The 72,089-nt window shown below is 44.4% G+C and overlaps 1 protein-coding gene across 2 annotated transcripts; it reads right to left on the bottom strand.

Annotated features, from left to right (window-relative positions):
* Positions 1–17,334: 17,334 nt before the first annotated feature.
* On the bottom strand, positions 17,335–24,791 carry DCSTAMP (dendrocyte expressed seven transmembrane protein). Of its 2 annotated transcripts, XM_008577284.1 has the most exons (3): positions 23,757–24,791; positions 17,799–18,107; positions 17,335–17,444 (listed from the first exon to the last, which is right to left on the bottom strand). In XM_008577284.1, exons 1-3 carry the CDS (start codon positions 24,783–24,785, stop codon positions 17,370–17,372), a joined length of 1,413 nt encoding a protein of 470 aa, XP_008575506.1. In that variant the 5' UTR covers positions 24,786–24,791; the 3' UTR covers positions 17,335–17,369. The 2 variants fall into 2 exon arrangements, with proteins under 2 accessions (XP_008575506.1, XP_008575507.1); XM_008577285.1 differs by lacking the exon at positions 17,799–18,107 and having other exon boundaries at positions 23,959–24,791.
* Positions 24,792–72,089: the final 47,298 nt, after the last annotated feature.

The raw sequence follows: 72,089 nt of genomic DNA, 5'->3' as shown, positions 1-72,089 counted from the left end.
CCACGTGCCCATCTCCCCAAGTGGTCTATGAATTCCTCTAGGCAGAGACCACGTCTTGATCACCTCTGCAGCTTTAGTGCATAGCATGACACCAGGCACAGCTATGGAAGGTGACTCCTCAATAAGTTAAACATAGAATGACCATATGACCCAGCAATTCCACTCCTAGGTATGTGCCCAAAAGAACTAGGAACAGGCATTCAAACAAAAGTTTGTACGGGAATGTTTCTAGCAGCATTATTTATGATAGTCAAAAAGTAGAAACACCCAAATGTTCACCAGCTGATGAATGGATAAATACAATGTGGTATATCTCTATAATGGAATATTATTCACCTATAAAAAAGAATGAAATACTATATTAGTCTGTTTTCTGTTATTAATAACAGAATACCTGAAACTGGATAATGCATAAAGAAAAGAGGTTTATTTCTTTTAGTTTTGGAGGCAGGGAAGTCCATAGTCCAGGGGGTGCATCCTGCGAAAATAGTAGAAGTCACTGAATTGTACTGTAGAGCTAGGGCTAGTGAGCTCTCTGCCAGCCAGCAGTTCAGGGCCGCTACTCCACACAACTTTCTAGAACACACCATAATAGCAACAAAACTAAAAAGATACATTGGTGTGCATGTGCACTAACTCCACCCACACACATACAATTTGTTTACAAAGAATGTGCTGCACCACACCCAACCGGACCTAAGGCAACGGGGCCTGATTAAACTATTCTATTTTCCCAACATGTACACTTTGAAATTGTACCACAGTTTAATGGTAAATTTGGTTATATGTATTTCACCACATTGAAAAACTTAAAAAAAATAGGCAAACAACCATTTTGGAATAAACTAAAAGTAAAAGATTTGGGAGTTTAGGTGGCTGGAAAGTTTGAAGGAAAGATGAAGAGGGGGGGTGAAAAGTACATGTTTCCTAATGACAATGAAAAGTTTAAGGAGCCTGCTGGATGGCCCTCAGCCCTCTTCCCAGAGTTAGAAAAACCAAGTCCTTCCAGAAGGACTGTGAACAGACAGAGATTAGGACTCAGCAATGGCCACTGTGAAAATCCTATTGGAAGAACCAGAACTGGTTATGGAAACAGCTTTATTATAATGAAGTTATTATAACTGACTCTTTTCCTGGATCAAATTCATCCTTTAATGCAACAAGAATCTCTAGGGATCACCTCTTTGTGCCAGGCATTGTACCCTGCATGCTCCATCCTTACTAAGCCTCTGAGGTCACTTATTTTCATTCTTTTCCCACTCTCCAGGCTGAAACCCTGTGGGAAGGAACCTCCAAGAAGTGACATTGCTCATGGTCATGAGACATGACCACAGAGTTAGATTTGCCATGAATAGGCTCCTGAGGTCAGAGTCAGAGGGAATATGCTCTATGCCCATCTCTGCCCCCTTTCTAGCTGTGTGGCCTTGGGCAAGTCACTCAACCTCTCTGAGCTTCAATTTACTCAGCTGGAGGTGGTAGTATTCACCCGTCTTCCTCACAGGATTGTTGTGAGGCACACATGAGATGAAGGCTGTGAAATTGTTTTGATACCTATCAATCAAATGCCAGATAGAGATAAAGGAGAGTGCCGTTTTTACAGTGGTTAAGAGCACACAGGCTTTGGAATCGAACGATGAACGTTCACCAGCTGGGAGACCATGGCCGAGGGATCTAACCACGCCGAGCCTCAGGCTCCTTGCTGGAAAATGGGAGCAGTAGTATGGTCACCAGAGTGTGCAGTGAGGAAAAGATGAGACTGCACACCAGCAGAGAGCTGAAAGGAGCAAGCCATTGGTAAATGACAAGACTGCGAATTTTCTAGCAGGCGCCATTTCGCTGAGTCACTGCAGGTCCCCGGAAAGGGACTGAAGCAAAGCCAGCCTCCCCCACACCCCATATGCAGCCGGTCCAGCTCATTACCCAGCGATCTTCCACTGGGCCCCTCACGGACTCATCTTCTTTCTAGAATTCTCTCTCAGCACTGCAGTCAGACATCTGGGGAGTTATTTACTCTCCTCTCCCCCATCTCCCCAGGTTCTGTTTTCTCTTCTTAAGTGGTTTACAATACTTTGAGTTGCTTTACACCTTGGGGCCAATCTCACTATAAATAAGTCTCTTGTGTAGGGAATTCTTGTTACAAGAGGGCTTGCTTTCTCCTTAAAAGAACACATGCACCCCCTCCAATCAATATTTACTGCTCTGCACAGGTCTGCGGATAGGGAGAGAGGTTTACAGCACATTAAGAAGATGTGGACATAGCCCTTGGGGAGCTTATAATAAAAACATTACAGGGAGAGGAGTCTAAAACAGCCCAGGCTCCTGGGGAGTGCAAGCAGGGAGTCCACGAGGCAGTGCCGGGATTTCAAGGGAGCTCCTGAGGGGAGGGAAGCCTCTGGGGGTTTTCTTATTGTTTTGTTTGTACGCAACAAAGGAAAAATGGAGCTACCAGAATCTTAGTTGTATGATCCTAGAATGTACAATTAGGCTGCTGGATCCAATGGGAAAATGAAGGCATGAGCTGGTGTTTCGGTTTCTTGAGATTTCTTTGGAGGACACTGGCTTAACATAAAGAAGGAAGAACTCTTAACAGTGGAAAGTAGTGTGGGCAAAGACCCAGAGCCACAGAAGGCAGTCCTCATGCACCAAAGGACACGTGACATGGACGAGTGTAGCAGAGAATCCTGAGCAATACCATCAAGAACTCTTAACAGTGGAAAGTAGTGTGGGCAAAGACCCAGAGCCACAGAAGGCAGTCCTCACGCACCAAAGGACACGTGACATGGACGAGTGTAGCAGAGAATCCTGAGCAATACCATCGTCAGCTTGGGTAGGTGCTCCATTCTCATTGTCTGACTACCCACCTCTGTATGAGAAACCATCGACCTTCTCACAGAAACAAAAATCATTGCATAGAAACAGGGACCATACACAGTAAACTGTTACATGGGAACAGGAACCATACACAATGAAAGTTTTTATGCTTGATTGCTTTAATTGCTCACTTTTGGCTTCTGTAACCTAGCTACCTGGCTTGCTTTGTGCACCTGGACAAACCCGTGCGCCAATGGGATGTGGTTTTGCCTTTATAAACTCCACAAAACCAAGGCTTGGGGCTGTTCTCCCAAAATAGCTAGGGGAGGCAGTCACCAGCCAGCTAATAAAGACTCTGTTAAAATTCTTAATTAAGTGTTTGGTTCCTTCCCTGGGCAACAACCTCACAACACAAAGAGCCCACTTAGAGTGAGAAGACTTGGATTCCATTGCCTCCTAGCATGTGGCCTGGGGAAAGTCACTTGGCCACTCTGAACCCCAAGTTTTTGATCCATGAACTGAAGATGATAATACGTGACCTGCTTACTTTACTGCACTGCTAAAAGGATCAAAAGAGATGAAGTTCATGAACAATAAAGCAATATGAGTGTAAGGAGTACAATGAGTGTAATATAATTACCATATGAATGTCATGCTCAAAAAGTCAGCTGTTCTGGAAAGTTGGTGAGTCGTGAAAGAGGATGCAGAATGAGAGAGATTGTAAAGGCAATGGGAGATTTAAAAATAGGTTGGTGAGATCATGGTAATAACAGAAGGGCACTTTTGAGGGGAGGGTACCAAGGAATGGAGAAAATAAGTGGGACCTGAACAGGAAGTTTAGTGGTGCTGACAGAGAAAGAGGAAGTGTTGCCAGGTCCCCCTGGAGGAAGCTGGAGACTTTGATCACTGATGTGCAGAGGAATGGGGTTGTGGTAACAGCTTATGACATGAGCGTTTTCTGTGAGTCATGGTGCCATCCATACTGAAGGTCACATGCAAAAGCCAGACCAGGAACAGGCATGCCAAAGCCAAGGCAAGTACTGAACACAAGAACCCGTGGAGACAACGCACTGGGCCAGGAGGACCAGGATGGTGAAACGAGCTGGACCTTCCAGGCAAGCTCGGAGAAAGCCCAGCAAGGAGGCGCATTGGGAGGAGGTGCAGAAGAGGCTGACTGCAGGTGTAGGGACCTGCCATGGGGTGGGCATAGAGGCCAAGGAGATCTGTTCCGAGGTATCTGGAATTCTGGGCAATGTGGCAAGGGGGCCCATCAGCCAGGAAGGAGACCTGACAGGCATCCTGGAACAGGACCGGAGCCACAGGGTGAAGGGAGGAGGCTTGATTACCAGGAGTGAGACAAGGACTGTGTTTAGGTCTTGCCTTTCCAGAGAGCAATGAGGTCACAGTGGCTCCTTGTGCCTTTTTGTCACTTTAGTACCTAGCCCAGTGCCTGGCACACAGAAGGCACTCAGTCAGTGTTTATTGGAGTGAACCAACAAATGAATGACAGATATGGTCAAATTCAAAATACCCAACAAGTTCTGATTTTCATTCCCATTTTTGTTGGCTTTTGGCAACTGTTGGCCTTCTTTCTAGCACCAGATAGCTAATGTGGAGCCCACCCTCACTGTCCCTCCTGAGAACTCCTGCCCACCTAGCATGGCCCTGTTCTCCCTCCCTTCTCTTTTCACAGCATATGAGCTGAGGATGGTCGTGTTGCCCTTGGTGGCTTGTTTCCATGGCAACTCGCTTCTACTTTGCACCATTCTCGATCTGCCTCTAGTCACCAGGCATTGCTGTACCTTATTCAAATTTCTAACCATGACAGTTCCCAGCTGTGTTTACATCCTGTCTTGATACAGAATGTCTTAAACTAAGGGAACATTGTCTTCCCCGAAATTAACTTTACAAATGTATTGAAACACATTATGGCATGATCTTTTTTTTTTAAGTAGGTCTTCCCCGAAATTAACTTTACAAATGTATTGAAACACATTATGGCATGATCTTTTTTTTTTTTTTAAGTAGAAGTAGAGAATTTCTCTACAACTTCCTTGCCAAGAAACAACTGTCCTTGTCAGCTGACTTCATTGACTCTTTTCAAAACTGTTTTCTCCACACATATTGAAAGCGAGCCCTGAAATGTCTCCAGGAGAAGCATTTGTCTCCAAAACTCATGTCTGGCTCTCAGACTTTCACCTGCCCCTGTGGACTCTGTCCCCTCCTGGTTGTTGTCATGATCAGACCACCAGCAGTCTTACCATCAATATTGAAGAAGACCTGAACACCATCTCAAGCAGATGTAGGAACAAGAACCACAGTGAACATTTAATTTTATTTTACTGCATTCTTTTCATTAGACTGGTCCATTTGTGTTTTCTAAGACTCCCAACATACGGCCTTCATCACTTTAATGAAGATGGATCTTGCTGACTGTGAAGGTTAATTCTAGGTGTCAACTTGGTTAGGTGAAGGAAGGCTGAGAAACCTGGTAAAGCTATCTTTTTAGGTGTGTCCGTGAGGCTGTTTCCAGCAGAGATTAGTATGAGAGTCTGAGTGGCCTGGGTGGGAAAGACCCACCCTCAGCATGGGTGGGAACCATGCAATCCACTGGGGGTCAGAGAGAACAAAAGACAGAGGAAAGAGGTGAAGCTCGCTCTCGATCCGCTGGAGCTGGGATACACTCTTCTCTCCTGTCCGTGGACACCAGGGCTCGAGACTCTTCAGCTTTTGGGTTCCAGGACTTATAGCAAGGACACCATCAGCTTCCCTGGTTCTGAGGCCTTCAAACCTGGACTGAGCTATACTACCAGCATCCAGTTTATAGACGGCCTATCGTGGGATGTCTCTGCAATTGCTTTATCTAATTCTCCTAATAAATCCCTCTCGTATAATTATAACATACCTTAGGGAGATCCAATCAAGATGGCGGAATAGACGGTCGGCAGCGTCGCTCTCTCCCACAAATCAACCAAATTTACAACTATAAAAATGTAACATCAGCCAAGCTGGGGCCGCTGGAGCTCAGGGGAAGAGGAGGAGAGACCTACAGAATTCATAAAGGCAGGAGAAACTATGATGAGAGAAAGAAAAAACTGCTCTGAGCATTTCAGGCCGTGGCTGCTTTAAGGCCTGAGCTGATGAGCACATGGAGCAGGAGCCGGCAGAAGCTGCAGCTGTGCCCTTCAGATGGAGTTACTTGGAGGCAGCAGGAGAGAAGAGGGCCTTGGTGGCCCCAGGACAGCAAGACCACGAATAGGGTTCCCGTGGACCCACGCAGGAGTGAGGAACCAGAACAACTGAATAAAGGGAGCCACTCAGAGGCCGGTGAGGGACTGTCGCAGGGCCCGTCCCATTGGAAGTGTTTGCAGCACAGGCGGTGGGGGAGAAATGCCCACCAGGGGAACACTGGGACACAGCAAGGACAACCAACCCACCCCCCAATCAGCACAGGACCACTCAGAGGAGACTGGTCAGGAATGCAGAATTGCATGGGGTGCAGTTTGATGAAAAGACTCAGGCCCAGAACAGAGATTCTACAGAACACAGGTCCACCGGGTCTCTGGAGAGCCGGAAGTACCTAAAAGGTCAACCATTAAACCCTGAGTTGCACAAAAAGCCTTCCCTAGGGAAACAGCAGCAAAGTAGAAATTTAAACAACCACACAGCTCAGGTACTGGTTCCCACAGGAAGTTCCCCTGTGTTAGAAGCAAAGGACAAAAAATTAGTTCTGGCCCAGGGACACCACCAGCCCCTTGGGGCCTGCCTGGGAACTGGAGGCTTGGATCCGGGGACCAGACTCCACTTCCAGGCAAACTGCACCAGTGCCTCGGGGCCAGCCTGGGGAACTGAAGCAGGGAGAAGGGGACTAGACCCCGCTCCCACAACCAGGCACACCATGCCAGCACCTCAGAGCCCACCCAGGGACCTAGGGCATGGAGAAGGGGACCAGACCACCCTCCCACAACCAGGCACACCATGCCAGCACCTCAGAGCCCACCCAGGGACCTGGGGCAAGGAAAAGGGGAATGGTCCTCTCTCCCACAACCAGGCACACCGTGCCAGAGCCTCAGGGCCCGCCCAGGAACCCAAGGCATGGAGAAGGGGACTGGACCTCTCTCCCACAACCAGGCACACTGCACCAGCACCTTGGGCCCGGCCCAGGGACCTAGGGCATGGAGAAGGGGACCAGACCACCCTCCCACAACCAGGCACACCATGCCAGCACCTCAGAGCCCACCCAGGGACCCAGGGCATGGAGAAGGGGACCAGACCCTCCTCCCACAGCCAGGCACACTGTGCCAGTACCTCAGGTCCCACCCAGGGACCCGGGACATGGAAAAGGGGATTGGACCCCTCTCCCACAACGAGGCACATGGCGCCAGTGCCTTGGGGCCTGCCGAGGGACCAGAGGCATGGAGAAGGGGACCAAACACAGCCCACAACCAGGCACACCACCAGTGCCAAGGAGCATGCCAAAAACAGCACCACACAGACACCACAATAACCATGGCTGCCGCGAAAGCAGCTAGATGCCACAACCACCACGCAGATGGTCTGCCAACCACTGGAGTGCATTCACACAAGAGTCACCAGCAGAGACAAAGAAAAGAAGAGGATGTCTCTTTCCACAAAACCCATTTCAGAGTGACAGAAAAAGCACCTGCTCTATGACAATATTGGGGGACCTGATCACATCTACCAGCATTGGACAGATCATCTAGGCAACAAGTGAACAAAGTAACCATTATTCTTTCAGAAGGAGAGAAGAAATCTAGGGCAATCAGAGGGGGGAGGGGGAGGGAGTGGGGGAAGGGCAGAGGTTGGACGAGGGGCATAAAGAGTAATTACAATTTGTAACAATATATGTGCTAGTAATACTGATTTAATCAACATATCTCAATGTCCAACCCAAAAAATATGTATAATCGATTTTGATTCAATAAGTAAAATAAATTAAAAAAAAATAATTATAACATACTCTATTGATTCTGTCTCTCTGGAGAACCCTGACTAATACACTGACCCATTGCTAGACTTCATCTTGCTCTCCTCTTACTGTGTATTTTGACCATAGTCTCTTTTTCATCTGTAAACTTGTAAGACTTTTAGGAAACACTCAGATGGGGCCCACTAATGCCGGTTGAGGATAACCTTGTCTTCTTTTCAAGGTGAGTTTTCACATCTTCCAACAGAACAGTCTGCTGCACATTTACCACTCACAGCCAGTGTGGGTGGGCATGTCCTTGGTCCGGCAGCTGGGATTATTCCTCATCTGTAAAGCACCATACTGATTCTCACCTTAGGTATCTCTCACTTAAGGCCTCTGTTGGCTCAGTTGCAGTATAGCTGAGTTCTTCTCTCTAGAACTTTTCCTCAATACTCAGTGAGCCTCTAAGGAGCTGACCATTTATTGTGGCTAAGGTATAATTCTATGTTCCTCAGAACAACTTTACTCTGTATGTAAGTGTTGATTTCTCCTGCCCTTTTCAGGTCTGCCTTTTAAACTAAAGTGAAACAAAAAACAAAACGAAACAAAACAAAAAAAATCCCCACAAAACTAAAGTGCACCAGAAGATATGTAAAGTTAATTTCAACTGTGGAGCTATGCTATGATCCACTTGTAAAAGATATTTTCTAAAGAGCTGATTCTGCATAATGCACATGAGGTGAGTCTTTTTGCTGGTTTGTACACTTCCTGGGTTGAATTGTGTCTCCCGAAAAGATACGTTCAAGTCCTAACTTCCAATACCTGTGAATATAACCTTATGTGGAAATAGGGTGTCTGCAGATATAAAGAAGTTAAAATGAGGTCATACTAGATTAGGGGGACTCTAACCCGATAACTGCTGTTCTTATAAAAGGAGGGAATATTGGACACAGACTGTTACGTGAAGACAGAGGAAGAAATTGGAGTTATGCTGCCATAAACCAAGGAATGCCAAGGATTGCCAGCAACCACCAGAAAGTAGAAGAGACAAGGAAGGATTCTTCCCTGGAGATGTTGGAAAGAGCTGACACTTTGAATTTGGCCTTTTGCCTTCAAAACTGTGAGATCATAAATTTCTGTTGTTTTAAGCCACCCAGTTTGTGGTAATTGGTTACAGCAGCCCCAGGTAAAGAATACATTCACCAACTGGAAAAAAGATGAAGCTGAGAGGTTTGAATTCTCTGGAATCTCCTGCCTTCAAGGTTCAACTCTCCCAAGGATAAGTGGGAATTTGCCAAGTTTGTTGTCTCGGGTGATAACACTTGCTTCACTTCTGTATGCAAGAAAAACAAATACTAGAATTCCTTCCTCTCCTGGCATTCAGTGACATTACTGTCCATAATGCATTTGACACTTGTATTTGAGATACTGCCTAAATATTTACAGCTGCTCCTGAAGTGTGAATGCCTGATGTCCTGATGAGAGGCTACTTGACAGCCAGCCCTGACCATGCCATAAACCTCTGGATCCTCCCCCCATGACCAGCTAGTGACAAATTAACCAGCAAGGACAATAGGCAGTTTGGGGGTAGGCTGTGCTAAGTTATGGGAATTGTAAATGTTCATGGTAAATTCTTTTCCAGGGAAAAGTTCCGAACAAAGTGCTTTAAAAATGTTTTTTGTTTTGTTTGTGGATAAAGGGTTCTAGAGCTGAGGAGTGACGAAGAAGTTGGAGTAGCAATAGGAGCAAATGTAGTGGTTTGTTAAGGAAATGATAGGGACAGTCAGCCCTGGGAATTGGGGGAAGGGGGTTTAAGGGCTGCTGTAGCAATAGAATTGGTTGAGTGTTAGGTAGAAGCAGAGTTACAAATAAAGCTGACTCCTAAGCTGAGAAAATCAAGAAAATATTTGGGTCACTAACTGTGGTGGGAATTAATCTTTGAGATCAGCAAGAGCAAGAAAGTGGGGACGAGCCTGAAGCTTTTTCAGACTCACAGTCTAGTAGAGCTTGGGAGAGCTCTCACGTCACTGCCTCTAATCTCCACATTTTATAGATGAGGAAACTGAGGCCCAGAGAGGTGAAGTTAACTCATCCTAAGTTCCATAGCTAGCAGAGGGCAGAGCCAAAATCAGAATCCTGAACTCTTATCATAACCCCATTCTCTTTCCAAATTAGAAGTCAAGAACTGGAAAAATGGGAGGATTTAGACAACAATATCGAGATTTTGTAGGATCCCATTTTAACGCTGATAACACAAATTCCCCAAAGGAGAAGGTATGGGGTAGAAGCCACAAACTGAAAGCTCATGGTTTGACCTCTACTCTATTTTTTAAAATTAAGATTCAAATTTATTTCTAACATTTAAAAATTAGGCAAGTTCCCCTAACAGTCTGGGTTTCTGGCTGCTGTAGGAGAAGTCAGCTGATCTGTCAGAAGCTGAGTGCTGTCCTCCTTTCAGAGGAGGGGTGCACAGTCTGGTTTGCTCCTACCCACCTGGTAGGCTTCACTAACTTATATTACCTACCTGGCCGCTGTAGGCCCTGGGGTTTGCAACCCATGGGAGTGGGGAGGAAAGCACAGGCCTTGAGCCCAATGCTGACCATTGGGATTGTAAATGGGGGTGTGGGGGGTGGGGGGATGTGAATAAAGGAACACAGGAACAAGAAGAGAGCTGAGGTCACAGAAGCAAAAGGTCTTATCCAAAAATTCAGGGACAGAGATTTTATCTATTCTTAGATAAAGTAACAGAGTGCGGGAACCGGAAAAAGGTGGTCAATTCTCCCATACCACACAATGGTGATGACTTATGCAAAACATTCTCCTTCCTATTTTTAACTACATCACAGAAGCTGCGTCAGAGGACTTTGCTGCTGACTAATCTGTTGAGGTGTCTTCCTCTGAATTGCCTAAATGCCATCTACACAGGCTAAAGAACGTTTGAGAGAAAAAAAACCCTATAAAGACTACTGCACACAGAGTGTTCTTATAAATAGTGTTCTGCATGGGATTGGGGTGTTCTGGGCCACAGCTTTCTGGAAGTTGTCTAGGATTTCATCGTTGAATGATGCAAACATTCCAAGGGAAATCATTCATTAATTTAAACTGAATTAAGGATCCCGTGACTTTTTGCATTCTGAAGTACTCTCACCTGAGGACTGTTTTTAATATAGATAATATGGAGAATTATGCTGATTTTTTAGCAAAACTATTTTCTAGTTATATAGCTCTCCCCGCAAATGGAATGGGCATTTCATTGGAGAGAAGGAACCAGGAATGAGAGCAAACAGTTCTCAATGTTTTACAGACAAGAACCACATCGTGACAGTGGCAGGACTTTAGTGTCAGCCCAGACCTGGGTGATTGTAGAATGCAGCTCTTTCCCATTTTGCTGATGAAGAAATGGAGGTTTCGAAGATGCTGTGCAGGCCCTGCTCCAACCCCCTGGGACTCACAACTTCTGTGTGCTCTGGTTGATGTCCAGCTGCCAGGGTCTGCATCTCTTCACCTGGGGGCTTTTTCATAACCCAGAAAAGCCACTCTGCCTTTGTGGCAGTGCAGAGGTGCCCAGAAATGGACACCACCCAGAAGCAGCAGCTGCCCACAATCAGTGACTGGCAGGAGTTGGTGTATAAATACCCCAGTCCCTCCCGCATCAGGTGGGTTAACACCTGCGCATGGTTCTATAAGCTGTTTAATGCAGAGAGCAAGTGGGCTGCAGGCTCTCGCAGGTGAATATCTAGTCAGAAGTTAGTGATGTCATAATGTTTTGTTTTCAGTGTGTGTGTAATATATATATAATTTATATATGTAGATATAAAATGTATATACTATGTATATAATGTATATTTGTATAATATGCATACAAGGGTACTTCAAAAAGTTCATGGAAAGATTTGTATTACCTTTTAATTCTATTTTTCCATAAACTTTTTGAAGTACCCTCGTATATAATAAATAATGTATATATGACGTGTATGTATTATTTATATGTTTGTATTATTTATAATACTTTCTATTTATGGAAAGTGATATTGTTTTTCCATTTACAGTGGTGTCATAAAGTTTCCTTTTAGAATGAACTTATTTAAGCAAAAAGGCTAAACTGAAAGAACATTTAAGTAAATGATAGAGCAGGGCCTATGCCAATATGATAAAAAAAATATATTGTGGAGGTAGTGTAGGAATGACTGAAGTTTGGGAAACCTTGACATCACAGGGGGATTTATTTCTGAGCAGCCCCAGGTTCAGAAATAATAGGCGGTATGTTGGGCTTACTTCAAAGAGAACTTAAATTATGTTACAAAATAAGCCATTTCATGGCCTTATTCTCTTGATGCTTTGCATGGACTGGCCTGAGAAATATTTTCTGGCCTGGGTCATTCATTTATTTATTCAGCATGTGTTTATTAAGGTTTCATGGTTTATATTTATAGAAGATGCTATGTTGTATTTCTCAAGGGCCTGTGACTATACTGTTGCTGTTGTAGATAAAAAAGAAATAAAACATACAATCCCGGTTCGTAAGAAATTTAGAATCTAGTCTAAGTCAGGAAGCCAAGATAAATTAGTTATAACGTATGCAATATGTTATATTATAAACGAAGCACCTAACATGAAGAGCTATGAATTCAGATGAGCGAGATTATAAATTAGGGTAACCTGGGAAGTTTTAATTTATTTGCTTTTAGAGATGGGGAGGAAAAAGCCCTGAGATGTTCTAGTCTGGTGTCTTTTTTTATTTTTCAGATCCTTCAGGTGCCTCAGGAACTGCCAAGGTAGAGGGAAGGGGGAAAGGACGGTCTCGGGCCACCCCCACCTCTCTTTCAAGCAAGGGTGATCTGTCTTTGCTGGGTCAGGAACTGGTGCTCCAAAGAGTTAATTAGAGAAAGGGATCTACTGCTTAAAAGAATAATAGTTAACAAAAAACTTTGAAATCTTCTGATTTTCGGGTGAAAAAAATTTTGAGGTCCAGAGAGGTTAAATGACATTTCCTAGTTCCCACGTGGACTTTGTGACAGAGCCAGGATAACACCCCAACCACATAGTGCCCTCCTATGCTGTCTCCACTGTGCCTGTGTCCTGAGGAGGCAGGACTTGGGTAGGGCCTTGAAGGACCAGAGGAAGTGAATAGGGGGAAAAGATCAGGAAGTGTTTTGCAAATGGGGGGTGCCAGGGAAGCAAAAGTGTGACAGGGAATGCAGGCGAGCGAAGGGGTCCAGGTGGGAAGAGCTTTCCGACTACAGGAAGGGCTCAGGCAGGCAGGTGTGAGTAATAAGGTGGGAAATAGGCTGGGATCAGATTGGAGAGGAGCTTAAATGACTTGGATCCAGATCTCTGAACTAGGAAAGGACACATGAAAGCCACTTTCAGAGAGGCAGCATAGTAGAGAGCAAGTGTGTTTAAATCTTGCTTCCAGAACACTCTGTGGACAAGTTACTTAGCTCCTCTGTGCCTCAGTTTCCACAATTGTAAAACAGCAATAGTATCAGAACTTTCTTCATGCAGTTTTGGTGGGAATTAAATGAAATAATACATGAAAAACAGTGTCTGGTGCCTAGTAAAGGCTCACTAAATAGAAGCTATTGTGATGTTTTTTATGAAGAATTGAGTCAAAAGAAAGAAGTGCCATGGCTAAGCTCCTGGTTTGCCAGACCAGAATTAGAAACCAGTTCTTCCAGTTTTTAATTCAACACACTTTCATCCATCACACCATGTCTTTTAAAACAATGCATTATTTATTTTTCAGTATGCATTAGCATTTCCACTTGCAAGACATAGCACATTTATTGTTTCAATACAAACATACTTCCACAATAGTTTCCTTTTGAAAAACAATTTTGATTGATTTCTTTCACTCCTGAATTCATATGTCACATTTAGAGTGAGCACACTGCTCACTTTGGAAAAGCAAGACTTCCAGTTTTCAGATCTTCAGCTCTGATATCACAGTCTGACTTTAAAATGGATGAAATTACATATGACATTTAGAATTTAATAACTATTCTGATTACTTCTTTGTGGCTGTGGAGATAATAATATTTATTTTGACCAAACATTATCTTTTCCATTTTTCATCAAATAAATCATACTTATGACCTGACGGCCCTAAGAGAGTGAGCAGCAATCTACCTCCTACCAGGATTCTGCTTTTATGTTTGGCTATCTAATACATAGTCATGAAATGTAATGAATATTCAATTAAGGGGGGGTTCCTAGTTGGATAACAGGTTATGTAACAGGTTTGCACATGCATAGTTGGTTTCTTTTCAGGGCATGCTCATAGGTCAAATTCTGTCACATGCACCAAACATATTCAAGAACATTCTGTGCTCTTTAGCACCTCTGGTGGAAGGTCGTTCAAAAGACAAACTCCATTTTACTGAGATGCTCAGCTACTAGGGTTATACAGCTCCTTTCTACTGAGTATGCCCAGACACTGGATTTGCATAAGTTCACTCCTTGTGGTCTCAATGTCCCAATGTTGGTACCAAAAATAGGTGCAATAAGCAAAAGTGACTCTCCTCTAGGAGAGGGCCTAGAAAAGGGGCTTGAGACATCGGGGGGGGGTAGCTTGTAACCCAAAGGTATGTCTTGTAACCTGAACCCACGGAAACTGAGCACCTCCTTTCTCAAGGCCAAGGCCCCAGGCTGAGTGGGAAAAGACCCTGACTGTGCCCTCTCCCCTTCCTTGAATGTACCAACAAGTATTGACTTGTCCCTCAGGCTCCAAGGTCTGGAAACCTCTCTGAGTTCTCTGAGACCCTGCTGAGTGGCAGTCATTTATATCATGAAATTGTTGAGATGGCTTAACCCCTTCCCTGACAGGTATTAGGGGAAAGAAATGAAGCATCTGCAAAACTTTCTGTAAGTGCCCGCATTCTGAGAGCCACTCGAAGGGAGCATAAACTCTCAGTTTCTCTTTTGCTGTTTTCTTATGGAAAACTTCCTTTATGTCCCTGAAGTTTCCTAGTCTATAAAATGGAAGTAATGCTAATACCTGCCTCACAAGGTAGTTGTGAAGCATAAGTGAAATAGTATGTGTAAAATGCCTACTCTGGTACCTAAGATAAAGTTTACTGTTCAAAATATGTTCCTTTGGGGGCATAGCTGTTCCTTAGAGTACAAATCCAATTACAACATGTAGAAGAAATGATGAAAATAGAAAGTCACTATTTGGTCATTACAGTAATAATTTTTGCATCCTTATATACTAAAATTGGAGGGTAAATATATGAGAAGAAACAGGATGTTTGCATAGTGTCAATGTCTCTCCCCACAAGATACTTATTAATTACAAAGGGAAAAATAGGGGCCGGCCTGGTGGCGCACTCGGTAGAGTGCGGCGCTTGGGAGCACAGTGGCTCTCCCGCCGAGGGTTCGGATCCCATATAGAGACTGGTCCGCTCACTGGTTGAGCGCAGTGCGGACGCAACACCGAGGGTTGTGATCCCATTACTGGTCACGAAAAAAGACAAAAAGGAAAAAAAAAAGGGGAAAATAGTAACTTTACAGAGGAATAATCTGCCAGGTACCACCTTAGCCAAATGATCAACAGTAAATTTAGCAATCTCCTCCCCCCCCTTCCCTGCCCTTCTCAGCCTCTGGGTTATCTCTATTCTGCTACTTCTATGAGATCAATGTTTTTAGATTCCACATATGAGTGAGATGATGTGGTATTTGTCTTTCTATGTCTGGCTTATTTCACTTAACACGTCCTCCAGGCTCATCCATGTTGTTGCAAAAGGGTTTTGTTCTTTCTTTATGGCTAAATAGTATTCCAGTGTGAGTGTGTGTGTGTGTGTGTGTGTGTGTACCACATTTTCTTTATCCACTCATCTGTCGATGGTCACTTAGGTTGATTCCATATCTTGGCTATTGTGAATAATGATGTAATAAACATGCATGTACAGACATCTCTTCGACATACTGATTCATTTTCTTTAGATAAATATCCAGTAGTGGAATTGCTGGATCATATGGTAGTTCTGTTTTTATTTTTTTTAGGAACCTCCATACTGTTTTCCGTAGTGGCTGCACTAATCTACATTCCCACCAACAGTGTATAAGTTACAGTTAGTTGGAGGAATAATTCTAGTGTTCCATTGCACGGTAGGGTGACTATAGTTAAAAATAATTTATACTATATTTCAAAATAGCTAGAAGAAAGGATTTTAAATGTTCCCACCACAAAGAAATGATTTATGTGTGAAGTGATGAATATACTAATTACTCTAACTTGATTATTATACATTGTATACATGTATTGAAACATCACCGTGTACCCCATAAATATGTACACTTATTATGTGTCAATTTCTTAAAAAGGAACTTCACCAGCAGTAAGACATCATGTGCCTCCTGCAAAGAAAGGCACATCATCATCACTGCTGTATTCCCATCAAAAATACATCGCCCGGATTTAATCTTGAGGAAACATCAGACAAATATAAATCAAAGGACATTTTACAAAATTACTGGCCAGTACTATTCAAAAGTGTAAAGGTCATGAAAGGAAAAGAAAGTCTAAGAAACCATGCCTGGCTGGCCAAGACTAAGGAAGCGTGACAAGTGAATGCAATGCAGGATCCCGGACTGAATCAGGGACCAGAAAAAGGATATTAGCGGACAACTGGCAAAATCTGAATAAGCTCTATAGATTATGAATTTTTAAATGTTACTTTTTTGGTTTTGTATTATGGTTATGTAAGATGTTAACACTGGGGATGATGGATGAAGGTTAAATGGAACTCTGTACTATTTTTGCAACTTTTTTGTAAGTGAAAAATTTTCAAAATGGAAGTTAAAAAATAAACAAAAATTTAATGTTTCTTTACTCCCCCACTCCTAATTCTGGGACTTTAGAGATAATAGAATCAGTATTCAAGAAGGTTTTTCTCTCTCCTAGGTATTTTGAGTATAGTTAAAGGTGAAAAGGGCACGAGGTGTGCATTTTAACAAGCATTTCCTGTGATTTTGATGCACATGGTCCCTAGGCCATGCTGTCACAAACAGTGGGCTAAGGGATTTGCTAGGAGAGGGAAAAACAAAAGAGATCCAGGCAAGTCGGGGGGTAGCAGCGGAGGTGGTGGTAAGAAACTAGGAACTGCAGGAAATGGCTTTCAGAAAGTTTTTGAATAAGGGGACAGGGGAAAAGAGACAGGTGTGGGAGCAGGGAATAGCTATGAAAGATATCAATAAGGGCAGAGAAGGGACAGAAGAGTTTAAAGATACATTGCTGGTTTTATACATGTATGTTCTCGACATTTGCTTGTGAGACTGCAGTAGGGATTTCAATTGTTTTCTTTCTTTTTTGTTTCAGTTTTTTTCCTTTGAATATTACTCTGCTTATCACCGAGGGGTCCATTAAGAGTCTATTACACTACAAAACATTTCAGATCAAGTGCTTCGTTTGAAAGACAGACCACATAACCAGTTGCTTGGCAGCCCTTTGGCTTTGTAATGAAAAGCAGTTTGTGGCATAACCAGGTAATGCAAGGTGGCCCTGCAAACTCAAACCCCTGATAGGACCGTGTACTATAATTCTCTTGTTAGGCATGAATAGTGACCACCATCAGTGGACCTGAGGAAATTGCTGGTGCGATGTGGCTGAGGAGCTGCTCGGGGCCTCTCATGGATTGTCTTCACCTGCAATGTCTGCTTGTTTCTTCCTAATCATTTTTAGGACTGGAAGCCAGAAATGAATCTGAAGAGACAGAAAAGTGGATGAATGAGCATTGGAGTCATTTCAAATGCCTCTGACACAAACTTTTCATTGTGGGGTTAAAGGTGTCAGAAAAAAGTGCAAAAGACTTTGAAATGGACAGGAAATCTTATCCCCATGGGTTACCTTGCAGAATTTTCTGGACCATCATTCAAATCACAAAGCTAAGAGCCCTAGCCTATGTACATGTGTTAATTTCGCCCCTCCCGCCATGTCCCATCTACTGCTGGGTACAAGCCTGATGTGAAGTTGAAGAGTGTTTCGAAACCCCCTGTTCATTTGCCTTTTAAACTCAACACTTCCTTAATTAGAGCTTACACCGCATCTTGGCCCTACCTTTGTAAGGTACAGACTCAGTTTCCTTTTGACTTCTCCCAGAGGCTGCTTTGATCTCTTCTTAAGTAGTTTCGCATGTAGGTATCGGATGCGCTCCCTCTCCACGCTGGGGTAGAAGGATGATGATACCAGGATTTTAAGTTGCATCAGGATAGAGGACAACAGTCCCAGCATCACTAATATCACAAGAATAACACTGAGAGGAACCCAGGTCTTAGATAGAAGGAGCTTTGGCTTTGGGATGCAGCTGGGTTCAAACACAGATATATTAAAGGAAGAATCATGGATGATGTCTTGAGTACTTTGCTTCTAAAATGAAAGAAAAAAATAATCAAGACCCATGCCATTTTTGTACTCAGTCCTTGCCTTTCTCAGTATTTCCCTGCAACTTGTAGCATTTATCTTCAAATATGCAGGGAGCTTTGGCTAAAGGAACTATCGCATCTTTTGTGTGTATGTGTGTGTTATGATTGAGCAAAGAGGAAGGGATGAGTCTTATTTGTAGCTATTGAAATACTTCCAAAGTGGGTTTGTGGAAATATAGATCCCCTCTTGAGAAGTATATGAAATAATTTTGTCTACTCTATGCCTTCTTTAGAGAGTTACAATGTCCACTAGACTGCTGAAGGCTCTGAGAAGAAGGCAGAGAAATCTGTTTAACTTTAGCTGGCAGTTCTCCTAATAAATTTGACCACATAACTCTTTTTCATGGAATTCCTGTTTCTACACTTTTAGGGTACATGGGGCTACCAAAAGATGAGAGAGTCAGCTAAACTGGGGGAGAAGATTGTCCTCCCAGTCTGGACAAACACCCTTTCAGCAGACCACAAGGTCACAAAGGTGTTGAGACACTAAATTATGTTCTAAGTCAACCTGGAGTTTACATGGTGTACAATATTCCTGTCCACGTTTATATGTTGACCCCAAGGCACTTTACTGAAGGAGACTGCAAAATCCTGGAGGGCTTAAAAATAGGACATTTTCTCATCTCTCTTGGATGATCATGAGGGGTGCATTCCTTTCTGTTTGAAGGTAAGAGGACAAACCAGTTGCCCTCAGCAGACTGACACAGAGGGCAGAAGATGACTTTGAGCCACCCAGCCAAGCCACCAGCAAGAGAAGCATGTGCTGATTCAGCTCTTTCTTTTCCCTGACCTGGGAAAGTCATTTAATCTCTCAGTGGATTTGTTTTCTAATTTGGTAAAACAGGAATTAATGGACCAGATCCTGCCCATGAATAAACTGCTCCCAGTGTAAATTAAACACCTTGGGGATGGAGCATTAACCTTATAGACTGGAGCACTTAGTAAGTTATTATCACCCTAGCGCCACAGAGCCCTGGGGCCAGGAAGAGGTACATGAGCTCACACCCAGAGAACACCATGCACCTTGGAACCTGTGAAGAATGTGGAAACCCCAAGCCTGGGACCTCTACACAAATGTCAAGTCAAATCTGTAATTTCCCCAGCACTGTGCCTAAGCAATGAAAAACATTTGTGTTGCCTTTGCTTTTCTCTTATTAAAAAGACAGTCAGCCCACAATTAAATAGAGAGATTTCAGTCCCTAGAACAAAGGCATGCACTCTTTTTAATACTATTGAAGAAACAAACACATCGATTGAGTCAGTGATGAGATATTCTGCAATAATAAAGCAGCGGGTGTTCGGGCTGGGAAGAAGTTATTTAGTCTAGGAATTTAACTGGGGATTTTGCAGTTGGGAATCAGGGCTTCATAAAGATTGAGTCAACATTTTTGAGCAGGGTTGGTTGAGGGTAATGTGGAAGGCACATCTTTCAAAATGCCAAGCAATATTTTAAAACATCAAGGTACTTCGATGTTTTTAAAATATGTTTACCTCTCTTAAGTAAACAGTTTGCTGAGGCAGCATTGAATAATGGATGGAGGTTAGGCTCTGGTGTCAGACAGTCCTGAAAAGTTAATGCAGCCAAATGCCAGCACACAGTAGATGCTCAGTAAGTAGGAACTATGGCCATTTATACTCACAATGCCCATCTATACAGCTATTTCAATTTGGGTCATTTCTCTCCTTTATTTCAAATATTTGTTTAAAATCATATGAAAGTGGGAGAGAAATATTGGCAAAACCTTGAGCCGATGTTTCTCTTCCTGCTTGACTTCTTTGAAAATCTGCAGCAATGGAGAAGACCAGCAGCCTCCAAGGGCATCCTGGGATAAGGACAGGGCATTGCCAGTCACGCGGAAGCTGCCTGCTGGCAGCGCAGTCTCCCTGGCACGGCAGGGGAGAGCGGGAGAGGCATTCCCATAGCAGTCTTGGACTCGCATCTGCTCTGGTGGGTGCCCACCTCCCTGCTGTCCTGTGTGTACGTAGTGCCTCCCCCACCAGATGTGAGCCCTTCACTTGAGGCCAGCGCAGTCTGGACATCTTTGCATCCCCAGTACCCAGCAGTGCCCAAAGATGAATGTGTCAGGACATTGTCGTTGGAAGGTTTCTGGGCTTTTTTGGAAGGCGGAACTTGCTCTTTTTCCCCTGTCTAAAACAGGCATGGGTATTGGCTGAGAGAGAAGCAAAGTAGGAAGGAGGGTGAGAGAGAATTGAGAAGGAAAGACACTGTGACCCCAGGAGGACAATGGGAGGAAGGAGAGAGGCGCTTTTACCAGCCACCCCACAAGATCGAGCATGTCTGAAACTCTTGTTTGGCTTTCATTTGAAACACTGCTTCCATCATCCACCTGCTGCCCCAAATATCCAGAGCAACGGGGTGCCTTTGTAACTAACTGAACTCTTCAGCGGAGACAGAGGGCTCAGAGTAATCAGCTCTGAGCAGAAGCCCAGGATTAAGAGGGCAGGAGCCAGGGGACTGTATGTGTTGAGCCAGAAGGAAAGGGAGAGAAAGTGTGGATGCAGCAGGAGGATTCCAGATCCTGAGAGATAAAGAGAGAAAATGAAAGTGAGGTTTCATAGGAGTGTTTATAGGCAACGTTGTTGCCATTTCCCCTTTGATTTCCCCAGCATCCTGGCACCACCTATTGTGGCTTGATCAAGAGGAGGGCAAATAGGACACATGGAAACAGTTTTTGGTGTTTTCACCAGCCTGGGCTAGTGTACGTAGCCCCAGCATGCATCTCACACACGTGCGTGCACACACGTCCACTTGCACACACACGCATACATGCACACACGTACGCCCTCATGCACATGTCCCACCTAGCTCAGCTTCACAATTTCTAGGTTTCAAAAAAAAAAAAATAAGACAGGGCTGGCCGGTTAGCTCAGTTGGTTAGAGCATGGTGTTCTAACACTGAGGTCAAGGGTTCAGATCCCCATCCTGATCAGCTGCCAGAGGGGGAAAAAAAAACAAAACAAAACTGAAAGCAACAACAACAACCAAAAAACAAACAAAAAACACAATTGACAATATTGAGATCCTCTAAAATGTCAACATGATCACAAATTTCTTTTTTTGTCTTTTTTCGTGTCCGGCAACGGATTGCAACCCTCAGTGTCGCGCCCGTACTGGACCGGGACTGGCAACGGGATCGCAACCCTCCGTGTCACACCCGCACCTCGCTCAGCCAGTGAGCGGGAACCGGTCTGTATGTGGGATCCGAACCCTCGGCGGGAGCGCCGCCGCACTCCCAAGCGGCGCACTGTAGCAGTGCGCCACTGGGCCGGCCCATGATCACAAATTTCTACAGGGAAAATGGAAAAGACAAGATAAATGACAGGATGCACAAAAACCACAGTCTCCTCTGGTGGCACACAGCTGTGAGAGAAGGGAGAGGATGAACACAGAAGAGGACAGATTCCTCCAGACATATGAGGCACCAGCTTAGAGAAAGACACTATCTTGGCTAATGAAGATTTCTCAAAGATCATCCAGTGGCGATTAGAGATTACATTTCTGGCTTCATTCTTTGGGTGATGAGTTTGGAACAGTGGATCTCTACCTTGGCTGCACAGTGGAGTTACTCAAGGAGATTTTAAAACTCTCTCACCCCAGTCCAGTTCCGGGTTTGTTTGCTGTTTGTTCAGCTTTGCAGTGAAGCAACTCCGCAGCCAAGATCGAGGACCACTGATTTAGAAGGTCCTTTCTTTCCAGCACCTAAGCCAGAGTTTCTCAAAGTGTGGTCTATGGACCACCCACTCTGAAATCACATGGAGTGCTCATTAAAAGTGCTCTCCCATTTAAGACAAATTTCTGTAAATTGAGGCCTGATATTATGCATCCATCCCAGGAATTCTGAACACACACTTAAGGTTGAGAACCACTGACCTAAGCAATCTAAGGAAACCAAAGTGTAGCTGGGTAGCATTTTTTAAAAAGTGGGTGTTAACAGGTACTGGTTCCATCTATGTTACTGGGTTACTTAGGAGCCCTTTTTAAACAATCATTCTTTTAAACATTACACTGGAGCATTGGGAGCCCTCCTATGTTTGATAAGGACTCAGGATGTGCAGAAAAGAAGTTCTTATCCAGAGAAATACTCAGTCTGAGCATGAGAAGTCAGGCCCTAAATCCTGGTCTCTTAGGTTCATGCCAGATACTCCTGCTGGAGAATCAACTTTGTGTCCAACATCAGAGACACCTATTCTCACATTTCAGTGTTCATTGACTATAGGAGACTGAAAAATGGCCCTCCATAGACTTTAGGTCCTACTCTCTGGAACCTGTAAATCTTACTATTTGGGAAAAAGGTCTTTGAAGATGTGATTAAGTGAAAGATCTTGAGTTGGAGAAGTTATTACAAATTGTCCTGGTGAACCCTAATGCAGTCACATGCATCCTTTAAAAGGGAGGCAGAGGGCCGGCCTGGTGGCACACTGGAAAGTGCGCCACTTGGGAGTGTGGTGGCACTCCCGCCGAGGGTTCAGATCCCATGTGGAGACCGGTTCCCGCTCACTGGCTGAGCGTGGTGCAGGCGCAACACCGAGGGTTGCGGTCCCGTTGCCGGTCCCCGGTGCGGGCGCGACACCGAGGGTTGCGATCCCGTTACCAGTCAGTAAAAAAAAAGACAAACCCTTACAAAAAAAAAAAAAAAAAAAAAAAAAAAAAAAAAAAAAAAAAAAAGGGAGGCAGAGAGATTTTCCACATACGACGAAGAAGGCAACAATGAGACAGAAGCAGAGATGGGAGTGATACAAGCCAAGGAATAGCAGCAGCCACCAGAAGCTGGGAGACACTGCTATGGCTTGCATGTCTCCTCCAAAACTCATGTGGCAATGTAATCCCCAGTATTAAGAGAGTGGAAATCTGATTGTGTAATTTCAGAGGTGGGGCCTTTAGGAGGTGATTGATTGTAAGGGCTCTGCCTTCGTGAATGGATTCATCCATTCATAAATTAAGGGATTAATGGGATAATGGATTAATGGGTTATCATAGAAGTGGAGTGAGTGGCTTTATGAGAAGAGAAAGGGAGACTTGAGTGAGCACACTCTTGCCCTCTCCCTATGTGATGCCTTGTCCTGCCTCAGGACTCTGCTGACAGTCTCCCCCAGGAAGAAGACCCTCACCTGGTGCACCCCCCTGGCCTTGGACTTCCCAACCTCCAGACTTGTCAGAAATAAATTCTGTTTCTTCATAAATTACCTCATCTCAGGTATTCAATTATAAGTGACAGAAAATGCCCTAAGACAGAGGCAAAGTATAGATTCTCCCCTAGAGTCTAAAAAGAATGTGGCTCTGCCAACCACACCTTGATTTCAGCCTAATGATACTGATTTCAGATTTCTCACCCCCAGAACTATAACAGAATGCATTTCTGTTGCTTTAAGTCACCTAGTTTGTGGTAATTTGCTACAGCAGCCAGAGGGAAGTCATACAGGATCACACTCCAACATTAGGACTTCTGCGTGCCAGGCACTGGGGATCCAAAGGTGAATAAGACACTGCTCTGACTCAGAAGGCTCATGATCTTTTGTAAGAAAGACCAGCAAATAGCCATGATACACCGCGAGAAGCACTGTGAGCCCCTACCTCTCTGTGCAGTTTCAAGTGCACCTCAAGCCCTGGCAAGCTTTGGAACTGTTTGCTCACTGAGAAAATGAGTCGATACAGCAGATAATCTACAGCTGCAAACAGCACCCAGATGCAGAGATGGGTGAGTATGGGGAGGAAAAACAGCCCCAGGTTTTTCCTTTCTTTAGGAGTCAGACAGAAAGACGGGATGACAACGTACTTCTTCCTTTCCTTCTTATTCAGAGGGAGGACACAGGGCCTTTGTTGATGCCTCTCCCTTTCATCAAACAGAAAAAATTGTCTGGTGATGTAGATGTTTTCATACTTCCAACCACAAGGGCCCAAAAACCGCTTCATGAAGAGGCCAGTGCTGAGTAGGACCAGCAAAAGCCCCACAAAGGCAAGTAGCTTCTGACCCAGGGAGGACATCACTTCTGACATGGTCGTCATCTGGTACAAGACCCTGAGGACGTCCCCTTTAGTGTCATTTAGCTGTGCCTCCAGAATATGGCTGGGACTGAAAAGAGAGACAGCCAGTGTCTGATTCCAAGAAACAAGGTCATCAAATAGACTTAGTGGAGTGGCAAGGCCATAAATCCATTGAATTGCTTCAATGTATCTTTCCAAAAGTGGAAAATGTATGGAAAAGCTCTTTGCCCTTAAGTTGCAAGTCATACTGTCCAGGAGCCCTTCAAAGTTGTGGAAAATATTTTCCATATGTCCAAAGATCGCTATCCCTGTGCCAGCTGCAATCAAAGCATTCCTGCCTTCACGCAGGCCACAAGAGAGAAAGACGAGAAGTATGAAACACCGTGCGTGCTTAGAGCCACACAGCAGGATGCATGTGATAACCCAGGAGGTGGCGAACGCCATGGCTGATGACAGAAACCAGCAGATAGCCGCAGAGAGGAGGCCCACTGAAACGAAAGCGACAAGACAGCAAACTCCCAAATGCTGGAAAAAGTCCATCCATCCAGGGCTTCTTGGAGACACATAAGTCTCCCAGAGACGCAGGAAGATGTCAGTGCCTAAGGTGCAGACACCCATGCTCTCTGTGTCCCTGGAAATGAAAAAGAATCCAAGGTCAGAAGTTGCTTTCGAATGTCTTCTGTCATTTGTAAAGGGCATGGTGGTGGACTGATTACACAAAATGGCCATAATTCTTCACCCCTCCGTATCCACCTCCATGGGACTTCACATCGTCTCCCACCAGGAGGTGAAAGAAATAGGATCCATCAAGAGGTGGGGTCTATTTCTCCCTCCGTTGTATCTGGGCTGGACTTGTAACTTCTTTGGCAAATAGAATGTGGCAGAAGTGACCATGTGCCAATCCTGAGCCTGTGACTCACTCTATATGCTCTCTTAGAACCCTGCTACTACCGTGTTAACAAGCCCAGCTGCATTCCTCTCCTATTGCTGCTCTAAGAAATTGCCACACGCACTGCTACAGTGCGCCGCTTGGGAAGTGCGGTGGCGCTCCCGCCGAGGGTACGGATCCCACATACAGACCGGCTGCTCACTAGCTGAGCGAGGTGCGGGCGCAACACCGAGGGTTGCGATCCCATTGCCGGTCCCGTTCCGGTACGGGCGCGACACTGAGGGTTGCGATCCGTTGCCGGTCATGAAAAAAGACAAAAAGGAAAAAAAAAAAAAGAAAGAAATTGCCACAAATTGTTCTATTCATTGCTTTAAAGAAACACATATTTATTCGCTTACAGTGCTGAAGGCCAGAAGTCTAAAGTGAGTCCACAGTGCTGCATTCTTTCTGGAGGCTCCAGGAGAGAATCTGTTTCCTTGCCTTTTCCAGCTTCTAGAAGCTGCCTGCATTCTCTGTCCCATGGGCCCTTCTTCCCTCATCTTAAAGCCAGCAATGTTGTACCTTCCCTCCTCTCTGACCTGTTTCCATCCTTACATCTTCTCTCTATGACTCTGATCCTCTGTCTTCCTCGTCTAAGGACCCTTGTGATAGTGTTGGGCCTGCCCAGATAATCCGGCATAATCACCCCGTCTTAGGATCCTTTGCTTAATCATATCTGCAGAGTCCCTTCTACCATGTAAGGTAATGTATTCAAGGTTCTGGTTATTAGGACATGGACGTCTTTGGGGGACCATTGTCCAGCCTGTCATACTAGGTTGGCCTGCTGGATGATGAGAGGCGCTGGATCAGTCAATTCCATCAACTCAGCCAATGGCCATCTGCTATGAGTTGAATGTGTCCACCAAAATTAATGTGTTGGAGACTTGACCCCCACTGGAACAGTGCTAAGAGAGTGGGTAATCCAATTATGGTTGTTGAAAGGTGGGACTTTTTTTTTTTTTAATTTCTGGAATGATTTATTAATACAACATACAAAAACTTTAAGAATAGCTAGCCTTCACATTTAGTGGTTAATTCTATTTTAAAAGTTCACACGCCTCAACCATTTTTACTTTAAATTAACACCATCATATCAATTAAAAATAAAAACTGATCAAAACAGTCACGTAACACAGAATGGAATGTTTCCTACTGACAGTAGGACATGCCTGTGCTATTCTTTTTTTTTTTTTAAATTTTATTTTGTTGATATACATTGTGGTTGATTATTGTTGCCCCTTACCAAAACCTCCCTCCCTCCTCCCTTTCCTCCCTCCCACCCAACAATGTCCTTTCTGTTTGCTTGTCGTATCAACTTCAAGTAATTGTAGTTGTTATATATTCTCCCCCCCCCCTCGGATTTTTTTTTGTGTATGTGTATGTGAATTTATTTATTAATTTGTAGCTCCCACCAATAAGTGAGAACATGTGGTATTTCTCTTTCTGTGCCTGACTCGTTTCACTTAATATAATTCTCTCAAGGTCCATCCATGTTGTTGCAAATGGCAGTATTTCATTCGTTTTTATAGCTGAGTAGTATTCCATTGTGTAGATATACCACATTTTCCATATCCACTCATCTGATGATGGACATTTGGGCTGGTTCCAACTCTTGGCTATTGTAAAGAGTGCTGTGATGAACATTGGGGAACAGGTATACCTTCACTTGATGATTTCCATTCCTCTGGGTATATTCCCAGCACTGGGATAACTGGGTCATATGGTAGATCTATCTGCAATTGTTTGAGGAACCTCCATACCATCTTCCATAAAGGCTGCACCATTTTGCAGTCCCAGAAAGGTGGGACTTTTAAGAAGTGATTGGATCACGATGACTGTGCCATTCACGGAGTAACGGGTTGATGGTTTAATAGATTATTAGGGAGCAGTTCTGATGGCTTTATGAGGAGAGCAAGTGAGCACGTTAACTCTTTAGCTCTTGTCATTCTCTCCATGTGATTGCCTGTTTCACTGCGGGACCCTGTAGAGAGTTTCCACCCAGAAGAAGGACCCCACCAAATACACCCCCTGGATCGTGGACTTCCAGCTTCCAAAACTATAAGAAATAAATTTCATTTCTTTATAAATTATGCAGTTTCAGGTATTCTGTTATGAGCAAGAGAAAATGGACTAATACACCATCCAATTGCCAGACATGTAAGAGAGGCCGTCCTAGACCAGCTAGTCCCCACCAGCCTACCACTGATCACAGACGTGTAAGTAGTAATAAATGCTGATTTATTTTGAGCCACTGACTTCATATTGGTTTGTTAGGCAGTAATTGTTCACTGATAAAAGCACCAATACTATATCACAGGCGTTAATAGTTGAAACAAACTCTAAGCTGATGGATAGGCTGAAATTTCAATAAACTGCATTATATAAGATTACTCTTTAACAGTCATCTATTTTCTTGTGCTTTTATTTTACAGACCAGAAAGCCCACCAAAGGCATCCAGACAAACGTGGACTTGGACTGAGGCCACTGCATTTCTGCTCTGCAGCCATTGCTTCGTTCCCCCTCTGCCCCTGCCCTCTGAGTATTGTTCCCTCCTGAGAATCTCACCGAGTTAATCATCTTTTCTTTTTTCCCAGATCTGAATAGTTACAGTGAATGTGCTAAGGGTTGCTTCCACCCTGTCAGTCATGCGGATTTCAGTCTGTGATGCACTCAAAGAGACTTGAGTTCATCTGGGATGATATAAAATAAATGTGAGATTTTTCTCTCTTGATTGACATAAAAATATCTAATGAGCATTATACCGCACGAATGGGATTTTAATGAGGACATTGACTGATTTTAAAGCACTCTCAAATAAATCCCTTCTCACATCAAATATGGTGAAGCTGGATTTATGGAGTAGCTTAGTACTGTTAGAACCAGTGGTTTATGCTCACGTAAGAGGTGTGTGTAAATGTTGGTTCAAGGGCATGAACTGAGCACCCCGAGGGGAGGAATTTATTCTCTGACTGGGCTCAGGCTGAATGAGGTTAATGAAGGGCAGGAATAAGATGAGAGAAATAGGCAGGTTAGACATAAACATGTGTAAATTTCTCCAGCAAGAATACGGAGGGCTTGCAGTTCCTGGCACATAATCTGAACAGAAATGCTCAGAGCAGAAAAGGGGTTTGAGGAGAACTCAGGTATTGAAGAAAGGTCATTACCATGTGGAACTTGCCTTAGCAGAGATTCATGACTCCACATGCAAGCATGCTCTTACTCCATCAGGAGGAAGGGAAATTCAAATGATGATTAGAATGGGACCAGCAAAAGGCCGAAGTTCTTTTTTCCTGCAAGCTAGCGTTCTTTTGGAATCCAGTCTGAGACTGGACTGAAGGCTGGCAGTGCTCACAGGCACAGCCCCTGGGGAAGATAGAAACAGGCATTCCCAATGGTCCCCGTGCTCCTGACCTTCCCCAGCATTACCAACCCAAGTCAGATATGCTGTGCTGCATGGGTGGGAGGACCTGGCAGGCAGGTGGGCAGCGGGCAGGACACCCAGCACCAGCGCAGGCCAGGAGCAGCTGCCTTTCCCATTAGCCATGCCCTCGTGCACTTTCTCTGCCATTGCTTTGATGTGGCCCCAAACTGTATTGGACTAATTGATATGCTAATAGGTATTCATGGCCTATTGTGTTGAGGGCACTTTTCGTAAGGCACCTTCTGCACTCCCTCCCCCACCCCCCAGGCCCGTGGAGATGGATGCTCTTTGCATTTTACGCAGTGGAAACCTAGGCTCTGAGTGCTTATTGAAATTTGTCAGCGGTCACATAGAGTAGATGGGACAGCGGGATTCACACCAGGCTTTTCTGACTCCCGGGTGGGCCCTCTTCCCTGCATTGCATCTGGATTCCATGACTCGGGGTTAGGTGACAGAATGCTCAGCTCGCTGTGTTTGCCCCTGCTGGAAACTTTCTGCCAGTGACTATAGAGCTGACCTGTATATTACAGACCTATTCCCACTATCTGCTCACTTTTTCCCCCCCATATCAAAATAGTTGACCCTGTAAGGATTTGTGTCAAATCAGCAGATTCTTCTCTAAAGCAAATCAGAAATCCCAGCTGTTTTGTTTTCTTTTCTAATTTCCTTTCTGAGGCACCATTTTGCTTGCTTCCTAAAAAATTAATAATGTATATTCTTGATTTATTTTTTCCTTCTCTTGCCTTTATCTTTGTACAGTAGCTTCTTAATACAGACGTTTCTCTGAAAGCATGAAACAGATTTATAGACATATTAAAATTTTAACATTCTGCAATAAAATCTAATATCAATTAAATAAGATATATGGCTGCAATTTGTCCTATAAGAGGCACATGTTTTCTTAACAAACAGCGGCTCTAATGTCATCCTCCTTATTTGTGCTGAACATAGCACATCACCAAAAAACACCCAAACTGTCAGCAGTGGGAGTACTGAATGCCTTCTCTCCTATATCGTAGCTCAAGCCACAGAGCAGAGCTTCGGATCACGAGCCCAGAGGCTGATGTTCAAGTCTCTTCCTCTTTACTGTTACTGTTACTGTTACTGTTGAGTGTAGCGTTGATTTCTTCCCCATTCTCTGTTCCCCATTTTCCCTACTTGACTGTAAGACCCACCAGCTCCTTCCTGGTGAGGCTTATCAAGGGGAACCTTAGCAAGCACCTTGAGATTCCCTGGAAATAAGGTGCCCAGTAAATGCAACCCATTCTTCTTTTTGTTTCTTTGCTGCCACAGAAAATTGAGAACTTCCACTGTCTGATCTTTAGGCAAAGATTTAATGCCCAGGCCTATGGGAGGCTTAGAGAAAGGGGCTGGATTAGACCACCTCCCAGCACTGGGACACTATCCATGCCTCCTTTAGACGTCTGCTGATTTCTTTCTTCTTGCTCCCATGGAGGGTGACCATTCTGCTGATCTTTCTTCAGATATCCTTCTGAATTCTTTCCTTCTAGGCAAATCAGTGAATCTGAGTTTTGACAAGCTGCTTGCTTGTTTCTTTCTCAAAGACTGCATCAGGCAGATACCCAGGTTCTTACATTTCATTTTCAGTGCTGGAGGGAATCTTATAGATCAGAGTTCCTTAGAAATGAGTATGTAATCACTTGGGAAATCTTGTTAAAATGCAGACTTTGATTCAAAAGGTCTAGGGTGGCACCTGAGATTCTGCATTCCTAACAAGTCCTCAGGTGCTGCTGATATGGCTCATCTGAGGACCAGGCTTCAGTAGCAAGCTCTAGAATTCAGCATGGTCTGATAAAACGTTCTGTGATGATAGCCATGTCCAACATGGTAGGCACTAGCCACATGAGACTACTGAGCACTTGAAACAGGGCTAGGGCCATGGAGGAATTGAATTTTTAGTTTTATATAATTTTAATTAAATTTAAGTAGTTTACATTTATTTATTTATTTATATATATATATTAATTTTTTTAAAAGATGAGTAGTAAGGGGATCTTAACCCTTGACTTGGTGTTGTCAGCACCACGCTCTCCCAAGTGAGCAAACCAGCCATCCTGATATAGGGATTCGAACCCGTGTCCTTGGTGTTATCAACATCACACTCTCCCAAGTGAGCCACAGGCCGGCCCTAAGTAGTTTACATTTAAATAAATGACTGTTTTCTGTGTATTGGTTAGCAAAATTCCAGATGATTGATACTTAACTGGCTGATTTTCAAAGTTGAGGAAAATAAAACCCAAAGAGGCTAAAGCACTTGCCAAGGCCATCTTGGCATCGGCAGAGCTAGGAGTGAGACCCCAGTTTTCCACTGCTTGGAAACACATTTGTCATCTCACCCACATCTCATCTCTGACTTTTCATGAGCCCTATTTTAAAATCCTTACTAGGGCTCCTAGGTAATGGAGCTAAATTTCCTACATACCTGTCGTAGTCTACCAGGGCTGCCATAACAGAATACCACGGGCTGGGTGGCTTAAAGAACAGAAATTTATTTCTCACAGTTCTAGCGGCTGGAAGTTCCAAATCAAGGTCTGGCAGGGTCAGGGTCTGGTGAGGACCCTCTTCCTGGCTTGTAGACAGCTGCCTTCTCTGTGTCCTCACATGGTAAAGAGAGGAGTATAAGCTCTCTGATGTCTCTCTCTCTCTCTCTTTTCCATGTTGTATTTGTATTATCTTTAATTAAGTACAAAGACCTTCCCAACCTGTCATGTAGGGATCGTTTCACCCACTGCTTTGTTTAGCTGCCAGTTTCTGATCTCTCTCTCCAGCAATGATGAGGTGGTTACCTTTTCTTTTTATAAGGACACTAATCCTATCAGATGAGGGCTCCACCCTTATGACTTCATTTAATTTTTAATTACTTCCTTAGAGACCCCATTTCCAAATACAGTCACACTGGTGTTTAGGGCTTCAACATATGAATTTAATTTTTTTGTGTGTGTGTGACTGGTAAGGGGACCGTAACCCCTGGCTTGGTGTTGTCTGCACTGCGCACTGGCCATCCCTATATAGGATCCGAACCTGCGGCGGGAGTGTCGCTGTGCTCCCAGTGCCGCACTCTCCCGAGTGAGCCACGGGGTCAGCCCAACATATGAATTTAAGGTGGACACCAACCTTTGGTTCATAACAATATCCAATTTGCCTTCAGGCACCACGAAATACATAATTATAAAAGTGGACACACTCCAGCTTGTGCCTCTGTCCAAGACTTAGTGCAACACTAATAACAGATAATAGTTATCAATATGTTACTAAGTGCCTGGCCACTGTTATAACATCTGATATACACACATGATTTCCAATCTTCAGGGCAGCCCTGTACTATTGTATCTATATCTTCTCAGATGAGGAAACTGAGGCTTGTCCAAGATCACACAGCCAATAAGTGGAAGAACTAAGGTTCTAATCCATGTTTAAGTGACACTAAGGGGTTGGGATGGGCAACTCCTTAGTCCCTCTTTAATACAATTTCAAAGAGTAGCCTCAAAATTTGGTTGAAATGTATTCCTCGGATCCCATCATGCACGCATAATGAAATGCATATTCAACAGTGCAGCAGGAGCTCTCCTTGCACTGTCACCTGCATCCAGTATCCTCCACCTCCTTCCTCTGCCAGCACAGCCTCACTGAGCCTGCTGGAGCTGACTGCAGATCTCTCCCCAGGAGCGCTTCTGATCAGCTGCATCGTGCTGCTCATGAATACCCAGATTTTACTCAGAGACTGGCACAGCTAGTGATAGACTCACCCTTGATCATCCCTTAGATCAGGGCACCCTGGATTTCAGGCCCATCCTGGTCTGAGGTCCAGTCCAAGGGGCCTTCATTTCCAACTGAGCCATCTCTACCAGGGACAGGGTAAAAGAGATGCATTCAGTTTTGCTCCCATCTTCTCTGTTGAGCTGGGGGTCAGAGTTGGGGGCTCTTCTAGTGCTGGCAAATCTGGGCAGTGCGGGCAACACTAAGCATTTCAAATGCCTACAGGGGTCAGGCAAGTGCCGTAATGAGCAAAGGAAATAAGAGGATGCAGATACTCCTTGGGGGTGTGGGGTGTAGGACTGTAAGCAGTGGGTCTCTGGGGAGCTGCAGAGCTCCAGCCCCCATTAAGTTTCAAGCCAGCAGCCCCCAACCCAGCAGATTTTCTTCAAGGCTCTTTTTAGATCCAGTTGTCAGATTTTCTAATTTTTTTTTTTCAAGAAAAGTCAGAAATCTAGATTTCTTTGGGTGATATCTCCTGACTTAAAAAAAAAATACTAGCTCAAATTATTTTTAAATACTCTTGCTGGCTGATTTTGGCCACAGGTGTCATCTGCAGCCCTCAGTCTTCGGATGACACTCGCAGCGTTTCCTCCTCTCTCTGCTCTGCCCCTCTCACCTCAGCCTGCCCCTTCTCCACTCCTCTGAGTTACCCTCCCCACTTTTTATCCTTTGGGACATTTTTAAATGATGCTGTAAGCCGATTTCCAGTCTCACACATAAAGGTTTTTCTCTATGTCTTGGGAATATTTATTTTTGCCCAAAGATCTCTAACTCTATTTTGCCTTCCTCTCTTGTGCTTACTGAGCTGAGTCCCTCCCTTCCACTCTCCATTGTTTCTTCCGGCAGCTTCTAAAATTCTACCTGACCCCTTGAACCTGTAATTTCTCTTTATTTTGCCTCCATTATCAATAAAGTTTATTGCCTGACTCAACATCTTTGTCTCCCCAGGATAGAGTACCTGCTGCTTGATTTTACCAAGAGCAATATCCTGAGAGTAATGACCACTTTCTTGCTTTTATCCCTAAACTACAACTTGCACTATACCCTGGACAGAAAAGCCTTAGCTAGAGTCCATGGCAGAGTATCACCAAGGGCCCCATCTCTCTTTCACAGGATTAAAGCAATTTTTGTGTGGCTGGGTGGGAGGGAACCAGGAAAAGAACAGGGTTGGTGATGAGGAGCCCTCATCCAAGCAGAGAGCCCTGCAGAGCTGTGCAGTCTGTGGATCCAGTCTGAGCCCACATTTACCAGCTTTTACACAGAGCAGAGCTGAGGCCATGGGAAAGAGAAGTGGCCAGACTTCTGCATCAACTCTGCACATGCTAGCTAGGCTAGCAAACACCGCTGCAAGGTGCATAAGCCTCAATTGTTTTCCCTGGGGGATTAAATGTCACTGGCAGCAGCCAGAAACCTGGCATGGAGGGCACCACACTTCCAGCCCCCACCTCTACAGCCCTGTTTGCCCACCTTTTTTGGTGAGTCAAGGAGACATCCATTCCCCAGCACTGTCCTTGGAGCACAGATCAACTCTCAAGGTGCAGAAGAACACATCCTTGCTTCAGATTCAAGGCCTGGTCAGCAGCCATGACAAATGAAGCCATAAAATAATAATGAGAGCCTCCAAATGAATGGCCCACCCTAGGAGCTGTCTAGATTGGGGGATACTGCAGATGCACATCACCAACAAGGCTCCAGAGCTGGCAAACAGAACCCCACGGCTTGTGCTATTGCAAGCGTAGGAGGAATAAACGTGGCCTTCTGGGGAAAGGCCTGTGGACAACGACAGGGGAGCTGTCCCATGGCTGCCCTCTTGCCCCATTTGCAGGGCACTCACCTCATCTGACATTCTGCAATTTCTGTTAAGTGAGACCAGCTCATTCTGACCCTGCTCCCATGCGGAAGCCAGTGGCTTATGCTCAACAAGCCCAGATACAGCCTGCAGACATCCTGGGGAAAAATAAAGCCAAACGGACAATTGCTCTGATCTCTCCGTGCTCCTCCAACCAGCTCTGCTCACCCACCGTGGAAACCTGGTTTGAGCCACCATCCTTTCTCGCTGTCTTCATGACAGTGAGATGTGAATCTCATTTTTAAAAGAAAATTGCACTAGGATAGAACAGAATGGGAAACAAGCACTGGACAGGGAGATAGGAGACCTGTGGTCTTGCCTGACTCTACCCAAAACCGGTGGCATGACCTTGGATAGGTCACTGCCTCTCTTGGGACCTCAGCTCCCTTGGGCTAGCTGGGTTCTAAGGTCCCCGCAAGCCCAAGTGAAGGGTGAGGAAGAGCCACAGGGCTGGCTCTTGGTGCTGGCGTTTGGCAGTGACTTCTGAGACAGGATATCAAAGCCCAGCACCTGTAAGTGGGACAAAAGAAGGATGGAGGGTTTTTTTTCCTTTTCATTATTTTTAAAGCTCTTGCAAACTTATAATTTGGTTCAGAACATACTGTTCTTACAGACTGCCAAAATAGCTTGAGCAGGAGCGAGGCCTCTGTTTGAGGTGGAATGAATTCCTCTTAATGTTGTTTCATCCTTCTTGCCTGGGGAAAGCCAGCAAATGCCTTACTCTGTGAAAGCAACCTTCACACAAGAAAGGGAAGATTAATGAAAGCTGCCGGGTAAACAGAACAGCACTTAGGGAACAATTCAGTCCATCACTGAGCCGCCATTGCGGGCGAGGCCCCTCACCAGGCCAGGCGGATGGGCTCATAGGGATTAATTCTTCAAAAACTGGGGAACACACAGTGCAAATTTACCCAAGCTACTCTAGTGAGAGCGTACTTATGCAGCAGTCTTCCCTGAGATGAGAATATTCAGATACCAACATTAAAAGACTTTCTGATATTTCTATACATAGGTAGACTGTTGGGGGTGGAGGCAGGGGGGTCTTACCGTATCCTCTGGTCTCAGTTGTTTATACTAGCTTACCAAAACTTTTTTTTCAAAGCAATTTTAGAATCAAGATTACTCTGAAAGCTTACTTACAGGTTTCTCTCGGGTCCTTCTTTGAGTGCAAAAATTCCCTTCCTGAGGGGCTGTGAGTCTTGATATAAGGCAGGAAAAAAGGAACCAGAAGTGACAAGATGGTCACATCACCATGAATCAATCTCTTTATTTCCCCTGAAAAGTGACTAAGTCATTTAATATCAACAAAGGATAGAACTGATGCAAAGAATTACATATTATATTTAAAAAGTATATAATACTTTCTGGAATTTTCCTCAGAATAGATGTTACAGAAATCAATTCCAGTAAATGGTGAAATAGGATATTTTCAAACACAAGGGAGTGAGTTATGAAAACTAAGAAGGTCTTTCTCCCTCTGTGCTCCTTCCCACTCACTCCTGTACTCCCCACCTCCATCCCAGCAATGGGGGAATGACAGGCCTTCGCCACAGCCCCTGCCATCCACACTTGAAGAAGCAGGTTGCCTGAAGGAGCCACCTCTGCACTAGTGACCCAAGACAGGCTAATAATCGCTGTCATGCCTCTCACCTTGCACAGGATTTTCCACCTTCGAAATTTAGCTTCCAAGTCAAAAGGACCAGCCTACGTGGTTTTAGAGAATTAGGAAAACTTCAAAACCTTTGCACAAAATTATGCTTTACCTTTTGGTTGAGACCAAAATATATCTGCAAGAGCTTTATCTTAAAATTCATGGATTCCTGCTGAAACGCAAATATCCCTAAGAAGGGTATTGATTTAAATCCTATTACTGATAACAACTTTGGTTTGATGACTGAGTGAAGATAAATGGAAACTTCAAAAGTTATCAAGTAATATTTTCAAAACTGTTACTCATGCAAATTTACAATTTAACAACTTTTTCTAAAAGTACCAAGTACATTGAGATATGACATAGCAATGCTTTACAAATAGTCTTTTGAATAGAGTCTTGGTTTCCTCCCCCTTTCAAAATGTTTTCATCTAATTCACATACATAATCCAATATCTTCAACAATACAGACAAGTTCAAACATGCAGAAGCTGGCTGGTTAGCTCAGTTGGTTAGAGTGTAGTGCTGATAACACCCAGGTCCAGGGTTCGATCCCTACACCGGCCAGGTGCCAAAAATCACCCTGATTTGATCATCATACATTGTATACATGTATTGAATTTCAACTCTGTCCCCCACAAATATGTGTAATCAATATGCTTCAATTTTTTAAAAAAGATCCTTAATGTAATCAATCTGCTAAATCTCTGCCATATGAGGTAGCCAAAAAGAAAGGTAGAAAACACTTTTCCCTTCTCCCTTGGAATTTTGAAAGTATCATTCATTTTGATTTAATTCAAAGCAATTCAATTAAATCACATCCAAGTCAACAGACATTTATTGAGACTCTGCTGAATGCTCAGTCACTGGAGGATGTAAAACAATAAAAATCCAACTCCTGATTTTTTAAGGAGCTTACAATTTATTACAGGAAAAACAAATAAATATACTATATATGCGAGAACTTCAAAAAGTTCATGGAAATATAACATTAAAAAATAATACAAACCTTTCCATGAACTCTTTGAAGACCCCTCCTATATAAAGAGAAGTAGTATGGAAATACCCAGCCAGGGAAAGAGCATTTCAAATAAGGGCTCCGGAGAATGCTTTATGGAGAAGGTAGAGCTTATGCGAGACCTTGAAGAATAAGCACAATTTAAACAGATCAAAGTAGCAGGAGTGAGTTTGAGCAGATAGAATGATGCATGCAAAGGCCCAGAAGCAGGAAGCTGCATGCCCCATTCTGGCAGATGCTGGGTCAGCTGGTGCCTCATGAAGGTCAAGGGCACCCGGAATGTTCTCTTCCACCAAGGGCACTTGGCTTTCCTCATTTGGCACGAGGTCCCTGAAGAATAAAACTCTCACCACTGGGGTATGCAAGTTGATTTTAGATAATACACAGGTTAAAAAAAAAATAGAAATGGATTAGTGTTTTAGGTCACTTTCACTTTATGGCAAGAGCTACTGGTTTTTCATTTATGCTGGTGATAACAATTTTTTTTTCACAGTAATTTTTAAGTTTAATAAAAGGTTGATACAAAGAAAAATACAAAATAAGTAACTGCATAGGTGAGACATTGAAAACCCACTTCGGACATCATGGTCAAAAAACACAAATAGCTGATACTTGGAGACACAGCTATAGAGCAATAGGCAACAGGGATTCAACAAATGGTGTGAACAAATTAACGTGATAAAAATCAACATCACTAGAGTGGGTTGGAGGGAAGTGAGTGCAGGGGCTGGGAGCTGAGTTAGGAGGTAGAACCAGTGTTCTCCAGAAAAAACAGGACAAATAGGGTGTGTATGTATGCATGCGGGTGTTTAGAAAAAGAGAGAGATGGAAATAGAGATTTCAAGGAATTGGTTCACTTGATTGTAGAGGCTGGCAATTCCAAAATCTGCAGGGTGGACTGGCAGGCTGGGGACGCAGGAAAGAGTCCAAATGCAGATTGCAGGCAGAAGTCCCTGTTCCTTGGAGGGAGGGTGGGGGTGGGGGAGAAGACCGCAGTCTTCCTCTTAAGGCCTTCAACTGATTGGATGAGGCCCACCCACATTACAGACAATAATCTGCTTTACTCAAAGTCTACTGATTTAATGTTGATCTCATTTAAAAAATACCTTTACAGAAACTTCTAGACTTGTGCTTGACCAAGTATCTGGTACCATGGCCTAGCCAATTGACATGTACAACTAATCATCACAACCAGATATGAGTAAATAGAAAGGAAAGGCAAAACCTAGGGATTTGTTTGTTTCTTCTGGGAAGAGTTAGCAGACAGAATTTAGTAGCTGGGGAAGAGAAAGGAAAGGAGTCAGAGATGACCTGGAACTTTCTGCCTGACCCATGGAAGCATGGAGGCACAGGTTTACAGGGAAATCAGGTTCTGACTAGATGTCTGGATGGAAATAGCTGTCTTGTGACCAGCCAGGATCATGGGCCTGAGCTTAGGAGGAGTGAGGTATAAGGACATGCAGCTGAGAATTAGCCCTGTGAGGGCCTGCAGAACAGCATCCAGAGCATTTTTGTTGAATTGAGTTACAAGTTGAAACTGAGATCGAAAGGATTTTCAGAAGGAGATGGTGTGGAGAGAGGAGTAGAAACATGAGGATTGTGGTTTATGGTGTCCTGGGCTACAGGGGACCCTCCCTGCACTCGAAGAGCTGGGGCTGCTGCAGAGTCATTGGCTTGTAGGACACATCCAGGCAGAGCAGGATGTGGCCGCCTGCAGTGAGTCAGAGGCGAGTCTCAGCTGCGGGAGGAAGGGTGGTGGGAAGCAGGTGTTCCAGACGGAGGAGATGGCAGGGAGACCGATGAGAAGCTGCAGGAGTGTGGATATGACTGAAGTGTGAGGTGCTGGGGAAGCAGTCACAAATGGCACAGGCAGGCCTGTCGGGGCCACAGCCTTGGCGGCCCTTCGTGTAAGGAGCTGACTTAGTCCTGAAAGTGAAGAGAGTCACAGAAGCAAGATGTTTTCATCTTGAACAAGAAGGACCACACTGCAGTGTGTGCATCTGATTGGGTAATCCAGAAGCAACATTGGTGGGCCCAAGGAAAGGAAGGGTCAGGGAGAGGAGAAGAGGAGGCAGGAGGGATCTCGAGGGTGGAGGAAGAATGAGGCCCAGGAAATGGCCTTAGACTTTGGGCATTGGGAGGTCACCGGTGCTTTTGGAAGAGCCATTTCAGTAGAGGGGCAGGGACAGAAGCCACTCTGCAGCATGTGATCTGGAGGCGAGGAGCAAACCAGTGGGGTTACTTGGTAGTGGTGTTGGGGACGGGAATGAAGTGGGAGAAGGCAGCAGAAAAGATGCAATGGTTTTGGTTTGGGGAAGACTAGAGAAAATTTAGCATATCAGCCTCACAAAGGGAAACGGAGATGGTAGGAGAGCTGTTGGTACTCTTTGAGGAGGAAGGGAGGAAAGCTGAGGGTGCTTTCAGCCCTCTTGGGGAAGGAAAAGAAGGAGCCTTCTGTTCAGAGAAAGGGGAGAGGAGACAGAGGTTGCTGGCTCGTGGAGAGCTAACCTGGGAGCAGCTGCTAGAAGAAAGCACTGGGACGAGGGAACTGACAGCCCCCAGGCCCCAGGGACCAGAGCGGAGCCAGTGACATGGTTTTGAGAGTCCCGAGCAATTCCCAAGCTTTGGAGTGGAAGAAAACGGCCAGCTGGGTTTAGACCTTGGGGACCCCTACGAAGTGGTGCGCTTAAGGTCGAGGGGCTGGGACAGGCAGATGAGATTCAGCTGTTCCTTCCAGATTTCTTTCCTGTGCTTCTAGTAAACTTAGAGAACAGAAAAGCTATGCTTAGCTGGGAATTTTAGCCTGATCAGCTCAAATGTTCCTTAATGACTTTTAAGTCTGCAATTAATGAGATGGATTCTTTGAGAGTATCTACCTGCACTTCTCAGATAAATCGCCTCAGAATAGCAATGGTTGAGAGGGTCTGATAAGCAGGAACCATCCTGACTCCAACACCAGGGCCTGGAGGCCACCAGCCAACTACAGTCAAGGCCTGAACTTCCAGGACGTCCCTGGGATGCTGCCTCAGGTGGCCAACAAGGAGCAGTCACTGCCGAGATTACCATATGACCCTAGGGCTAGGAGCATCTTCTGTTCTTTCTCCTGACATCAAGGGATCTCTGTCCTGCAGAGGTGCTTTTAGATTTGATGAGTCACAGAAGCATAGATAATACGAGGCTCAGTTCAGATCCATGATTCATCCAGCCCAGGAATCCCTCTGGGGAAAAGAGACAGGAAAAGGTAGTTTTGTGAGGCTGCGTGGCCTGACATAGACAAGGGTTGTCACCTTGTCCGTTTCGTACTTTTGACACCTTAAGAATTGCCATAGTCAGTTAAGTTTTGTATATTACATAATAACTAGAGGACAAGATTTTGAATGTTTTTGCCACAAAGAAATGATAAATGCATGAGGTGATTAATACATTACGTATACTGACCCGATCATTATACAACATACATATGTATCAAAACATCAGATTGTACTCCATAAGTATGTATAACAATGTCTAAATTAAAATTTTTAAAAAATTGCTATAGTCTTTCCTGAATAACCTATTAGAGGTAATAAGTTTCACATGCTGAGTGAAAAATGTGGGAATTCTGTCCTGTGAGTCCAGTTGTGCCCTCTGTGTCCTAAAGCTCTCTCCTTTTCATTTCTGAGTGACATTTCCAGGTGTGTTTTTCTGCGATTGGCAGTTCAGTCTTTCACAAGGATAGATCTTGTCCGTTTTGGCCATTTCAACCCTGCAGCTTTCCAGTGTCTTGCACTTGCTTCTGGATTGAAGCTGCTTCCCAGCTCGGCTTTTTGTCCTCCCCAGGTCATTGTCTAGCTCCATCTGCCTTTTCTCTTGTTCAAGCCACTTTTCAAGCATAGCTGCGCACGGGGCCCTGTGCTGGGTTCCCAGACGCCCCTGATGGAAGAGGTGATTGCAGAAGCCCACGTCTGGCTGTTAAGACAATGCACGTGTGAGCAAGTCTGGAGAGAGAAAGCCTGAGAAAGCCTTGAGGAGGATCCCTGACCCCTCTTGGGGATAGAAGGTGGAGTAAGGGAGAGCCTGAGAGAAGTGAGAGGATGAGGACCAGCTGGAGAAGGGACATGAGCAAAGCCACAGAGCCCTAGGAGTGCCAGAGTGGGCCCATGGCTGCTACCGGGCAGCCGTCTCCCCTCCTCTGTCTCTTGTGGTCAGAACTTGACTATATGGTTCAACCCTGGCCAATGAGAGGAGCTCATAGTTTTCCTTGCCCTTAAAAAGACATGCGTAGGAAGGAATATGTTCATCTCTAGCAGACATGGTTGTGCCTTCATGTGACCTCTGCAATAGCTCCAACAGTTTTAGTGACACGAGGGTAGAGTCAGAAGATGGGAAGTACCCGGGTCCTTGATGGCGTCTTTAGACACTGAATCAATCTTGATGCTCCCAGACCCTTTTATGAAAGACAAAAACTATCCCAATTGTTCAAGCCACTTTTTAAAAATAGACTTTTTTTAGAGCAGTTTTGGGTTCACAGCAAAACTGAACAGAAAGTAGAGTTCCCAGCTATCCCCTACCCCACACATGAATGGTACAATTTATGAACCTACATTGACGATTATAATCACCCGGCGTCTACATGAGCATTTTCCCTGGGTGTTGTACATTTCATGGGTTTGGACGAGAACGTAACGACATGTGGCCACGATTGCAGAATCACACCCAGCGTTCCCCTCTGTGCTCCTCCTCTTCATCTCTCCCTCTCCACTAACCGCTGGCAACCACTGGTCTTTTCACTGTCTCCATAGTTTTGCCTTTGACAGAACGTCATATAGTTGGAATCATGCAGTGTGTCACCTTTTCAGATGTCTTCTTTCTCTTAGGAGTATGCATTTAAGTTTCCCCCATGTCTTCATGGTCAAGCCATTTTAAATATCATTTTATTTATTTATTTATTTTCCTTTTTGTCTTTTTTACTGACTGGCAACGGGATCGCAACCCTCGGTTTTGCACCCGCACCGCGCTCAGCCGGTGAGCTGGAACTGGTCTCCACATGGGATCCGAACCATCGGCGGGAGCGCCGCCGCGCTCCCAAGCGGCGCACTCTCCAGTGCGCCACCGGGCCGGCCCTAAATATCATTTTATTAAGGGTGTAATTGACATACCACCAACTGCCCATGTTTAAAGTGTATAATTTGATAAGTTTTAACATATGTGTACACCTGTGAAATCATCATCACAATCAAAATAGTGAACGTACCCATCACCCCCTGTAGTTCCTGGTGCACCATTGTGATCCCCTCCCCCCCTCCCCACTCTCCCCCAGCCCCACCACTGATCTGCTTTTTGCCACTAATCACATCTGTTTGCCATATAAAGTAACATGTTGACAGGTTCCAGGGATCACAACATGTATCTCTTTGGGGGTCATTATTCTGTCTACCACAGGTTCTAATATTGCTTTATATCTAAATGGTTCCACAGTTGGTCCAACATTATTAAATAATCAATTTGTAATTTCTCTACTGATTTGAAATGTTAGCTTCATCACATAAGAAATTCATATGGGAGGTGTATTTATTTCAGAACTATTCCGTTCATCTGATCAGTAGAATAAACTTTCTAAAATGTATGCCTGGTCCCCTTCACTACCGGTTACAGGCCAAACTCCTTCCCACGACCCTCGAGATCTCCCTGACCCTCTCCTGACTCTTCTTGGCTTCACTGCCTACCGTGCCTGCTGAGCCCACTGTGTTCCAGCCAGGGCTAGAAGAGTTTAATGATATGGTGACCTGTTTAACCTGCACACCACTGTAGAAGGTCGCCACCTTCCAAAAGGGACACCTGAGTGAAAACACAAGATCCATGAGATGTGCAACAACAGCATGCCACCTCACACTCTGGGAAGAAAAATGAGGTATATGTTGATGCTTTCCAGTTTCAGCTCAACAAATATTCATTGAAATCAAATGACGCACCAGATATCAAGCTAGTCCCTAGGTCTATAGAAGGAACAAGTCGCCATCACCTACTTTTGAGGCATTCCGAGTTGCTAAGAACTCAAATATGCAAAATGAGAATTTTTAGTACAGAGAGATAGCTGTTATGATAGGGCATGGTTTAGCTCAGCAGAGTTGCACACTTGTCAGTCTTCCTTGATGTCCCCATCATGTTAGCATTCATTAGGAGCTACCATGTTACGAATTTTATCATATAGCAGAATCTGTACAAATTCTAGACTGCCCTTACCAGGTTTGACTGTAAGGATAATATTTTACAGTGGTCCTTGGTAAAGTTGCTGTAAATACCCTGAGCTCAAGTTGAGAAGGTGTCTGATGTTTGCTTCCTTAGCCCTATCAGCTGCCTGATGGCATAATACCCGGCAACCAGGGTAGAAAATGCTGTCATCACTTTTCCAGTTATTACAGACACCTCTCTCACTGTCAAGCTGCGTGTACTCTAGCAAGTTACTTAACCGCTCTGTTTCTGTTTTTCAGTTGCACTGTGGCAGGGTAAAATCAGATGACCTCTAGAGTCATTTCTAGATTTAAAATTCTGTTATGCCATGATCCTTATTACTAAAAAATCATCAAGTAGGTAGCTCTGGGAGGCATCAAGAGTTTTAGCATTTCCCAGCGTCTTCTCCCTAAACTCATAAGATATGTGATCTTGAACCTCATTTGACTCCTGAAAACACAGGCTCTACATATGGTGGGATAACACCAGAAATGCTTCTCAATCACAGATGGAGGGAAGATGGACCCATGCTTTGCAGCAGAGGAGCCGTCACTGCAAGGTTAGGACTCTGGTTTGTAGAGGGGTTCGGGCTGAGCCTGGGAAACAACAACTTACTCCTCAGCACTGGAACTTTACTCCAGAACCAGAAGGTCTGGGTTTGACATGCAAAGTTCACTTACATAGAAGATGGACTTTTAAAATAAATGTGTAAAGCAAGGGAGCAGGGGAAGTAGTTGCCTTGAGATTAAAACATAATTTTATATGGTGACTTCATACCATGCAGCCATAAACAGAAACGAGCAGCTCTTCATATACTGAAGTGGAATGATCTCCAGGAAATACTAAGCAGGGAAGAAATGAGGAGCAGAAGGATGCGTACTGTGCACACCATTTGTATAAAAAGTTAAAAAGAACATACAGGCATGTTATTTTTATCTATACCCCTGTCTCTGAAGAAACACATGAGAAACTAATTAGCTGTTGTTGCCTCTGAGGCAGGACCAGGGTCGCCGAAGGCAAAGGTTGAGGAAGGCGACTTTTCATCGCATTCTTTTTGATATATTTTGAATTTGGAATCATACGAACTATTGCCTATCTCAAAAATAAATTTATATAAAAACCCCATCAATGATAATAATAATAATAATTAACTATAAAATAAGTTAATATGAGGATATTTCAAAAAGTTCATGGAAAGGTTGGTACTATCTTTTAATTCTATTTTCCACAAACTTTCTGAAGTACTCCCATATATTATATAATTATGTTGATATAATTATATGTTAATCGTGTTAATATATTCATATAATTATATACACCAATAACTTACTATAATATAAGTATTGGAAAAATAAATACTGAAGCAGATGGACCTGCATTTGAAACCAGTTACTAACTAGCTGGTCTTGGACAAGTCACTGTCCTTCCTGAGCCTGTTTCATGCTGAGCTAAATAACATCCATTAGCATTGCACAGATTCAAGGCAAGGACGGTAAACACGGGTGGCACAGCACGCAGGGGAGCGAGTGGCTGGTGTCATATCTATCAGCTCTGGGACCTCCTGGGCGGGGAGGTGGTCCAAGGACCACGAAGACCAGGGAGTGACAAAGCAAGGGTCGCCGTGGGGCAAGTAAAACGTCCCTGGGACACGAATCCCTCCCTTGGGAAACAGTTGTTTTGGGCTCCAAAGCTGTGGGCGATTTTGCAGTTCTGCCCTGAAAGCCTGAAGAGTTCGCCTTACGCTGGGGCTTTCTTAGTCCCCGGCCTCCTGTTGGCTTCTGTTCCTTTTGGACATCAGCAGGACAAACACTTCGAATTTCCAGCCTCGGGTGGGCATGTTGCCCTGCAGTTCTCCATTTTCAGGGATGAGAAGGTCGTGAATCAACTCGTGGGTCATGAGATAGGGAAGTGGCTTTTTCCCCCTAGTTTTTCTCAGTAAAACGGAGGCACCCAAAAAGCTGAGTCACACATGCAAGGTCCTAGACCAGGACAGGGAGCTGGGCCGCGGGGACTCCCGCCAGCCCCCGACCTGCGAGCCTTGGTCCTTTCACCTTCTTCCTGTGGCCTCCCTTTGAAAAGTCAAATTCTGTGAGGGGAAATAAAAGATTGAAATAAAAGATGACTCGCTTTTTTATCTGGTCTCTGTAGCCTGCCCCCAGCCCCCATACACAGTTATTCAATTGAAGCCACAAAATTAGTGGGAAAAATGGAAATATATGAATGTTCTAACTTAACTGTTCCTTCTCTGTTGGCATCACCAGCCTCCCTTAGTACTTTGAAGAGAGCCAGATTCAGAAGAAATATTACTTCAACTCTGAAGATGGAAAAACATCTAGCCAGGAGGCAGAGACTCTGGAAAATTGCTAATAAATTGTTACTGTCTGCTATTAAAAGGATCGATAAGATAAGGCCAGAAATGACTAATGGGAAGTCTTGTGCTTTGAGTACTAATGAGAAAGTGGCGCCTGACAGCGCAGAACAGCCTCTGGCTGGGGCAGCACGTGCCCATTCACCTCCTCAGCAGAATCTTGTGGGCTCCATTCATTTCCTTGAAGATCGGTAGGGATTGATGGTGGTTATGAATAATTAAATCGAATGGCACGTGTGGGAGCTTGGGCATCAGGGAAATTGCTTGTGTATAGAAGATGAACCAACATGCCTCTTCTGTGATTTTATTTGTGATGCTCTCATGGGGCAGAATTGGGGGAGGGGGTGCTGGCTCCTTGTGGGGCCATCCAGCTGGCTCAGCCTCTGCTGCAGCCTTGCCCAGTGCATGCATTTTGTTCCTGGAGCTCTGCCCTTCCCTTCTGTAGATGGCCCTGAGGGACACAGCATGGCCCCCACAGCCAGATGGACACTTGGCAAAGCAGGCAGTTCCATGGGACCAACCTCTCTTCCAGCCAGCAGACCTTCCAAGACCCCAGAGTGAGGCATCCAGCCTGATCTTTCAGTCACACCATCTCTGTCCCTCTTGCTTTTTTCTGGTTGTCAGCTGTGCCAGCAGAGGCCTGTGGTGGGATTGCAAGGTGCCCCAGGAGTTCTGTTAGCTGAAAGTTCTGCCTGCCCCCTTCCCATTCTTCCACAGGATCCCCAGCGCTTAGATCCTCCGGAATGCTTCAGACAAACTACATCTTTCTGCCCAACCATCCCCCAACACAGAGAAGTACCTGTGTTTGCATTCTCAGGGATCATCCCAGGGAATCAGCTGCCTCTGCAAAGAGCAGTGACATGAGGCCATGTGACAGGAGTGGCTGCCAGGTGGGAGCCAGAGCTGGGGAAGTTGGGGTGGGCAGAATACTTCAGAATCTGGACTTGGCTCAAGGATGAGCCATCGTTGGGTAGAGTGGCAAAGCAGGCAAATCACCTGCGGCTTCCTCACCATCTCCTCTCTACTTCTTTTCCTAAATACCCTTCAGTAAGTACCTCCTCTTTCTCCTCTGGGGATCTCTGGATTTTGTTGCTCTTTTCCAAGTGGTGCCTGGGCTCAAGGCAACTTCTTTCCTATTCTCCCAGACCTAACAAATGCAGCCTCCTTTCAGCAGGGCCTCCCATCCAGCTGGCGGCCATGCTTGCCAAGCAGCCAGGGTGTCGTGAGCTTCACAGCAAGAGGCTAACGCATGCTGAGTGTGTGCAATGAATGTCCTCTGCTGCGGGGTTCCGTGCGTTAGCACTCGTTCACACAACGATTAAAGGAGGGATCACTCTCCCTTCTGTGCCAGTGAGCATGCTGAGGAGTAAAGGTGTCCCTCGTACAAGGCCACACAGCACCCAAGTTCTGGAGCCAGATCTATCCCCAAAGCCGAGGCTCTGCCCTTGACACTGTTCCCCTCCTCTTCCATAGGGGCCTCAGGAAGTCAAATCTCTAACAGGGGCTGTTGAGGCATCACAGCAAGGGAATGGCAGGGGAATGACAGAGGGACCCAGACCACCCCAGGTGGCTGCATTTTTGACATTTGCACAGACTGGCAGGCAGGATTTGCAGGAAAGGACCTAAGGAGATTGTGGCTGGGAAGTACTGACACCAAAGACTCTGGCAGCTTCTCAAATCAGCCTCAGGTTTCCTTGTCTACCGGGAGCAACAACACCCGTGTGCCCTCGATCAAGGGAAACTCAGCCTGAAACAGCCACTCTCAGGCTATATAACTAGAGCCTCAACAGAGAATCATGGGCACTCAAAGGGCCTGGCTTCTTTGATGGGGGACTCCAGGGCTGTGAGGTCCTAGAAGGGGGGTGGTGTGACAGGTTGCAGACATGGTGGTCTGCCCACCACCATGGTCCAAGCCCAGCCCTCACAAGTCCCACACTCTTGGGGGTCACTGTACCCCACCCAGCTTGCTGGAGGTCAGGTGCAGCCTGGGCTTCTGCGGTGCCCACAGACTTCTAATCTGCATTTCTGCACCATGGATCAGGCACTAACTTAGGCAACTGCCAGTGTGCCACAAAGCAAGTTAGGAAAATGCAGAGAGGTGGCTGCCAGAGACAGCTTCATATCCTCCTAGCTGGGCACCTAATTCAATGGGGGCAGAGAGAGGGGTTATCCACATCTTCCCAGAAGTGAGGCTACTGAGTTATTCAGCCAGACATAGGCTCTGGTTTGACCCCGGGGATTGGACCCTGCTAGGGGGTAGGGGCATTGCTTTGTGAGCTATTGGGTCCCACAAGGGTCGAACTGATGGCTGAGCATTTTACGAAGAGGCCTGTCATCCACAATTGGCCTGAAGGTGGCAGCTTGTCCCATGCCTGGAGAGGGCTGGGAATTTCCTTCTCTGAAGCCCTTTAAAGTAGGCCAGCTTTTCTCTCCATGCCTGGAACATCTCCAACCTTTGGAGATTATGAAACAGCCTCACTTCCGTTTGCAGAGATGTGTTGATGGAATCTTCTGTACCACCCACCGCTCCAAAGCCTGCAATGGCACAGAGTAACCCCTGGCAAAAGGGCAAGCCCCCCAGGTTCCCCAAGAGTCAAATTGATGTCCATGTAAATACTGTTATGCCACTTGCTAGTTGTGTGGCCTGGCCTAGTGAGTGAACCCCTCCAAGAAAGAGAATCAGAATTCCTGTGATTTCCTCCTGCTCTCTTGCCTTCCTGACAAACAAGTCACATTGCAGGAGTCATCAGGCCAGCTAGGTTAGAAGGATAAGGATGGAGTCTGTGAAGGGAGACTCCAGGTGTCTCTCCATGGACACCTGAGCTCTGTAATTCTGCTCCAAACCCTGAAATGGTCCAATGCAGGCCTCTGACAAAACAGCAACCCCTAGGGAGAACAGCAGCAGAATTCAAATAACGAACGCCAAATGCTGTGGTGAGAGCTACATAAACATGAGAATGGAAATTAAATTGGGGAGGAGAGCTCAGAATGGACTTTGGGGACTGCTTTTTTTTCATTCTGTAGATTGCCTTTCAAAGAGAAAATTAAACACTAAGCATAAAGCAAATGTTCAAGGAGAGAGAGAGAATTTGCTTTCTTGCTGGTAGCCTGGATATTTTGGTCTGGAGCTGCCTCTGAGGCCCCCATCGTTTCTAGATGTCCCTGGCCACCCTCTGCAGACACTGTGGGGATGGGGAGGGGGCCGGTGATGATGGCATATTTCTGCACAACTAACCTCCGGAAAAGAGTCTGTGGACATGCAGTGCTCAGGGGGACGGAGGGAGGGACAGCCATGATGCATCAGCTGAAACTAGCAGAGCCACTAATTGCTACCAGGGACAATCCAAGCTCTAACTGGGGCTTTTATGAACCCGCAGAATTCCCAGTGAGCCTACAGGCTGCGGCATCCCAAAGTGTCTTCCTGCAGAGCAGCAGCAGCCACTGCACTAATCAGTCTGTCCTCAGCCTGCCCGGCCCTTCCCTCCCCCACCTCAGTTTTGTTCCCAGCATCTTGCAGCCTAATTATTCCTGGGCTGGGGGTGCATGTGGAGGTTGAACTCTCATAATTATATTAAGAGCTTTTGACAGGACCAACCTTTCTGTCTTCTATTTCTGTCTTGTTGAAATTCTACTGTGCCACGTTAATGGCTGAAATAAATGTGAGGGGAAGGATCCATCAACCCTTTCTGGAAGCAGGGGAGACAGTGCAGCGTGTGGTGTGCCCAGCACTTGTGGCCACAGGGAGATTTATGGCCCGTTCGCTTGACTAATAGGAAGAGTGCCCAGACTTATGTTGTCTCACTTAGAGTTCAATTTATTGCACTCAGTGTTATCCCAATATCAAATCATAAGACTGACTGGGGCCCCCAGAGGGCATCTGGTCTACCCCCGTTCCTAGCTCATGGGCTGGCTCTCGCCTCGCACCCTGCTCTTGTCTTGACCTGACCTGTGGTAGTTTGCCTTGTTGGGTAACAAATGATTAGTGCTGGCAAAATCAAGGCCACTGGCCAGGGCATTCAACTGGAATGTTGGCCAAAATCCCTACGGTCCGCCATCCCCAACCCATCTTCTTTGACCTCAAGGGGATAAAACAGTGTATGAGCATAATGACTGTCACAGTGGGACTCAAGCAGAGAGCAGGAGGGCTGGAGGCAAGATGGCCTTCTCAGTGTGATCAAATCACATGGGCAAATAGCCACCAGCTCTTACCGAGGACCCCAATAATAACTAGCATTATCAATTATGTACCATACGCCAGGTACTAAGTTAAGTAGATGACGTGACCTATCTAATTTAAGCCTCATGACAACCCTATGAATTAGACATTACTACTAGCTCACTTTTTAGGTGAAGAAGCACAGGCTTAGAGAGTAAGTTACTTGTTCAGTGTCATGTGTTTCATGTAAGTTTCATAACTGGATTGTATTCGTAACTGAGGTTTGAACCCAGACAATCTGAAGCCTACACTGTCAGCCCCATATGGAATTGCCAACTATACACCCAGCGACAGAGCGAGAGAGTGGGGGAAGAGCAGGAACGGTGTCAGACAGTTGCTGATGTCCTCACATTTCTCCCCACCCCCTGGGAAATATCGCTTGGGGCCTCCAACTTTGACTTTCGTCCTCCTCAGCTGCTCTTCTTTCTAGCTTTTTCGGGAAGATTTTCACCAGGGTTTGGTGGGCTCTAGAAGGGTCAAGGAGAGAAACCACAGCCCTTGACAGTTTTGTATCCTGAAAGTCTGTCAATTTTAGTTCCTGTTCTGTGCCTGACCCACACATTTTATTTTTGAGGAAATGAAACACCAGTTTCACTGAGTCTAGTCATTCCAAGAGTTTCGTTATCACATCCAAGAGCATCAGTCCTGGTGAATGGATGGATTCCTAACTTGGTGCTTACTAATCAATAGATGCACTGTGACCAGAGCATCACAAGGCTTGCTACTGCTTCATTCTGCCCTATAAGGACCCGCATTTGTCAGGAGAATGCTTTGCTTCTCCAGACTTAGGGAGGTTTAAACAGAAACAAACCAAGAAGCATTCAGCTAGACAGCTGATGGTGTTGGTCCAGTGGCTCGGTGATGTCAGGGCTGTCTGATCTTGGCTTTTCTTAGAAGGTTGCAGGATGACTGATGCCACTCAAGGCACATGATTCCATTAAACCATGAAGAAGGCAGGAAGAGATGGAGTTAACAGCGTCTGTCCTTTTCCACAGAAAAAGTGATGACCTTCCCAAAAGCTGCTAATGGACTTCTGCTGACATCCCATTGGCCAGAACCGTGTCATGTGACCACACCAGGGACTGGGAAAGGGAGCAATCACCTTTTATAATGGAGGCACTGAGGACAAGGGAGTGGGTCTGTCTGCCGAGTCAATCGACAGGTAGTGACTGCCAGAGAAACTATTTCTCAAACACTGTCTAAAGCCAGAATTTTCACCACGCTCTGCCACTTACTAGCTATGTGACCTTGGGAGAGTCACTTAACCTATGAAGTCTCAATGTCCTCACTTATACAGTGGAGGTAATAGCACCTACTCAAGGTTGTCTGAGAATTAAACAGTCTAACACATTGGGGAGCCCCACCCCAATGCCTGGCACATGTTACACAGCTGGCTCCCAGTCAGGCTCACAGGAACAGCAAGGGTTGACCAAGAGCAGTTGTTTAATAATATTAGAGAAATGGACACCCCCAGTGCTAGGCTACTTTCAAGCACTAATCAATCCCTGTCTTGACCTAAGCTGGAATAAATTTCAGCAGAAAGAGCAGGCCTGGGTTTGAGTCCCAGCTCTGTCTAGTTGGGCTGCCCTATTCCTCTTCAAGTCTGAATTCATTAACCTGCACAATGACTTGAAACCTTCCTTGCTGGCTGCTTGGGAGGACCAGAGGGAGCTCTGGACAAGCACCAAGCCCAGGGCCAGGCCCAGAGGAACTGCTCAATGTGTAGTAGCTGCTCTTACTACTGGAACCTTTATCAGGGCTGCCAGGCCATGATGGGCATGGCTCGGGGCACAGAGGTGTTCAGTATCTCTTCTGAAAGACAGCTTAGAGATTTCTCTGGAATTTGTTGACAGGATGCCTGCTTTATGAAACTTGACAACACCACAGCCCCTGGGGCTTAGCCACAGCCATGGACCAGTTAAGCAAAGAGGAATGGACACGGGTGGTCACTCCAGCCCTGCCCTCAGGGCCCTTGTTGGCACAAGAAGCGAGGCTGATGATGACGGGCTCACCAGGGGCCATATCCACTCTGAAGCACCAGCAATTCACTTTAGGAATCTTCCTGAATTAGTTTGGGGGCTTGGTGGGGGAGGGAGGCAAGCAAGCAAGATGTCTTGCAATTTCTGGACTCTCTTTCCACACACAGCAGAACTTGGTTCTACAGGTCAGGTCGAGCTCGCTGTTGTTCTGTGATTTCTGGGAGAAAACAATTGGGGAAGACAGAGCTTTGCTCCATATAGCCAAAAATAGCAGCTTTGTGCCTGGGGTTCTGCGAAATTATTTCCACAGGGAGCTTATAGGATTGCTCTGCACCCTGCCAGAACGGGGCAGCCAGCAACCAAAGAGTCACCAGCCTAGGGAAGAGGTACAAATTTTATTTGCAGGATATGAAGATTAATAGCTGATGCTATTTTATGCCACCTCCTAGAAGCATTATTTCTTGATTCACCAACAGTGAAAAGAGACATTGTTCAGTTTGCATGGTCCTCGTAGAAACTAGGAGTAGTTCATGAAGACCTTCGTCATATATTTTCCTATCCAGCACTCATAAGAGTTGGCTGGGCATATGAAAACTGGAGAAATGAGGAAACTGAGGTACTAAAAATGATTCTACAATTTTCCTAAAATCATAAGTAAGAAATTGCAGAAAGTCACATCACCAATCTGTGCATTGGCTTCGCCGTCAGGGAGTGGCCTAGCATCACAGCTCGGAGCACAGGATCTGGACTTAGACCTGTGGCTTTGCCACTACCAGCTCTGTGACCTTGGCACTAATGTACTTATTTCAATTGATTTCTTTAAAGCTCAGGTGCATACTGAACGTGAACGCAAGCCTCCAGCGTTCAGGGATGTTCATTCTTCTCTGGAAAGCCCAACACCTCCCCCGTTCCTCCTCTGTAGGGCACAGCCTTGCACATACTTATCAACTGGACTTAAACTATGGGACAAAAGGGTTGTTATATATGTGTATCCACACAGTCAGAACAAACAAATATCCATCAGAAAACCCACAAAAAGCTAGGCGAATTCATTCTAAAACTCCTGAGCAGAGAAAATGAAGAAAGGGTTGGAAAGACTAGATCCATTGGCTTTGACTAAAAGTTTCACTTCGGTCTGGATGTTTATCCTCAGGCAAAGCCAGCAAACAGATCTGGCCAAATCTCTGTGCAGGGGTTCTACAGTTGTGTCCTGGGAAAGTGAAGTGGCTTATCTAATCACTCCCCTCCCTCCTGCCCTGCTGTAGAGTAACAGGCAGGTGCCTGCTTAAGCAGGAAGGGAAAAAAGATGCAAAAGTGAAGACATTCCTATACAAAGTGTGTGATGTCATGTACAGCTCCTAGAAAGTCAAAGTCATGTCTTTGGAAGAAACCTTGCTCCAGCACAGATGGTCCTGCGTGATGATCCCAGCCAGCCTTTGGAACGATAGTTGAGATAAACCTCAAGTTATAGGTCTCCCCACAGAGGTGAGAGAAGGGTTGGATTTAAAGAGGAAGAGATTCAAATCATTGGACTCGCTTTGCCTTTCTTTTTTTCTTCTGGTAGATTCATTTTTCTAAGATCTACAGCAATTTTCTCAAAAGGAAACTTTTCAAAACATTGCACTTTGTTTATGCCAGGGGGCAATATATTTTTTAATTGAATCAACCATTTCATATTCTATCCATTCCTCCTGCTCTCTGACAGGTCACACTCTCTCCAGTGCTGACACAAGACCAGGGACAACCACTCCCAGTGGGGAGTGTCTTCGGGTCTGAATCACTAGCTCTGTTGGATTCCCATCTCTCTGCTCTGTGATGGTGGGAAGAGCTCAGGGATGATATGCTCAGGCTGCAAGGCAGGGGTGTGCATCAGATGCCTGAGTCCTTGCTTGCAGCTGTGTGAGCTTGGATGAGTTATGTAACCTCTCTGAGCTGCAGATTCTTATTGGTAGAACAATGATACTTCATAAGTCTGTAATGAGAATTAAGAGAATAAGACAAGAAAAACATGCTTCCAACAGTTATTAATACCCATTATTAGGCACAGATTGCAAGGTCATCTCATAGATCCCCCTATTCATATGCTTCCAGACCTCAGGTGTGTTCTCACCACTATCTGTGGTCATCTCAGAACATGTGTGCTTTGGACACAAGAGCCAGGCATTGCACACCATGCTGTGAGTCTTAGAGAGGGCTTTGCTGAGGCCCACGGGGAGGCTTTGCTCAGCCAAGCAAGAGCCAGGAATGGAGGTCAGGTGGCCTGGTACTGAGGCTCACATTCATTAGCTACCTTAAGATTTTAAAATTTTGGCAAAAGAGGAAGTGCTGTCAAGATACAATTCTCATGACTTGAGTCTGGATATGTGTCTTGTGCTTAAATGAAGCAGCTATGACGTGGGTATTCAATTTCAGTAATCTGTTCTAAATTTAAACATGCAAAATGTCAAGTTATCTCATTATTTTGCTTGGGTTAAAAAAAATTCAGATTTATGGCTGGATGTTAAAAGAACTTCTGCTTCATTTCAAATCCTGGCAGGCTCCTCAAAAGCAGCCAATAAGTCACTTCCTGAGCCTAAGGTCAGTGCCAAGTTGGCCCTGGGATGAGTATCGACAATAAGAGCCGAACCTTCTCTCCTGCCGTATCTGGGGGCAAGGTCTTGAGGCACCAATTGCTCATGGTACCACCTATGCTCCCCACCCACGTTCCCTTCAGCCCCACCCCAGGTAGAGCTCTACAAAGAGCTGCCACAGAGCACCTCAAATCCAAGAGCTTGGGACTCTCCTCCAAGACCTGGGGGGCTGAATCCTCCTGGCCCTCAGCAACTTGGCCCTGGGGCAAGGCGAGGTTTCTGCAAAGGTTTCTTCCCCACCTGGACTGAGTGCTGGGGCCTATGGGACAGTGCCAAGTCACTTTCAAATGTCTTTGGATGTCTGCAACTTAAAGAAGGTACCGGGGTAAAATATGCATCTGTTGGCTTTTGTTTTCTTAGATAAATGCCTTTAATAATATGCCACTTCCTTATCAAAGGCCTGATAATCATGCTTTGTGACAACTGAAAACCCTTCCTAAACAGACAAAGGAAATGAGCCCTGTGTCCATTTTTTATTCATTTTCTAACCAGGTCTGGTTACACCCTCTGTCTGGTATAGATAAGAAAACTTATTCACTTTTTTGTAACTTAGAGCCAAAATGTCAGAACTCTGCAGTGTATCTGGTACTTTCACAGCCTGATTAGTAGTGTTATGGATCATAAATTGTCAATTGCCCCCCCTTCCCCAGTGCCACCAAGAGGTGCACCAAAAGCCACCCAATCTAAAGCCGTCCGTCTCCTGGTCCATTGCACAGCTGCAGTCCCCTCTCTCCACTTCGGTTCCCAGCACATGACTCTCTGAGAGTTTGCTTGTTTGTGCATCTTCTGTCTCCAGAGCACAAGAATGTAAACTCCTGAAGTCAGTCTCCACTGTTCTGGTCCACGGTCCAGAACGCTGAGTTGCTCAATACCAGGGCTCTTCTTAGATTTAACTCCTGTGGTGTGGGAAAGGCCATGAAATGAGTGGAGAACCAGAAGAGGAAGGAAAGTTCCATGGGAGAGGGGACATAGCCACCGAGGAAAGGAAGCTGCTCCAGTAGAAACCCAAGGAGGGAAAACCAAAGAAAGGCTGAGCAGTGATGTGGAGGAGCGAGGATAGTTAGGCAGGGTGGCTTCCTCCTTCCTTTGTTTCTGGAATAAAGAAGAATTTCAAGTCTGAGCTGAGCTTTTCAATCATGCTGCTTCTTAGGCAAGCTGCCTACTGCTCACGTGATCCTCTCTGCCATTCCCTGCACCCACGATAGACCCCAAGCAGCCACCAGGGTCCATCGCAACCTCTGCTTCCATGGCCAGCCACAGCCCACAGCTGGTAGACGTGCAGCAGACGCCCTGTGGACGTCCGTGCCTGCAGCACCAAGAGCGGAAATGGCTGCACGGGCGTCACACGCCGACTTTCAGAGACGTCAGCCAAGGAAGAGCCTGGGCAGGTGGCGCCCGGGAGCGACGTCAGGTGGGGCGGGAGGGGCTCCGAGCCATGTGTTCGTCAGCTCGGGGCTGCCATAACAGAGCACCACAGACTCGGTGGCTTAACACACAACAATGATTTCCATAGTCTGGAGGCCCGAAGCCAAAGATCAAGGTGTTGGTGTCTTCTGAGCCCTCTTTTCTTGGCTCACAGACGGCTGCCTTCCCACTGTGTCCTCACACGCTCCTTCCTCTGTGTGCACATGTCCCAGGTGAGTCTGTGTGTCCAGATTCCCTGCTCCTGTCTGGACACCAGTCAGATTGGGTTAGGGCCCACCCTACTGGTCTCATGCTAACTTGATCACCTCATTAAAGGTCCCATCTCCAAATACAGCCACATTCTGAGGTACTGGGGTGAGGGCTTCAGTGTGTGGATTTGGGCGGGGGATTATTCTGTCCATAACAAGCATGTGGAAGCATGGAACTGTGTGCACTGCTGGCTTTGGAAGTCTGAAGGGAGGCGATGTGGGAAGGAAAGACGCAGCAGCAGCTAGAAACAGGCAGGTCCTGGAATTCAGAGTCATCGGTTAGAGTGGGATTGTGTTATGGGTAGACTTGTGACCTCAAAAACAGTGTGTTTTGAAATCCCAACCCCCAGTACCTCAGAATGTGATCTTACTCAGAAATAGAGTTTTTACAGAGATAATCAAGTTAAAATGAGGTCATTAGGGTGGGCCCTGATCCAATATAACTGGTGCCCTTATAAAATGGGGAAATTTGGACACAGACAGACACACACAAGGGAAGACATATAGGAGAGGACCGTGTGAAGACAGAGGATTGGAGTGATGCATCTGCAAGCGGAGGAATGTCAAAGATTGCCAGCAACCTCAGGAGCTAGGAGAGACAAGGAAGCGTCCCCTACAGGTTTCAGAAGGAGGATGGCCCTGCCAACACCTTGACTTCAGACTTTTAGCCTTCAGAACTGTGAGACAATAAACTTCTGATGTACTTTGTTTCGACAGTCCTGGGAAACTACTACAGATTGTGTCTGAGACCTCGGACCTGACCATCCTTGATCTGGCCATCAGCCTGCCAACACCTGGACAAACCCCACTTGGGCAGGTCACACATACGGCAGAGGCAGCTGGACACCATGATCCTGGGATGGGTACCCCATGTTCATAGCTGACCACCTCCAACCGGCTGGTGTGCCCCTCAACTGACAACCCAGACGTCACCAGCCAGTCCTCACATGGAGACCTTGCTTTCTAATATAGGACAGAAATCATTCCTGGTCTTGGGCTCTAAAAGACCTTCTTCACTTCTCACCCCCAGGAACCCACCTCTACACCCTGTGCTGGATTTGGTTCTCTGCTTGGCAACAAAACTTTTCCACTCAGTGCCCAGTCTTTGGTGCCTTAGCTTTTTTCTTTTTAACTGATTCCACCTTGTTCAAGATAGTTCTTGAAGCAAGATAGCATACGATGAAACTAAGATGATCCTCACCTCCGATTTCTGCACAAAATTGAAAAGAAAATAGACTTTAAAAATTCTACAAGGGCAGGGATCTTTGTTTTGCTCCCTCTGATGGATTCTGTTTTAGTCTGTTTTGTGTTGCTATAACAGAAATACCTGAGACTGGGTAATTTATAAGGAAAAGAGGTTTATTTGGCTTATGATTCTGCGACAGCTGCGTCTGGCATGGGCCTCAGGCTGCTTCTACTCATGGCGGAAAGTGGCAGGCAGCTGGTGTGTACAAGCAGATCACATGGCGACAGGAAGCAAGAGAGAGAGACAGCAGGTGCCAGGGTCTTTTTTAAGCAACAAGCTCTCGTGGGAACTAATAGAGCGAGAATTCACTCATTAATCCCCCCTCCCCCAGGGAGAGCATTAATCCATTCATGAGGGATCCGCCCTCATGACTCAATCAGTTTCCAACACTGCCACATTGGGGATCAAATTTCCACATGAGTTTTGGAGGGGACAGTTCATCCAAACTCCATCAGATTCTGAGCACCTACAGCAAATATTTGTTGGCATATGCACCATATAAAAATTTGTTGAGTGAATAATGATTGAAATTGAGAAAACAAGTATCTATTCTGGGCAGATCTCAATAATTAATTAGTAACATATAGAAACTTGAGCAGTTCAAAATGAACTGGTAGTATTTCAGAATATAGGCGATCTCATTTGAAAGAATAAACTGATATGTTTTAAGATAAAGTTCTTTGCTTCTGCACAGCAAGGAAAACAATAGGGTGAAGAAATAACCCACAGATTGGGAGAAAATATTTACAAATCATACATTGGACTGGGGGCTAATATCCAAAATATACAAGAAACTCAAACTACTCAAGGACAAGAAAGCAAATAACACTATTAAAAAAATGGGCAAAGGACTTCAACAGACATTTCTCAAAAGAAGACATACAAATGGCCAATAGATATATAGAAAAATGATCAGCAGCTCTAATCATCAGAGAAATACAAATTGAAGCTACAATGAGATGTGACCTCATACCTGTTAGAATGGCGGTTATCAAAAAGTTGAAAGATACGTGTTGGTGAGGGTGTGAAGAGAGAACCATTATGCACTGTTGGTGGTAATGTTCATTGGTACAGCCACTTTGCAAAACAGTATGGAGGTGCCTCGAAAAACTGAAAATAGAATTACCATGTGATCCAGAACTCTCATTACTGGCTATACACCCAAAGGAGTTGAAGTCAGTACATAGAAGTGATGTCTGCACTCCTGTGTTCATTGTAATTCACAACAACCCAAATATGGAATCAATCTAAATGTCCATCAACGGATGAGTAGACTTAAAAAAAATGTGGCATATGTACAAAATGGAATACTATCCAGCCTTTATTAAACAGGGAATTCTGTCATTCACTACAACCTGGATGAACTTAGAAGACATTACGTTAAGTGAAATAAGCCAGGCACAGAGAGACAACTACTGTATGATCTCACTTATATGTGGAATCTGAAAAAGTTGAACTTATAGAAGCATAGAGTACAATGGTGGTTACCAGAAGCTGAGGTGGAGGATGGAAAGGGAAAGGAGAGATGTTGGTCAGCGGGTACCACATTTTAGTTAGACAGGAGGAATAAATTCTCGTGTTCTCTTGCGTGGCATGGTGACTATAGTTAATAATAATGTGTATTTCAAAATAGCTAAACGAGGATTTTAAATGTTCTCACCACAAAAAATTATAAATATTTAAAGTGACAGATATGCTAATTACTCCAATTTGATCATTCCACAATGTACATATGTAACGAAACATCACATTGTACCCCATAAATATATACAATTACTATTTGTCATTTTAAAATAGAATAAAACTTTTAAAAAACCATTAAACTGTTGGACTACAAAAGGAGATGACTGTAGAGGCTCACCTATACTTGAGAGCAGATTCAATTGAGTAGGACATTGAAAAAAGGGAGAAAATGGTTAAGATTTATGACCAAATGTATCATCTGTGTAAATTTTAATAATAAAATGTATGATTAATCAGTTGTATCTCATTTTTTCCAAATATAATAATTCCTAATTTATTCAGAAAATTAAATAATAAAGATTTTTGCATTGTTCCTTGAGTTTACTGCTTCCCTTGCAGCTCTCCTAGGTGGTGGATGCTTTTTTCCAGCAGCTTTCACGCCACCTGACCTAGCAGCAGGGCAGATGCTCTCCTAATTTCTTGAGTGTTTTAACTCCCAGTCCACTGTTGCTCTGTACAACATATGCACCATTAATTTGTGTGACTTACACAGAAATAATTCTTCCATCACCGTAAACTCTGTTCCGTGAATTCCTCTCCTCCAAAGACCATCTTCCATTCTGACTTACTTCTATTTCTCAGACACATTTATGGTAATAAATGCAATACTTGAAACTCCTCATGATTTTGTTTTCACTCATCCCACTCTGATCCCTACATTTAATTTTTCCAGTTCACTCCCTCCAGTACCACAATTCCAACAATTCTTAGAGCCCACCAGAACCTCAAGCCTATTGATTCTACTGCTTTTCATCACCCCTCACCCATTTGATATTCTCTTTCCTCACCTTTCTTTGTAGAAATCCATAGTTCATCATTACAATCACTCACTTAGTCCATCCTCATCTCCTTCCCGTCTCTCCGTTTACCATGCAGGCTTGGCAAAAAACAAATCCCGGCTAGATGAAAATCTCTGTTACCTCTATGTCTGCTCCCATGTGGTTGAATATGGATGGGAAGAAATGCACAGTCATGCTGGCTGGTCTCACCTTAAATGCATGGCCGCAAATCTCAAATGGTCCTTTGATGCTGCTGGGCAACCGGACTGTACATACTTTCCTAATCCATTCACCCTCCCACTCTTCTGGATGAGAATTTCAATTTCCCCAGACCCCCAGCACCTTCACCCCATCCTCTCAGCTGATGATCTTGCCTCCTACTTCACTGAGAAAATAGAAGCCTCCAAGGGCTTCCACAGACTGCTGCCGCCATATTTGCCCACCTACAAGCACCTGCACCTGTGATCTCTGTTCCCTCTAGTTCCCACAGGTGAACCATCTACACTGCTATGTAAAGTCAATTCCTCCACTTGTGTCTTCAACCCCATCCCATTCTCTCTTGTCTGCCCAAGGACATCACTCCACCAATTCTTTCTTCTCCTTTTCATCAAGAAGTCCCTTCTTTACTATTTTTCTTATCTGAGGGAGAAGAAAACAAATAAAAAACTGCTTTTGACCTCCTCTCACCAGGCACTATCCCATTTCTTTGCTCCTCTTTACAGCATCATCTCTCACTACCTTTAGTTTCTCTCCTCTTACGGTCTCTTAAAATCTTCTCTGGTCTGGCATTGACCCACGCCAACCACCAAAACTATTTTTCTCAAAGCAGTCTATGTCCCCCATGTTCAACTTATGCCCTTTACCTTGTCTAATCAGACTCATCCCACAGATCACCCCCTATGAACCTTGTACTGGGCATCCTACCTGACTTTGAAAAAGCACATTTACATACCCACATTTATGTATATATACTGAGTTCCTGCAAATACATGCTCTTTTATTTGTAAGACATGCCATGATTTTATGTACTAAGAAAGAAAAAACATTGCCAATTAATCTATGATGTCACTGATTTTAAGATGCATCCAGATTTTAGATGTTCAAAATGAAAATAATCATCTTATAATCAATGCAATGTTTTTTAAAAAAATAGAAATGAGACCTTGTATTGTTCTGTCTTGCTTTTCTCATGTAATGGTACGTCTTAAAGAACTTTCTGTGTCACGTTTTTTGCACTTTCAAGGCTCTGCATAGTCATCTGGCTGTTAATAGAGCATCATTTTTTTTTTTTTCTTTTTTGTCCTTTTTTTTGAGACCGGCTGCACTGTGCTCAGCCAGTGAGCACTGTGAGTGCACCGGTCATCCCTATATAGGATCCGAACCCGCGGCGGGAGCGCTGCTGCACTCCCAGGGCCGCACTCTCCCGAGTCCGCCAGGGGCTCGGCCCAGAGCATCATTTGTTTTAACCATTCTCCTATGAAAAATCTTTAGGTTGTTTTCAGTTTTTTACTTGCAAAAAGCTGTAGTAAACATCATTGTTTATATGGAATTTTTATTGCACTTTTACTCTAATTTGAAAAAAAACATTAACATAAACTGAAAATATAAACATATTGAAAGGTCAGAGATCTTTGTACACACAAAATAAATTATTAAAATTTTACCATATCTACCTCCCATATTTTAAAAATAAAAGAAAAAGTATACATATAAAGTTATGTCCCTTTTGTACCATTTTTCTCTTTCCCTTTCCTGAGACAACCACTTTCTCAAATTTGATACTTATCCTTCCACTCTGTTTTTATATGTTCGCTGCATGTATATGAATCTATGAATAAAAATCATGTTTTGTTTTGTTAGCTTACATAAATGGTTTATATTACACATATTGTTCTATTTCACACCTGTGTTTTTGAAATCTGTGTGGATATGCAGTTTATTTTTTCTGTTTATAGTCTTCTTAAACATCATCTACAAGTAAGCATAAATTTCAAGAAGTGAAACTCTGGATCGAAGTGTATGTACGTAAATGTGCAATTGTGTTAGATGTTGAACAACAATCCTCCCAAAAGAAGATGACAGCACTTTCTCCAACAGTTTTTGTGGAAATCCTCACAACCTCAAATCAATCTTTTTCTTTATGTCATCTCAGTGTTTTTGTCTTTCTTAGGAAGGCCTTTCTTATCTCAAGAATACAAAGAGATGTTCTATTAGTTACCTGGGTTTTCTTTCTACATCTTCACCTTTAATCCATCTGGAATCTATGTTTGTGTATGGTATGAGATAGGAATCCAATTTAATTTTTTTCCCTTATGAATATCGTTCATTGCTTTTTAATGTCCTATTTGGCTGCCTTGGAAAGATATGCCTGGAAATGATCAGCCCACAATGTATTCCTAAGGTCAGCAGTAGGATTCTGTTCTGTTCTGGCTGCATGACTTGTGGGGAGTCTTTCAAGTGGAAAAAGTGCGAGTGAAACCAACCACGAATGCTTCACTGTTACACGCATGAGCGACTTGCTGTTTTTCTTCTGGAAGATACTCTGACCTCCGCTCTACCTTCCCGAATTCATTTCCTTTCAGTCTCAAAAGCAATGACATAGATTTGCTTTCTATTTTGCACTCCATGAGTGATCACATAAAACACAGCCCCTACTCGCAAAGTGCCTATGGTGGTGTGGGAAAACCAAGTCCCAGATATGTAACTAGCATGTAAACGTATGTACATGCAGGTGAGGTGAATAAACACTCTCGGGCAGCATATTAGTGCATGTGAGCAATCTGATGAGTGCCTGTCTCCTCTCCAGCTCCCCAAGAGGGCAGGATGTTGTCATTGTCATTTTCATTTGCTTGGAACAAAATAGAGGTTTGGTAAATGTTAATTGAATGGGTGAAATAATAAGCAGCATTAGAATTTAGACAAAGAGAGAAATCGTGTGGTTAATAAAGGTCAGACAATGTTTCCCAGAGGCAGGATTGTTTTGGCCGTGAGCATTTCAAGAAATGAAAGAGGGAGTAGGGCCCGCCAGGTTCATCTGCCTTAAGCGTCGACTCCCAGGACCCGTGTCCCCTGTTCTTGTGCACTTGTGCAGGTCGGCTGGGAGGGGGTTGAAGGCTGCAGCGCGATGGTCAGCTCTCTCCACCGTGCTTCTACAAATGCTCCCGGAGGCTCACAGCTTTTCAGACCCACGAGAGAACTGCTTTGGCGGCCACTTGCCTGCCGCCTCTCCTCTCTGCGAGAATGCACCTGCCACAAGGCATCAGTTCCAGGAACACCGTGAGATGCAAGACCACCTCTTTCCTCTTGTCCGGACACAAACTGAGCCTGATCACTCCTCTCAGAGCCAGTTCTAGCGTCTGCCCAAGCACAAGCGTGCCACCGCGGCCCTGAAGGAGCTGACTGTGCAAGTCAGCACTGAGGGGGACAAAGAAAAGAAGTTGAGGACAAAAAAAATGGACCCCAATCCACATGCTGAGGCAGAGCCGCCTGAATTTCCCTGGTGCGCCTCCTAGGACATGGGGCACTGGGACAAGGAGGGTGGCGTCAGTGGCACTAGCAGGGAGCATATAGGTCTGTGTGGTCCAAGTTCTTCAGGTTAGTGTCTGTTGCAGAGACATGGCCCCACCCTCCGCCGATGGAGCAGAAACGGGGAGAATCCAAAGCCCTTCTGGCCTCCCATGGCCAGAGGGTGCTCAATGGATGTCCTGGGGACAGATGAGGCTTCCTTTCTCTTGAAAAGTGTAATCCTATACCTGGCTCTGTGGGGAAAGGGTCACATTCCCAAAATGACCATTCTTAATGTTTTTGTTTTAAGTTACAATCAGCAGTGTGGTTTTGACAGTCCGTTAGTCCTCCCCTGTTTTCTGTTTTCTCTGCTCTCTTCATTATGGGAAACTTGGAGCCAAATGACACGTTACTGGGGCGATACTCTCAGGGATGAGTCGCCACAGCTCCTAGATCTTGCTCCTTACTCTTCCGTGACCACAGTGACTCCTGCCTTTCTTCTCCAGGCCACACCAGCCACCACCAGCTCAAGATTAAGCCAGCCTCTACCCCGAGCTCACCTGGTCTGTAAAATGGGGTTTGGAGACCACAATGACATAATCACTGGTAAAGCGCTCACCACTCTGCCCAGCCCAGACAGTGGAAAGATGTGCAGGTCAGCTGTGGCCACCTTCCTGAGGTCATCATACCACTTTGGCCTTTGAGAGTTTGGGGGTGAATTTTAAAGTTTATGTAAATCAGAATACCCATTCTAACTCTCTCATCTTGGAATGTGTTGGGGGCCCCACTTCTGCCTTGGCCTCTTGCAAGAGATTCTTCCCCATCTCTGGTGCTCAAGAGACTCAGGGAAAGGTCCTCCCCCAACATCCTCTCTTCCTGGGTCTGCCCACGTCTGCTTCTCTGAGCCCGGGCTTTTTTCTGGATGTCATGACCAGGGCTTTTGAAGCCTACAGAGCAAAATCTTTAACAATCCCTGTGACCAGTACTCACAACCCAAACAGGAACCAGCTGGCGAGAAAGCCTGGCTTCCTTCCAGTGTCCCACGACACGTAGAAGAAACACTAATTGACTTGATGTTTACCGAGTGCCTCCTCCATGTCAGGCTCTGTTCTAGGAACTGGGGATATATCCAGGAACAAAATGGACAGATATTTCTGCTCTCGTGGAGCTTATGTTATAGCAGGGGTGGGAAGTGGGGACAATAAAGAAATGGAATGAACTGAAGTTAACACAAATTAATCTTTTAGCAGATTATCTCACCACATTGACATAGCCCAAATTTAAAATATATGCATATTATCCTAATGGCAATTTAATTCAGACCATAAGAGCCATGATAATTGCTCTTATCTCCTAACGCTGCAGAGGCTGGTCATAGAGTTGAACAGAAATCTGTCTGAGCTTCTCTTTTAAAAATCTCACATGGGTAGAAGAGCAGGCCCAGGAAAATCCTTCCCAAGTCCCACAGTAACATATAAGAAATGCCAACCCTATACAAATGTTTGATTAAATTCTGCAAATCTGAAACGAGGGAGAATGCAACTAGAAAAGGCATTGCATGTTAAGCAAGTAAGGACTGGCTCGAGAGCTTTAAAAAGAAAGTCCGCATGATATGAAACACTGAGAGAAGAATCTACTTCAGCAAATCTCTACCTCACAGCCATCTTTTCCAAACTGAGGGTGTTTCTGTGGCAGTGTTACCTAAAGGAGACGGCATATGTTTCTAAACCAATAAATCCTGTGTACTGAGAAGTGAACGCGTTCTAGAACTTTCATCTACTGTAGATATGCACACATAAACACACACACATGCAAGTATACAAAACCCAGCCATTTAAAATTTTCCTACTAATCCCTGTTTTCTGTGAGAACTTGATCTTGCTGTCAGAGCTTTTGCCTGCCACAGAACATCCCAGCTCCACGTCTTTGCTTGGCTGATGTTTCTTGCCCCTTGGGACTCAGCTTCCATGTCACCAACTCCTGAGAGGCCCTTCCTGACTAGGCAGGCTGTACCCTTCAGCCCATGCTCCCACCCTCCCCGTCACTTCCTTTCAGAAGGGAAGGAAGAACTAAATATAGTGTATTTAGTTTTGTCATAACTAAGTATAATTGGAAATTTTCTCCCCGCTCATTCATTTCTTTGCTCGTTTGTTTGTTGTATGTCTGCCTCCACTAGCAGATAAGCTGCATGGGAATGGAAAACTTATCTTGCCTGCTCTCTCCCCAGCTCCTAAAACAGTGTTTGGCAACAGTAAGTGCTCAGTAATATTGCTGAATGGACAAATGAGAAACTGTGTGAGGTTTGATTTAACAAAGTGGCTTTGATTTTGCTGCCACCTCAAGCAACCGTCTTGTTTCCCTTCCTTTTCTGCACAGTCCAATCCTCTGCCTCCACTTTTGAAGGCTCCCTCCTCAGTCTGGCTTCCAGTCACATCTCCTTCAAGGTCAGACCCTGTGGCCTTTCTCAACCTCAGCTTCTTTGACATCTCCAATTGGGCACTGAGGAACTTTCCTTAGTTTCTTCTCACAGATGTGACCTAGGCTAAACTGAGCCCTTGGCTTTTGCGTGTTTTTATTTTGGCTTCGTAAGTATGTGTGCTTCCTATCGCCCTATAAATAAGAGTGTTCCTTGAGGTTCTATCCTGGGAGCTTTGCTTTCCCTGCCTCTCCTCTTCACAACAGAGACGGCCCCTACTGCCCTGTCTTCACCATCTCTTGCACGGATGACACCCATGGGAGGTTCACAAATGGCCACTCTTTTGCCCTGGCACACGGACGATTATTTTCCTGCATTCACTTGATCTCAAGAATGATCATGTGACTTAACTTTTGCCAGTGAATTGTGAGAAAAAATGTCATGTGTCACTTCTGGGCAGAAATTTTATGAGCCAGTGCTTGGTTTGCTGTGTTCTCCTTTTTCTGTCTCTGTCATATGAGAATACGTCGAGATGGGGCCACATTCAACTGAGTCCCTGAGTAAACAGGGTGAGCGGAGTCCCCCTGCAGAACTACAGCGAACACGGAGCGTGAGTTACAAGTAAAGCCCAGTTTCAAGCCATTGAGATGTTAGTGCAGCTTGTTATTGTAGCATTACCTCGTCTATCCTTAATGGCACAACACCCCAATGTGACTTTTTTCTGAAGCTTACATTAAGCTTAAATTCTTAATCCAACTGCTTTCAGGATTTGTATCTGGATTTACTTACAGAAGTATAAATCCAACATATCAATCTCTATGTTTATTATTTTTCTCCCCCATCCCTGAAACACAGCTCTCTTCCTGACTTTTCTGTTTTGGTCAATGGCACTAACACTCTTCTAAAAACCTAAACTTTACACAGTTAATTATCACATTTTGTCCCTGCTTTATTTAGGACTCTGCTCTGTGGTCCTCGTAGGAGTCCCCGTGGTCCTAGCCTTGGTCCCCTCATTCCTGGGCTTTTATACCTCTTGAGTCCTCTTGCTGCTTCCATTCTCTTCCCCGTTACGACCAACTGCTATTCCTTTGTCATTAGCCATTCATGAACGTCACAAAGGTAAATATCTAGATTTATTATTCCTTTGTTAAAAACTCCAATGTGTCCCCATTGGCTACTGAATGAACTCCCCATCTTTGATCTGGCATTTGAGACCCTCTTCTCTCTCACCTCTCGTCTCATCTCACTTGCTCCTTTGTATGGATCTTACATGAGCACCACACCCCGCAGCTCACCGTAAATGGGATGTACCCTGTGATGCTTAATCTTTTGTTTCAGTTTGACTGGGCCAGTGGATATCCGGATGTCTGATTAAACATTATGGCCTGTGAGTGTGTTCTGGAAGAGATTAGCACTTGAACTGGTGGACTGAGTAAAGCAGGTGGCCCTCTCCTGTGTGGGCAGACGTCCTCCAGCTTGATGAGAGCTGGAGTAGAGTAAAAGGGCAGAGGAGGGTTGATTCTCTCTCTCTCTCTCTCTCTCTCTCTCTCTCTCTCCTCTCTCTCTGCCTGACTACTTGAGCTGGGTCACTGGTCTTCTCCTGCTCTTGGACTGGGACTCACACCATCATCTCCCTCGGTTTTCAGGACTTCAGCCTTGGACTGGAATTTCCACTACTGGCCTTTTTGGGTCTCCAGCTTACAGACTGCAGATCATGGGATTCTCAGCCTTCATAACCATGTGAGCCAATTCCTTACAATAAATCTCATTCTCTCTCTGTAGAATATATATATTCAATTGGTTCTGTTTCTCTGGAGAACCCTGACGAATGCATACCCTGCCTGAGCTTGTTTGCCTCGGTGCCCTTAGAATTAATTCCCTGTCCTTGGAATGCTTTTCTTCCCACATACTGCTATCAAAACCCAAGTTCAGTTTCAAAATCCTGCTGAGATGCTACTTTCTTCATAGAATCTTTTCTTTCTTTTTTTTTTTTTTCCCTTTTTGTCTTTTTTTGTGACTGGCTATGGATCACAACCCTCAGTGTCACGCCCGTACCGGACCGGGACCGGCAACGGGATCGCAACCCTCGGTGTTGCTCCCACACCTCGCTCAGCCAGTGAGCGGCCGGTCTGTATGTGGGATCCGAACCCTCGGCGGGAGCGCCGCCGCGCTCCCAAGCGGCGCACTGTAGCAGTGCGCCACCGGGCCGGCCCCATAGAATCTTTTCTGGTCACTCCAAGCCAAAGTGACTCCTCTGTCCTCTGACCCCAGGACACTTGCTCTGCTCTGCTTCTTGCTGTCACAGTAATTTCTGCAGAGGTCTCACCACCCTTACTGGACAGTGAGCTTCTCTACAAGAAGTCACCATAGGAACATCTGTGGCTCCCCACAGAGCATAGTGGCTAACCTTTGCTGTTTCTCCAGAAACACTCATTGAATGAAGAAGCACAGGACATGGCCTCACTTCACAGAAAAGTGATGTGTCTAAGTGAAGAGAATTCATGTGAGAATTTCAGGTTTTGACAGAACAGGGGGCTATATGAAGGCTAGGCAATAATTAGTGTTGTTTAGTTTTACAATGAGATTTCATTTTATCTGAATTAGAGAATTAGAATTAGAGATGTTCTGCTGGTGATAATAACCACCTATATGTTAGAGACATCTGTAATTCACCATCATTAGCTTTTCCCACTATAGTATGTTAAAAAAAAATACCTACAGACCCCACTCGTATACTTATGGCTATTTATTCACAACACTGTAAGTTCTGGAAAGTCTCAAATCTTCCTGCTGTCATTTATTTCAGGGGAAAAAAATCATTATTAATGAAATGGCTCCTTTATGACCTTTTCTTTGCTCTTGGATATTAGTTTCCAACCTTACCCTTCTAACCCTGGGAATACGAATGACAGAATTTTGTAATGTCATTAGTTACCATGGAGATGGTGACTCTCTAAAGGTGGAAAACATAAACACAGATAAACATTAACATGGACTTGTTCTGAGAACTCTCCGTATCAGTGCTTCTTAAAGTGGAGTCCCCAGTCCAGCAGCATGAGCCTCACCAGAGCACATGTTGGAAATGAAAATTCTGGGGCCCTTCCTCAGACTTTTGAAACTCTGGCAGTGGGGCCTAGACACTCGTATTTTAACAAAGTCTTCTTGGTGATGCCGGTGTCCATTCAAATTTGAGAACCACTGCTACATAATCATCTGTTAAGACCCAAAGTCAAGAGAACTAGAGTAAGTTCCATTATCCTGTATGGTCACAAGATATCTTTGGGTTTCTAGTTGCTCATCTGTTCTTAATATATTCTGTCTCTTCCTATACTGACACAGTGCTCAGATTTAATGAAAGTACTGGTGTCATGGTTTGACAAATATTCTGAAGTATAGATTGTTAGTTTTAGCTGGTCTCTTATGGTTACGTAAACAGACCCACACAAGCAAGCTAGCTTATGTAAGGGGGGTGTTTATTGTGATGAACTGCATGAAGCAATTAGGAGAATTTCTTGGATATCTAAGAGGAGAAGCTCTAAAATAGGGCTGGACCTCACACAGTCTGCAGCTCAAGGATGGTTCTGGATTTAAATTGGGTCTAAACATCTTGCCAGAGCTTTAATGAAACATAATTGTGGTGCAATTACAGCACTATCTGTCTCCCTTTTCTGTCCTTCTATCTATCAGCTCATTTGTTTAATCATGTTTGTGAGCCTCCATAATTTGGGGTTGCAGCGCTAATCCTTTCAATGTTTTTCAGTGAGAGAGAGTGTGACAGGTCCAGCTTATCCTTTGGGTGCCACACTATCGGTCATTTGTATAGATAGTCAAATATTTAATAATTAATACATAACAGACATCATCCAATCAGAATGGGGAACCTACTGATTAGAACAGGATGACAACCAATTAGAATTGGTACTGACTGTACAAACCTGGCACAGCCATTCCAGTGCAGACCTGCTGAATATTGGGCTGAAAAAATGACTGTGTAGGTTTGTCCCTTCAGAAGGGATTATGGGCACAGAATAAAGACCCATATAGCAGAAACTATGGTTTTTTTGCTCGACATCATATCTACAAAGGTCACCACAGTGTATGGCACATAGTAGACACTCATTAAATGTTTACCATAATGTATTTTGAAAAAACTTATTTACATATTTGTCAATATTTAAATATGCCAGTAAATATATTTAAAATCCAAGCTCTACATCATGTTTAATATGTTGTTCCTTCCTTATCAATGGCCTTTCAGCCTCCTTGTTCATTCCTCATGACCCATTCCCACCTCACTAACATTCATATAGACCATTTCAACAACTTTCTAATTTATCTTCCTGCCCCTAGAATCTCTCTTTCTAATGCAACTTCTGTATTGTCTCCAAAGCATCTCTCTATTCCAGTGTTTAAATATTCGAGTTACTTATCCATTCTTCTGTTTGAGGATAAGTTCATGAGGAGGAAAGGTATAAAAACATATGTAAAAGTGATAAACAAAAACAGAAGACAGTGGTTGTACAAGGAGGAGTCAGAGAAAGTTTTATCCTAATTCATTATATGTTTTTAAACTTAAGATATTTTAAAACTTATCTTTATAAAACACAAAAGAGTTGATATTATTATGTTACTGTTAGTAGTGTTAGCAATAAAAATAAATAAATAAATAAATAAATAAATAAATAAATAAATAAATAAATAAATAAATAAATAAATAAATAAATAAATAAATAAGAAATTTTTCTGGCAGTAGATTTCTGCTTCTAACCATAAAAGTATTACACTTAGCTTTCTGCTGAAAATAACTCTAAAGCTGAACAATATATATGAAACAACTATTTCCAGGCATGAAACAACACACAGCACAGGACCATGACCGTGAAAGAAGGAAATTCAGGATGTAAGCCCATGGGCACTCTGGCTTTCTTTCTGGGGACACTTCCCTGGCACAACACAGGGAGATGCAAACCAAGCAGAGCTGTCATCATGCTAAGCTAAGCAGTCAGAAGGAAGAGTTCTGGGCTGCTGAACAGCTGGAAATTGTGGGTCAGATTACCTGAGAAGAGAAAGTTCCCTTTTCAGAGGGGTGACATCAGAAGTCAGCATGAGAATTCATCTCAATTTCTTGGCCAAGGGCTGGACCATGTATAAAAGGGCTAGACTCCAGAGATCAACTATTTCAAGAAAGTGAGCTGAAAGATGATGTTGGGAGATGTTGAAATTCTAGATCAACCACAGTGGAGACATGTCACTGAGTACTTCAGACATTCAATTATGATGCCAGAAAAATGAGACCATAGGAGTGAGGACCATGTTTTAAGACTAATGTATTAGTCCATTTTCTGTTGCTTATAACAGATTTAAATTGCTTTATAAGTTGCTTATAAATAAAATTTATTTCTTACATTTCAGAGGCTGGGAAGTCCACAGTCAAGGGGTACATCTGGTTAGGGTCATTTTCTTGATGGGAACTCCCTACAGTGTCCTGTGGTGACTCAGGCAATCACACAGCAAGAGAATGGGAAGAGCTCTCTCAAGTACTCCTTATAAAGTCACTAGTTCACATCCATAATAACTCATTACTCCAATAATGGATTATTCCATTCATGAGAGCACAATCCTCATGATCCAGTCACCTCTCAAAGGCTCCATCTTTCAAATATCATAATCAGATTTCCCACCTTCTTAAAACTGTTACAGTGGGGATCAAGTTTCCAACACATGAACTTTTGGGGAACACATTTAACTCATACCAACTAAGTTCAAAATTGAATAGACCTGCACTATGGAAGAATGAAACAAGCCTGACAGAACCAAAAGAATCTACCAGTAACTTAATAGTGATTAAAGTACAAAGTAAAGCATATCTAAGTACAATGTATCAAATCACTGAAAACTAAAGATGAAGAGAAGATATTAAAAGCAGCCATATATTTTTTAAAAGTTATGAAAATGAAAACAAGGGTATAAATGACAGATGACTTCTCTTTAGAAATAATGGAGGCCAGAAGACAATGGAATGACACTTTTAACTTTAGTAATGGTGGGAAAAAGCTCAACATGAAATTCTTTAACCATTAAAAATATTCATCAAAAATTCAGATGAAATAAAGATATTTTCAGAACTACCACCCTATAGAATCTGTATTATAAGAAATGTTGATGGCAGATCTGTATATAAGAAATGCTAAGGGAAATTCTTCAGACTGGATGGAAATGACACCAGATGGAAACTTGGATCTACAGAAAGAATGAGAGAACCAGAAAAAGTAAATATTATGTAAATATAAAATAATATTTTTGTCTCAATTTCTTTGAAATACAACTGATTATTTAAAGTAAAAATAATATATCACATTATGGCACTTTATTACTTATGTTGACTGACTAAATACCACAACAGCAAAAAGGATAAGCAGAGTAAACAGAATTTTGTTGTTGTAAGGTTCTTACATTTTGTGTAAACTACTAAAATATTAGTTCTAAGTTGACAATAATAAGATAAGGATGTGT

Source organism: Galeopterus variegatus, unplaced genomic scaffold (genome assembly GCF_000696425.1).
Source record: "Galeopterus variegatus unplaced genomic scaffold, G_variegatus-3.0.2 Scaffold1478, whole genome shotgun sequence".
NCBI classification, from domain to species: Eukaryota; Metazoa; Chordata; class Mammalia; order Dermoptera; family Cynocephalidae; genus Galeopterus; species Galeopterus variegatus.
The sequence above is the reverse complement of the archived record's forward strand: the minus strand, read 5'-3'. Positions and strand labels throughout refer to the sequence as shown.

Bases quoted from the DNA above. Each gene is read 5' to 3' on its own strand.
- DCSTAMP (XM_008577284.1), bottom strand. From the start codon at position 24,785: ATGGGTGTCTGCACCTTAGGCACTGACATCTTCCTGCGTCTCTGGGAG. The intron at 18,108-23,756 runs GTAGGGGCTCAC...CTTTCATTTTAG, and splicing joins ACTTGAAACTGCACAGAGAG to AAGCAAAGTACTCAAGACAT. The intron at 17,445-17,798 runs GTAGGGCCAAGA...CTGTCTCTTCAG, and splicing joins TGAGTCTGTACCTTACAAAG to ATTCATTTCTGGCTTCCAGT.